General features: G+C 43.0%; 1 protein-coding gene across 1 annotated transcript; it reads right to left on the reverse strand.

The window, feature by feature from the left end:
* Positions 1-1,768: 1,768 nt before the first annotated feature.
* LOC142701179 (phosphatidylinositol 3,4,5-trisphosphate 5-phosphatase 1-like) lies at positions 1,769-36,155 on the reverse strand (the record flags this gene model as incomplete). Its single annotated transcript, XM_075848132.1, has 13 exons — positions 36,009-36,155; positions 35,493-35,640; positions 27,022-27,184; positions 23,113-23,253; positions 19,958-20,045; positions 17,515-17,595; positions 11,063-11,134; positions 9,312-9,435; positions 7,077-7,183; positions 3,680-3,782; positions 3,052-3,248; positions 2,834-2,951; positions 1,769-1,865 (listed from the first exon to the last, which is right to left on the reverse strand). Coding segments are annotated over exons 1-13 (1,586 nt in total), but the record flags the coding sequence as incomplete, so codon positions are not given.
* Positions 36,156-57,716: the final 21,561 nt, after the last annotated feature.

A 57,716-nucleotide genomic window follows, 5' to 3' on the forward strand; every position in this document is an offset into this window, starting at 1 on the left:
TAACAGATGCCCTCATAACATTGAATTAGTAGGTGCAATTATACCCATTATGTGGCCTCCTTAAAGGAAGAGTGTCACCAAATATTTTTTTTTAATATCAGTTTTATGTTAGGGTTTTATTAAAAACGTTTATATTTATTTGTGTATTTGTGTGTTACTTTTTTCTATTTTGACACTTTTTCTTCCCTATGGGGGCTGCCATTTTTTTTCCATTTTTAACGACACATACAGACATGGAATACGGCAGCTCCAGTCCCATAGGGACTGCGAACGGGGCCCGTTCCATCCACTTTGGTGTACGCCATGTGTGTGGGAACGGCGCATGCGCCGCTCCCACACAGTCCGATTTGAAATGCGCGCCGTCCGGCGCCATTTTCCTGTGGACCGGAAGTCGCGGCCGGGCAGTAAGATTACTACTTCCGGTCGCGGCTTCCGGACTTGTGCACATGGAGCAGCGGCAGCAGACGGAGCGGACGGACCGGAGGGAGCGGCGGCGGCAGGAGCAGGTAAGTTATTTCTATGTATGTTCGTGTTTCAGTGTGTGTTTACTACTGTATGTAAACATTCTACACTGTGTGTTAGCTCAAAAAATGGCGACACACAGTGTAGGAGGTTAGACCGTTCAAACCCCTCGTTTCTCCCGGCACTAGCCAGGATAAAGGAGGGGGGATTCTGAGAGCTCACTAGAGCGAGGGATTTTTTCCCAATTTTGCAGCATAAAGCAATGTGGTTGCTTTACCACATGCAATGCTGCAATTTTGGGAATAGCTCCATCTAGTGACAAGTGCTGGGAAATATTATAAATTGAATCCAATTTATAATATTTCCTGACTCGTGGAAAAAATAAAAAAAATTAGAACAATGTTTAATCACCTACACACTAATTGTTTAACTAAAAAAAACAAACATGTTTTTCTGGCAACACATTCCCTTTAAGTATCAACAAGAGGACTACTCTCTAAGGCCTCATGTACACGACCGTAGCCATGTGCACAGTCCCTGATTACGGCCCAAGGAGTGTCATCCACGGGCCATCCGCAATCACGGACCGTGCACACAGAAGATGTTCATTTATTTCAATTGGGCTGGACCGCAGTTGCGAACCATAAAATGACTTGTCCTAAGTTCTTGCGGTCCGGAATGGCGGCCACCACATGGTCCGTGTAAACCAGTCGTGTGCATGGGCCCATAAAAATTAATGGGTCTGCAAAAATGCGGATGATTTGCGGACGCAAAAAAAAACACGGCTGTGTGCATGAGGCCTTAGAGTTATCTCAGTCATTCAGCTGGGCCAAGATGGTTCATGTGGAAAACTTCCCTGCAGCGCTTACTATTAAGAAACAATAAAGGCGTCCACAAAGTAAGACTCCCTTCCTCTTGCCCCCTTGTTGACACATCAGGTATCCAATTTGTTTGTGCATTGGTCCTAATAAACTCTGGGGCATCATACTGGTGCCCTGGGCCAAAGGAAGCCTCTACTAGGGACATGGTCATTTAAATGAACCATTATATAGTGTATACAGTGTAATGGCTTCTTGTCATGATCACATTGGCAGTATGCGATGTTGGTGCAGAGACGTGTATTATGATTTTGCATAGTGATCTTATCATATTGAATTAAATCCGTGTGGGTTTTATAGACTGTTATTCAAATACTTGAAGTTGCCTATTTAACCCTTTCATGACCGGGGTTTTTTTGGGCTTTCGGGACGAGAGGAAAATCTCACACATGTTTGGCTATACCTGCATAGAAGAAGTAATATAGTACCTGAGCTTCTTTTCACTCCCGGAAGTAAGGTGACTGTTAATAAAACCAAATGATGTCCCATTGAACATGAATGAGGCACCAACCGCTCCTTTGTTACCTATATACAAGAACATGTGGTCAGTGAAATGTTTATGGTGGATACACAGCAATTTCTATGGCTTTCTTGTCACACATTGACAAGAGGTGTAAGTGGGGTGATAAATGTAATGGTAAACTTTTGATCTTTACTATACTAGCACAATGAGGAGATGTTATGTCCGGTTTAACATGTATAGTATGATCAGACTGCACGTAAATGCATTAAAGAGGCTCTGTCACCAGATTATAAGTGCCCTATCTCCTACATAATCTGATCGGCGCTGGAATGTAGATAACAGCAGTGGTTTTTATTTTGAGAAACAATCATTTTTTAGCAAGTTATGAGCAATTTTAGATTTAGGTTCTTAATGCCCAACTGGGCGTGTTTTTACTTTTGACCAAGTGGGTGTTGTAAAGAAGTGTATGAGGCTGACCAATCAATCAGTGACCAATCAGTGACCAATCAGCATCATACACTTCTCTTTGTTCCAGCCCAGCATGATCCACAGCACAGTGAGATTGTGCAGTGAAAGAAGCTGGGCTGGAACAATGAGAAGTGTATGTCACTGATTGGTCACTGATTGGTCACTGATTGATTGGTCAGCCTCATACACTTCTTTACAACACCCACTTGGTCAAAAGTAAAAACACGCCCAGTTGGGCATTAAGAAACTAAATCTAAAATTGCTCATAACTTGCTCAAATATGATCGTTTTTCAAAATAAAAACCACTGCTGTTATCTACATTCCAGCGCCGATCAGATTATGTAGGAGATAGGGCACTTATGATCTGGTGACAGAGCCTCTTTAACTCACTTATATCCCAACCTTGTGCGTCTGATGTATACGACATTCCATGTCTTAAACCAGTGTGTAAACATGTAAACAATGGGATGGAGATTGTGACCGATAAGATAATGAAGTAATAGAATTAGAGAATTGGAAGTCACTACAGAAATACATTGGACAGTCGCACCCTTTTCTCACCCAGAGTGTTGGCGATTCCTGTCTTCACACTGTTGGTATAGATGTGGCTGATTCGGTGGGCATGTTCTTGCTTTGCCAGGATCACAATTCGTATGTTCCAGAGTGTTTGGATTGTAATCTAAATTAAAATGATATTTACATGTATTATATCATAGTATTTGTAATACATCATATAAAGTTATGACATAAATAAGCATTTGACTTGCTGAAATAGTTACCAGTTTGTATTCGGCATTGGTGATCTCATTTAGAGAGCGAAGTAATATTTCCACCCACTCTTTTTCATTCTGAGGGTCTTCCTGTGTACCAATCACATAAATATCATGTTCTATGTAGTCAGCTGTCTCGTCGCATGTCTTGCCTTGCCCTTTGCAGAGGAACCAGGAGGTAATTTTCTTTGGTGCAGGCATATCTCCTGTTACAAGAAATGCCACAATAAGTAATAATTTAAAATGTAACAAAACTTTTAAAAAACTTAAAAATTTCATAGTGACATTCAGAAGTTTTGATTGGTGGGGTTCCGGGCACTGAGACCCTCACCGATTGCTAAAATGAAGCGGCAGAAGCGCTCAGGTGAACGTTGTACCGCCTCATTTCTGACCAGCTTTCCTCGGAAAGCCAAGCGAGCGGTGTACGGGCTCAAAAGGAAGTGTATGAGCCCGCTGGCTCAGCTTTCAGAGGAAAGCCTATCAGAGCGATCGGTGGGGGTCTCAGTTCCTGGAACCACACCGATCATAATTTCTGGCATATCACTATTACACCATAAAAGTTTTTTAAAAGTTGAATTACTCGTTAACCTATTTACAGCTGATACAGAATTTTGGTAAAGACAAAATCAAAACTGACCCATATTCCACGTCCCTGTGAAGATGGTCAGCATGTCAGGCTCTAACTGATCTGAATGTTTGTTCTTCATCTGTTGGAGAAGCTGGCAGAACCCTTCACGTTTCTATATGGTAGTAGAGAGAGAACTAAATGAAGTTACCATACGCGGCTTGTTTTAACACTTTTTAATTAACTTACAGGGCAGTTATCTGTAGGTGGCGCTAGAGAGACCGTTTTTTTACTTCTCGAGGAGCGCAATTGTGCATACTTTTTCCGAGGGAGCATTGCCTTAGGCTGGGTTCACACAGAATTTTTTGACGTGGAAACCACGCCGCAAAACTCGTCAAAAACGGCCCGAAAATGCCTCCCATTGATTTCAATGGGAGGCGGAGGCGTCTTTTTCCCGCGAGCGGTAAAACCGTCCCGCGGGAGAAAGAAGGGACATGCCCTATCTTCGGGCGTTTACGTCTCTGACCTCCCATTGACATCAATGGGAGGCAGAGAAAGCGTATTTCGCTGAGTTTTATGCCTGCGGGGCTCAATAGCCGCGGGGGCGGAAAACGCCGCGTGCAGGGAGAGGAAAATCTGCCTCAAACTTCCAAACGGAATTTTGAGGCAGAATTTCCGCCTGCAAAAAACTCTGTGTGAACCCAGCCTTATAGGCTATGTTCACACGGAGTATTTTGGGGGAGGAATATCTGCCTCAAAATTCCGTTTGGAACTTTGAGGCAGATATTCCTCTCCCTGCACGCCGATTTTCGCGGCAATTATCGTGCCGTTTTTCGCCCGCGGCCATTGAGCGCCGCGGGCATAAAACAGCGAGAAATACGCTTTCTCCTGCCTCCCATTGAAGTCAATGGGAGGTCGGAGGCGGAAGCGCCTGAAGATAGGGCATGTCGCTTCTTTTTCCCGCGAGGCAGTTTTACTGCTCGCGGGAAAAAGACGCCGACGCCTCCCATTGAAATCAATGGGAGGCGTTCTCGCGCCGTTTCTGCCGAGTTTTGCGACACGGTTTCCGCGTCAAAAAACTCGGCAAAATACCCCGTGTGAACATAGCCTTAAAGTCTCCCTACTACGTGGATCCCTACAAGGATACTCAGTACCTTCCAAGAGGCCATAACTGTTTATATACTAGACGTGAGACCTTTTCACTGAAAAGGAAAAATGTCTGAAAATACTTAATGCACTTTATAAAGCCAGACAGAGTGTTCATGTCCAAAATACAATGGCTGCAAACAACAAGGTCTCTGAGGGTTGTTCCCCCATCTTTAATTCTGCCAGTTAACATGTTGATATGTAATACCCTGTTCTTATTTATAGTTTTTGCCTAAATTATTTTGTAGGCAAAAGGATGTACTATTACCCCTGGCAAGGTGACCACTAGAGTACACTGAAACCTAAGCACAGAGCAGGTGGTCACCCTGCAATCATATGACCTGCAGGCTCCAGAGATTATTAGTGCTTGTTTTTTTATAGAAAAAAATTATATTGCAAGAAAAAGCAGCACTAAGCAAGTACATACAGTATAATATAGAGAAAAGAAATTCACCAGAGTGTTGCTTTCATTTATTCATTCCATTCTTGCAAAGCCAAGTGGACCCCAACATGGTTTGAGTCAAATAAAAGCCTTAGCCCTTTATATTAAAATGACACTGGCTGCAAACACTGGTGCTTTACACTCATCATAGAAGAATAAATTAGTGTCTGGGTTGAGTTTCTAGCTGATGCCGTGCTTGTTCCAATATACTTAAGAAATCAGAGATGGGAAAAAGGATTAAAAAGAATACTGGTAGACAGTAACCTGAGCAGCAGCACAGTGTAATGGGAGATGCATGGCCAATGAATACTTGAATTCATATTGAGAAATAGATGCAGAAGAAGCAAATAACTCTATCATTGTGTAAGAGGACAATGTTAGTCACCTGTCATGGGCCATACCTTCCATGAGGTGAGATAAATAGGTCGATTTATAATGTAGACTCGTAAACGCACATCTGCTTGAAATACCTTAAGAAGGAAAAGCCCGGGTTGCCATCATGTTTCTCTATACCTGGTCTAAGGAGTTCAGCACAGGGGAATATGCTTCAGTGTATTCTATCCTATGTAGTCAAAGCAATAATTGTGTTTGGGCAAAGGATAGGGACAGAGGTGTGCCCAAAATGGCATGCAGAGTTCAAAATCTGGCAACTGTTAGGTCCTTTTCACAAGCGTAAATCGGCGCTCATATGCGCCTTTCACAAGTAGCAATGATCCGTTATGTATGGGGACGAGCGATCATTACTTTATATGAACGCTCATTTCCCCCATCAGTGGCCCGTGTAAAAGGGCCTTTATACTGTACATACAGAACTTGCGAGATTTATAAGCAGCAGCAGTGTGGAAAACTGTCTTTAGCCTCTATACTTTCTGCATAGGCATAGCTTGACGTTCCTGGGCCTGAATACAAAATCTGTATTGCCCCTCCCCCCCCCCCCAAATATCATGTATTATTTATTTATAGTACTGGTCTCATTTTATAGACCAAAGGGTCCTCAAGGGCCGGGTTCAGATGCAACCTCTGCACCCCCTACGGTCACGCCCCTGAATTTCCATGTATATAACGTAGTGCAAATTAGAGACAGCCCTCACGACGTCAAATGCAATTCAGTGGTACTTTATTCACCCATAGTGATGTTTTGTTGGAACTTTTCTTAAGCATCATCCTTGTTCATTCATGAACTCCGAACTATGGAACTTCTGGCTAAATAAAGTATGAATTGACATTATGAGTGCACTATATTTTATAAACAGAAAATGTAGAGGTTCAGACTTCATTCTCATCTGCGTCAGGGCTCAGTTCAAGGGTTCCGTCGGACCTTTCCGTCAGGGGAACCCATGAACGGAATCCAAAGTGAAACAAACGGAAGCCATAAGTTTCAGTTTGCATCACCATTGATTTCAATGGTGACAGACCTGGTGCAAATGGTTTTTGTTTGTCACCATTGTGTCTGGGTTCCATCGTTTTTACAGAATGAATACCGTAGTCGACTGCGCAATTGATTCTGTTAAAATGATGGAACCCTTACACAATGGTGACAAACGGAAACCATTTGCACCAGATCCGTCACCATTGAAATCAATGGTGATGCAAATGGAAACTTATTGTTTCTGTTTCTTTCAGTTTGGATTCCGTTCATGGGCTCAGACGGAACCCAAAAACTGAGTCCCGACGCAGATGCGAACGCAGCCTAGAGCAAAAAAACCTGTGAATTTTATTTAGGAAACAAATTATTAAATCCTGTACTGATAAGAGAACATCCACTGAAACTGAAGAGCGTCTTAAAAAAGTGTGTAAAAAAAACCTTATTTTTGTGTCTTCAAAGTACAAATATGAAGTAGATCTCCACAATAATGTCTTATTGTCAATACATTTTCATACCTTGGAATCAGCAAAAATATATTCTTTACGTTGTATCTTTTCCTTTTCAGTTTCCAGTACAATTATCAGTTTATTTGGCAACTTCTGGGACTTGATCAGTTGTAGAACTAAGGATAAGCAAAGAAATTGTCACAAAAAAGCTCTCAAGTCTATAAAGCTTTTAGAGTGAATAAACTTCAAGAAAAAGTATTTTCATTCGGCATAGTAATGAGTTTAGGGCATTGTCACACGTGGCGTATTTCTGTAGACAGTGTCCGCATTAATGCCGCACATAATCTGCGTTGCAGATTCCGTTGCGCCTTTGCCTAAAATGTGCAGTAAATTGCTGTGGATTAGTAGTTGCGGATTCAGGTGCAGATCACATCCTGCTCTCTTTTAAAACATTCCATCTCAGTCTGGCTATAGACCTCGACACACATAGGTCCAGCCAGAATGATGAAATATCCTGTTCCTGAAAGCAATCCGCAACATTATATCTGCGGATTTCATTGCGTAATTTTGTAACTCCATAGAAGTCAATGGGGAAATTCCGCCACAAGTACACATCAAGTCCGCAACAGCCAGTGTATGCTGCGGACACCAAATTCTGCACCGCAGCCTATGGTCCGCAGCGGAGTCGTCCGCACCGTCTGCACGAAGATAACTAAAAAGTTGTGGAAACCAATGGACAGACTGATTTCCAGTGCGGACTCTCCACAGCGGAATTTCACAGCAATTCCGCTACGTGTGAACATGCCCTTAGTCTTCTAAGGGCATGCCCACACGTGGCGGATTTCCTCCGCAACTGTCCGCATCAATGCCGCATCAATGCCGCACAGAATCTGCGTTGCAGATTCTGCGGCGGATCTGCCCAAAATGTGCAGTAAATTGCTGCTGCGGACCGCGGTAAAAGTGCTTCCCTTCTCTCTATCAGTGCAGGATAGAGAGAAGGGACAGCACTTTCCCTAGTGAAAGTAAAAGAATTTCATACTTACCGGCCGTTGTCTTGGTGACGCGTCCCTCTTTCGGCATCCAGCCCGACCTCCCTGGATGACGCGGCAGTCCATGTGACCGCTGCAGCCTGTGATTGGCTGCAGCCGTCAATTAGACTGAAACGTCATCCTGGGAAGCCGGACTGGAGACAGAAGCAGGGAGTTCTCGGTAAGTATGAACTTCTATTTTTTTTACAGGTTGCTGTATATTGGATCGGTAGTCACTGTCCAGGGTGCAGAAACAGTTACTGCCGATCGCTTAACTCTTTCAGCACCCTGGACAGTGACTATTTACTGACGTCTCCTAGCAACGCTCCCGTAATTACAGGAGCCCCATTGACTTCCTCAGTCTGGCTGTAGACCTAGAAATACATAGGTCCAGCCAGAATGAAGAAATGTCATGTCAAAAAAGCAAGACGCATCCGCAGCACACATAACATGTGCATGACAGCTGCGGACTTCATTGCGGAAATTAGAATCTCCATCCAAGTCAATGGAGAAATTCCGCCATGAGTCCGCAACCAGTCCGCCACAACTCCGCAACATCCATTGCATGCTGCGGACACCAAATTCCGCACCGCAGCCTATGCTCCGCAGCGGAATTTTCCGCTTCGTCTAAACGAACCCTACTAAATAGAAGTGGAAGTCAATGGAGAAACGGCTCCGCTGCGGATTAACGCTACGGAGTGTCCGCAGCGGAATTTAAGAGCAATTCCGCCACGTGTGGCTTTGCCCTAATAGTGGCAAATATTTTTTGAAAATATTTCTACATCTACATCTGGAGCTTTATCTGTCCAGTGTATACATCGAATGTGGCCATAGTCAAATGTATGCCAAAATAGTGTCCTTTTGGCATACGTTTGGCTGTTGTACAGTATAACTTTTTAAACTATATCGACAGGCATAGTCGACTACAATTTTTATTAATACATTGGGATCCCACAAAAGAAAACAAATACTGTGCAGTATACGTTTTCTTTTTTTACAATGGGAGTTAATGGCAGATGTATGCAACTGTATAGGTTTACATTGTTCACACTGTTCAAACGTGCACGACAAATGTAAACTCTGAAGACAATGTGAACAGAGCCTGATGATGATGATGATGATGATGATAACTAGATGACATATCAATTTGATGACGACCACAAAAATTCTGCATTCTACTAAAGATTTTTCTAGATAGTATTTTTTGTCATTCCTTTCTATGTCCTTTTAATAGCCGGTAGTTTTCTTAACAGCACAGGGAAGCAAAGAAACATACTTTTCTTGCTCATATAATATTTTTCATCTGGCCCATCTTTTGCCTTCTTTATAATGAGTTTTCCAGTTTCAACATCGACTTTCAGGTGAGTCTTTTGAGATATGCCTAAAGAATCCACTTTTACCTTAAAAATATAACGAATAGATATAATAGTTTAAAGTAGATTGGTGAACTACTTAACAAATTGGAGTTAAAAGTAGATGATAATTACACAATATATACTAGACAAAATAATACCATGTAAAATTAAGCAGTAAAAAGTACTACTGGATTGGTTAGTTTTCCAATTATTCACTGTATTGTCCAACTCTTTATGTAAAGTGTGTGTACACCTTTGAATGCTATATTAAAGTTTATATAAAAGTAATCTATGTAAATCTTTTACTTCTCTTGTACTGGTGCCCGTTTGTGCCCATTTTCATCCAGAGCTGCATTTACAATTCTACTTGCTTCTGAGCTGAAAACTCCCTGCGCTCCTTCCTTGCTTAATATCTGCACAGAGCTTCCCCTAGTCATTTACAATATGGGAATAGTAGTTTTTACATTAGGCACTGTACAATAATGTGATGTACTGAAAATTATGTAGGTGAAACTTATCGGTTAATGCAGTTAAGTGCAGAGCAATGCAGGCCAGCTCTGGTATAGGGCACTGTTTCAGCTTTGTTATTTGGGGCATTGGTGCAGGCTGGCCCAGTTGTGGAGACATTGTAGCTGGTATTGTAAGGGTGTGTTCACACGACCTATTTTCAGCCGTTTTTCGGGCCTGTAAACGTCCCGAAAAACGGCTTAAAATCGGAAACAGAACGCCTACAAATATCGGCCCATTGATTTCAATGGTAAATACGATGTCCTGTAAAAAGAAGTGCATATCACTTCTTGAACCATTTTTGGAGCCGTTTTTCATTGACTCAATAGAAAAACAGCTCCAAAAACAGGCGTAAAAAATTACGCAAAAATCGCTAGTTGCTTAAAATACGTCTGAAAATCAGAGGCTCCGTATTTTCAGCCGTATTTTGTTAAAGAGAACCTTTCACCTCCCCATACATGTGCAGCTGAGTGCAACATGTAATGGGGAGGGCTGCACAAATCCTGGGGCACTTTACATTTTTTTCTTCCCTCCTCCGTTATTTAGATATCGGTGCCGTTATATTTGGCACCCGATATTTAAATAACCCCCTGAACTGTCAATGGGGCGTGTACTGGCAAGGGGGTGTGTTACTATGGCTGTGACACTATCCAATCAGATATGGACAGCGCTTACAGCCATAGTAACACGACCCCTTGCCAGTACATGCCCCATTGACAGTTCAGGGGGTTATTTAAATATCGGGCGCCAAATATAACGGCACCGATATCTAAATAACGGAGGAGGGTAGAAAAAAAAATTAAAGTGCCCCAGGGTTTGTGCAGCACTGCCTATTACATGCTGCACTCAGCTGCACATGTATGGGGAGGTGAAAGGTTCTCTTTAAGCGTGTGAACATAGCCTAATAGACTTTTCTCATTGACTTGTTTATATCTGCAAGGAAGTTTCGAGTATGGGAACCCCTGTTATGACATCCAAATGCCCTAATAGAGTAGAAGGAAAGGGGTTGTCTCATGAAGCAGAACAGCACTTCTGCAGCAAAGTGTAATATGATAGCAGTCAAGCAATTGTGTTCAAAATCCTGAGAACTAGGTTGACATTTACTTCACAAAGGAGTACTTTGCTTAGAAACATTATGAAAATCTGTCCTAGATAAGAATATTACCTCAAATATTATGGGGGGTATGAGCGATCTGCGGTGTTTCACTGCAGCCCCTTCCATTAATACTGTTTTTACCTGAAATAAGAACCAATTGCAGTCATGACAAAAGTACAAATTCATCTTGCTATAGTACAAAGATGTAAAATATTATTGTTTGTCGTTCCGAAGAATATCTTCTTAGTCTGTCTGTGCTAAAAATGCGACATGCAGAAGGATGTAAAAAAAAAGAAAAAAAGAGAACCAGAATAAAGAATATAGTGTGAAGGCCATTTTTGGGTTTTTGGACCACAGAAAGTGCTGGGATTTCACTAGGATATGCCATTACTTTGTGATTTGCAGAGGTTTGATTGTTGGGACTTCTACAGATCCTGACAATGAAGAGGCCATAGCGCTAATTCAATGCCCCTATTCACCATTTTCCAGTACAACGGGTGGGTAGGGGTGCCACTATGCAGGAAAAGCTTTAAAAGTGCCTCTGTGCTTATTATTCGCAGGATCGGCGGTTGTCCCAGAGGTCGAACCCCACTGATTAGAATGTTATGACCTTTCTTAGCGAGCCTATTCAACTTCAACATTTGTAAAACCACTTTACAGACATCCAAATTGTGCGAATAGGTTTCTAACCATGGATAGCCACTGACCAGCTATTCTCCAATGGCTCCTGTTTCTGCTGTCCCACTTATATATAATTAAAGAAGTCACTTTGTGGGATGGATCCATATTTAAAGGGTGTGGCTTATCCGTTGCCCATGCCTCACTGTGTTGGCAGTGCCTAGATGGATAATAGTTTTATCCGCTACGTTTAGGAAATAAAAGTAACAAATGCTAGTTTGAGGGATTTTTCCACCAAAATGTTTTAATACATCCTGATAGGAAATGTCATAAAATACTGACCATGGGTATTCAGCCACCCTGATTTGCCTAATCCTGAAGACGGGACGATTTTAATCCAGAATATTAGTAAACAGCACTCGCACAGTTAATCTACATTGAAATGAATAGGAGTTACAGAAACGTTATATCAGAGCACTTGTAATGTGGTAATTCCTCCATATATGACCTGATTTTGAATTCTTCAACAAAGTTTGACTGCACTTATTAAAAAACCTAGCCAAAACTTCACTCAAATATTCCTTCATGCTTATAGGCTTTTTGACAATTGCTGTACACCTGTCTCCAAATTAGGGAACAGGTCTAAGGGTATGTTCACACGTAGTCAACCAAAACGTCTGAAAATCCAGAGCTGTTTTCAAGGGAAAACAGACCCTGCTTTTCAGACGTTTTTTACCAACTCGCATTTTTACCAACTCATTTTTTTACCAACTCGTTTTTGGAGCTGTTTTCATTGGAGTCTATGAGAAAACAGCTCCAAAAACGTCTGAAAGAAGTGTCCTGCACTTCTTTTGACGAGGCTGTATTTTTACGAGTCGTCGTTTGACAGCTGTCAAACGACGACGCGTAAATAACAGGTCGTCTGCACAGTACGTCGGCAAACCCATTCAAATGAATGGGCAGATGTTTGCCGACGTATTGTAGCCATATTTTCAGACGTAAAACGAGGCATAATACGCCTCGTATACGTCTGAAATTTGGCCGTGTGAACATACCCTAACAGAAAATCTGGGGCTACAGTTTAAGGGAACAAGTCAGTAGGTTTGGAGCCACTAAACCACCAGCATTTCATTATGCAGCTGGGGTTTTGAGTTCCAAAATAGCCTAAATAACCCTACAATATACTTTTTATCTGTGATCTTTACTGTCTACTGTAAATTTTGATATATTACATGTCTATTTATTACGACAAGTATTGGTGAGGAAGAGTTTTTTGAGGGGGTATTTTATGTGCATTTTTTATTTTATTTAATTTTTGCTTTTTTATTATGGGCTGACTCTCAAAGGTCAGAAAATACCTTTGAAAGACTTTTATAATTTATTTTTCTTTATTTTGTGCATTATACTTTTCCACTGTTAGGCCCTGTTCACACAGAGTTTTTTGACGAGTTTTTTTACGCGGAAACCGCGCCAAAAAACTCCTCAAAAACCGCCCGAAAATGCCTCCCATTGATTTCAATGGGAGTTGGACAAGTTTTTTTACCGCGAGTAAAAAAAACGCGTCGCGGTAAAAAGAAGCATCATGACCCATCTTGAGGCGGTTTCCGCCTCCAAAACCCCATTTCAATCAGTCAGAAAGAGGGAAAAAAAACCTCGACGAGTGTTTTGACGAGTTTTTGTCAAACCACTGTGCAAAAACCTACTGGTGCAGTTTTTGCAGGAGGAATTTTCCTCCTGCAAAAAACTCAGTGTGAACACAGCCTTACAGTTATAGTGAAAATCAGCCCTGGTATAGTGACTATTAGGACTGTTAGGGCAGTGCTGGGTCAGAGTTAGACCCAGCAGCAAGCTCCTCCTGCTACCAGCATTCCTGCGATCATGTCACCAATCACATGACCACCTGGACCTATAGAGGCAGCGGTGCTACCGCTATTCGATACACAGGGCTCACTGAGTGCTGTGCATGTGGAACAGAGAACACAGAAGTGGTAAAATCCGCTTCTGTGTTCTCTCCAGGGTGCCAGACATTCAGCTGCCCGATTGATGGGCAGACAGCTTAAACCTGTGCCGTATATATACCATGGTGCAAGCTTTCAACACCAGGACCACCCACTGTATATATACAGCGGGTGGTTGTCAATCAGTTAATATCTGTTATGTGGCAGCCAAAGTATTCACTGGTCCTGGAGTGTGCATTCCAAGTATTTTATGTGCATCCAGATGAAAAAACAGTGACATTTTTAGAAATGTTTGTCGAAGTAGAATTAATTTATTGAAATGAACCTCAGCAAGCAAACCAAAACAATCTATGTTACCCAAGTCAGAGAGGGAGAGAAATAAGTAACGTTAAATGATTGGAATAAATACACAGCTGTCCTGAGTTAGGCATTATTATATGCGACCATAAATATGTCAAGTAATTCATCAAATCATCCAATAGCAAGCAGTCATAGAAATAATCAGTGCATCTACAGTGCCAAATCTAGAAGATAAAAATGACCTTTATTTAATTACAATATAACACCAAAATATCCGTCCTAAAAAAATACGTATTTAAAAACAAAACAAATATTTGAGTATAGACCAAAGGCAGTAAAGACCTAAATAATGCTGTATAAAGCAGTCACCCAGCCATATATATTTAAACACAGATATAAAGCTCATAGTTATGCAAAGATGGTAGCAAAGATCAAATAACAGCAGAGTTAAATGGGTATGCCAGCCTAAAAGACTTTCATAGGTGATAAATGTTAGATCGGTGGGGGTTTGACTGCAGGGACCCCACCAATTACTAAAAGAGCATTTAGGAATTAACAAAGGGAAGAAAAAAATACCCCCTAAAATAAGGACATCTAATATACAGCTACAGCTGTCTGTGGAGGAAATATCTTTTTGGTTTCTGTATCAATAGGTACCGTTTAGGTAACAAGGTATAGGTAAGCTAGTCAGTTCGTAGGTGCAGCACAGGAGAAATCCTGGACATGAGAGTAATAGACTGTTATAAGAGAAGATGATAACTGAATGGAAAACTGAATGTATTTGGTTTGTTAGGAGAGAGGAGATGAAGAAAGGTGCAGAATGTAGATTTAACATACTGTAGCTGCTGTATTTATAATGGATTGAAGCTGAGCCAGTTACAATACTAGTTAGAAATTATTTAAGCTGAAATCATGCATGCAGTTTTTGGTGATTTTTTTTAATTAATTTTTTTGCGCCAAAGCCAGTAGTGGATCCGAAAGGAAGTGGAAGTACAAGGTAAAGAATTTTACTTTGATTTTTCTGTTGAATTCACTTCAGGTTCCAGCTTTACAGTATTTGAAGAAAGAAATTATTTGGGGCTAGGTTAGTGTTTTAGTAGCATCAGTAGTGAGATAAGGAAGGATTTGGGAGCTGTTCTTTAGGCGAAGGAGACATGATTTGGTAAATTACACAAATCTTGGTCTTGACTACTGTCATTTCTGTGTATGACATATCCTGGACGACTTTTTGCACCAGCTCATAAAAATCCAAAGAAAGACGATTTTTCATTTTTAGAACTATTTCAGTATTGTTCCAAAGTTATATGTGTACAACATTCAGCTTAACAGTAAAACCACTGACAGGTTAAGTGAATAACATGGATTATCTTGTTACAATGGCTCCTATCAAGCGGTGAGAAATATTAGGCAGCGAGTGAACAGTCAATTCTTAACGTTGATGTGTTGAAAACTGGAAAGATGGGCAAGTGTAAGTATCTCAGCGACTTTAACAAGGCCAAATTGTGATGGCTAGATGATGGGGTTATAGCATCTCCAAAACATCAGGTCTTGTCAAGTGGCCCCAGTATGAAGTGGTTGGTATCTACGGTCCAAGCACGGACTACCGGTGAACTGGAAATAGGGTCAGGGGTGCCCAAGGTTAATTGATGCGTGTGGGGAGCTAAGATTAGCTCTTCTGGTCCGATCTAACAGAAGAGTTAGGGCATGACCACACATGGCGGAATTCCTCCGCAACTGTCCGCATCAATGCCGCACCTAATCCGGGTTGCGGATTACGGCTGCGGATCTGCACAAAATGTGCAGAAAATTGATGCGGACTGGCCGCTGCGGACTGCAGGAAAAGTGCTTCCCTTCTCCCTATCAGTGCAGGATAGAGAGAAGGGACAGCACTTTCCCTAGTGAAAGTCAAAGAAATTCATACTTACCGCCCGTTGTCTTGGTGACGCGTCCCTCTTTCGGCATCCAGCCCGACCTCCCTGGATGACGCTCCAGTCCATGTGACCGCTGCAGCCTGTGCTTGGCCTGTGATTGGCTGCAGCCGTCACTTAGAATGAAACGTCATCCTGGGAGGCCGGACTGGAGACAGACGCAGGGAGTTCTCGGTAAGTATGAACTTATATGTTTTTTTACAGATACATGTATATTGAGATCGGTAGTCACTGTCCCGGGTGCAGAAACAGTTACTGCCGATCGCGTAACTCTTTCAGCACCCTGGACAGTGACTATTTACAGACGTCTCCTAGCAACGCTCCCGTCATTACGGGAGCCCCATTGACTTCCTCAGTCTGGCTGTAGACCTAGAAATACATAGGTCCAGCCAGAATGAAGAAATGTCATGGTAGTAAAAACAATACGCTCCGCAGCACACATAAGATCTGCGGACTTCATTGCGGAATTTTGACTCTCCATTGAAGTCAATGGAGAAATTCCGCCATGAGTCCGCAACCAGTCCGCCACTGCTCCGCAACAGACAGAGCATGCTGCGGACACCAAATTCCGCTCCGCAGCCTATGCTCCGCAGCGGAATTGTACGCATCGTGTAAACGAACACTGCTAAATTAAAGTGAAAGTCAATGGAGAAACGGCTCCGCTGCGGATTAACGCTGCGGAGTGTCCGCAGCGGAATTTAAGTGAAATTCCGCCATGTGTGAACCCGCCCTTACTGTAGCACAAATTGCTGCAGAGTGCCCATGCTGTCCCCTGCCTAAAGCCAAAAGTGCCTACAATGGGCACGTGAGTATCAGAACTGAACCATGCAGAAAATAAAGAAGCTGGCCTAGTCTGATAAATCACATTTTCTTTTACTTCATGTGGACAGTTGGGTCCGTGTGCGTCCCTTACCTAGGGAAGAGATGGCACTAGAATGCACTATGGGAAGAAGACAAGCCGGCGGAGGCAGTGTGATGCTCTGGGTAATGTTCTGCTGGAAAACTTTGGGTCCTATCATTCATATGGATATTACTTTCAAAAGGACCATGTACCTTAACATTGCTACAGACCAAGTACACTGCTATTTGGTAATGGTATTACCTTATAGCAATGCCCTCTTTCGGCAGGATAATGCCCCTGCCACACTGCAAAAATTGTACAAGAATAGTTTCAGGAATATGACAAAGGGTAAGTTATTGACTTGGCCTCCAAATTTCGCAGATCTCAATACGATTAAACATCTGTGGGATGTACTGGAAAACAAGTCTGATCCATGGAGACCTCACCACACAACTTACAGGACTTAAAGGATCTGCTGCTAATGTCTTGGTGCCAGATACTACAAGACACCAGAGGTCTTGTGGAGTTCATGCCTCAATGGGTCAGAGCTGTTCTGGCGACACGATCGGGGACCTATACAATATTAGTCAGGTGGTTTAAATGTTATGACTGAACGGTGTATAGCAATAAGGACACATTTGAGCTATGGCTTGCACAGTAAAGACGTGAGATATCATAAGAAATGTTAGAAATAGATTTTAAGAGACTTATGTTGCTAAGCAATCAGTGAGTGATTAAACTCTGCAGTATGTACTACAATCCAACGGAAATGAACTCATCCTAATATATCTCAGCGCTAAAAATTGCAGCTATGGTTATTGCTTGCTTTAGTTATCACTTCTGCTTATTATTAGAATTTCAGTTATATTGTCTTACCTTTTCCTCAAGGCTGGTTACCATAGAGGTCAGTTGGTTGAGTTTACTCATCATGCTACTTGTGCTGGGGTCACCAGATAGCTGTCAAAGATTAAAAATAGTAGTTGTCACTAACAGATCCATGCCACACTTAGTCCTATAACATGTAAATGACCAATCAACATTCATACAATATATTGCAATGGTCTTCAACCTGTGGCTCACTCCCAGGATATTTTGCAAGCAAGAGATTTTAGACCATTCTAGGAACAGTTGGGGAGCCATACTTTATACAATACTAATATGTATGCCTTCTGAAAGTATATTCTGAAGGCTTAGACCAAGAATAGGGTGTATGTTCAGAGTAGGGACCCACCTTATAAGTGAGGTTGCCTTGTCATGGCAGGTGGGCTCACACAATTTGATCAAAATGTGTGCTAAGAGCATTACTGTAGGTAGATTCAGCAGCAATCAATATATATATATATATATATATATATATATATATATATATCTCTGTATATAGTATTTTAGGTAACATTAATGTCCGCGGACATCATTATTTTGTGTATTGTTTTGCAGTCACGGCGTACTTGCACCTGTACACGGAATGTGCTGATCAAACTTTCTTGGGTATTATATATATATATATATATATATATATATGTGTGTGTGTGTGTACAAAGAATGGACAAAGAAGCAGCACTCCAAAATATCAAAAGGGTTTATTCACCGCCACATCTAGGTACAACGTTTCACCCTCACATTTTGGGCATTTTCAAGCATGTATATACTAGGCATATATATATATGTGTGTGTGTGTGTGTGTGTGTGTGTGTGTGTGTGTGTGTGTGTGTCTAAGGAATCTATATAATATATGAGTTTCACTTTTTACATTTAATTACTGGAATAAATGAACTTTTTGATCATGTTCTAATTAATTGAGAAGGACTAGTATATATATATATATATATATATATACATACACACACACATACGTACATACATATGTATATAGCAGGGTAGGGTTACATGGCAACTTTTGTCCAGAAGCATTGAGAAATTTTGCAATGCTGTCTTTATATTGCCATGGGACAGTTACAGTGAATTTGACACTGTCGCTCCTCCAGTAACTGTTGCGTCGTGGGCACATTAAAATCACACGAACATGCTATCTTAAATAATTTCAATGTTGTGTTGTTCATGAAGAAGACAAAATAAGCTTGTAGCTGTTCTGAAAATTGGGGGGAGGGTGCCGCCTGCCGCTTCCGCAGTCCCTGTGAAAAGGTTGTGTGATGGTGCATAAGGAGGAGAACTTTACAATTCAGCGGCTCTATTCCATTTAGAACACAAAGCAATGCTGAAAGACAGTGCTATCTCTTCAAAGGGAATCTGTCAATAGATTTTAGGGCATTAGACCACGAGTATGTCGTTATACTGCTGGGAAATAGAAATAAACATGCCCCTCTAAAAACTTTCCGTTTTACCATTTTGTACCAAAGAAAATTTTTGTACAGCGTGCTCTGTATGTAAATTACCAGAGAAGAGTCCTGAGATTAGTCCAGGATGTTTGGCCTTGGCTCCATCTGCTAATTTATCAACCTTTGTACACCAGTTTTCTGGCATAGAAAAGTCACACAAGGGCCCTAAAGTCGCAATTTACAGTTCAAAATTGTGACTTTTGGTCTTTTTGCGCCACCCTCGCCACTTTTGTGGAAATGTGGTGTGGCCAAGGGGAAAGGGGGCATAGCCACCACCGCCAAACAAATGTATTATAATTTATGCCAGAAAGCTGGCGTAAATTCAAGTGAAAATCTACGCCATCTCCCAGCTGGCATAGTTTTCACTCTATTGGGCGTAGTAAGGTAGAGGCACACGCTGGACCCCTACCTTGCGACCCTCTGACTAGATTACTCCCCCCCCCCCATTGGGCAATTTAAAAAAAATATATAAATTATACTCACCGCTCCTTTTTTCTTCTCACCTCCAGCTCCATCATTATTCCGCTTATACATGGACCTGGCGCCGGGCAGTGTCAGGACGTTGTATGCGACACAGCACTGATGACATTGAAATGCTGCGTTGCATATAAGGCCCTGACGCTGCTCGGTGTCAGGTCCTTGTACGAGCTCCGCTGCAGTAATGTGACCCGAAGCACTGAGGTGAGTGTGTGTGGTGGTTTTTCTTTTTTTAGTCGAAGGGGGGGAATGCATGGCACATGGCGCATGGCCCAGCAGAGAGATGCAACACATTTATTAACAGGCTTTTGCCTCTTTATAAATGTTTTGGCGTTTACTCGAACCTTTCAATCTTTTAAGACACTTTTTATTGGAGAAAAGTTACAATAAGCAGCGCCTGATGGTGCTGTGAGCAGAAGTGATTTAACTATTTATATTTATATAGGTGAATGGGTGAGATGATGGGTGTGGGACTGGACACAGTAATATTGTTAGGAAAAACTTACAGGGGAGCGCTGCCTGAATCCAGGGGAGAGCTGGGGTTCAAATGTGCTCTGCAGGGACTCCAGTGCCGGCAATGTGCGGGTGATTTCACTAAGGGAACAATAGAATTGTTAGATAATAAAGCAATATACTTGAGATTGAGGTTCGGTACATACTAAGAAAAAAAAATTGTACATTACAGTTCCTTGACTTTTTATATACAGGTGAGCATATGTGACTGGGCCTTATGTAAGGACCATAAATCATCCATTACTGGCTATTCACGTAAGGTGTTGGGTATTAGCTCATAGGCCCAATAATAGGGAAATTACTTTCATGAATTGGCAGAGAGCAGAGGAGTAATGTAAAAAATTCAGCCGGGGCTATTCACTGGGTGGGAGACATGAAGATATAGGGAGATGAGACAAGAACACTGTGTATGAGATGCATCACACAATGACATGAAACATAGGAGGGTAAACGGGCAAAAAGAAATCGAAGAAGGAGAAGATGCTGCACTTCCCCTTACCTCAGAGGGCTGCCACCAAACTCGTCTGCCCACTGCCCCCTCCTTTCCATACCTTTTCTTTGTGCTGTGATGCTTGGCTGTCTTCCCTCTGCACGCAGTACAGTAAAAGGGAGGGGACAGCAGGGAGGCAGACACTGAAGTAAAAGGAAGATTTCGTTTGCAAGAAACGTACAAGAGATGTCCTTATCCCATGGCCCTAGATTGTGCTGCAGAAGACAGTGGATCAGTAACTGGTCTGAGTATATACTCTTCTAAAGCATCTCTACAATGGAAGGAGTAGCCACTGAAGGGCGAGTCTGTCCCAGATGTGCACAGACAGGGGAGGAGGCTGCAACACTCACATCTGCTACATCTACTAAGATATCTATTAAGTAAGCAGAGATCTCCAGGCTCATGTTCCCGTCATTGCAGTGTATGTACAAAGAAATGCATGAAATGGTAACTAGCATTAAAGGGTTAACATGCCCACCTGCTTTCTGTGCCCTAGAAGACCATGGTTGGTCTTGACTACTTACTTTATTTGTTAGAAGCATTTTTTATGGGAAATATATTACAAATATAGGGCTTTTTATGCATTTAGAAAGCCTGTAGCATAGCATTTTAAGGCCCTGTTCACACTGAGGTTTTTTTTGGCGCTACCAAATCTTCCGAAATCGCTCCACATTGATTTCAATGGGAGGCAGAGGTGTTTTTTTCCCCAGGCGGCTTTTAGCCGCTCGCGGGGAAAAAAAGGGGCATGTCCTTTCTTGCTGCGATTTCCACCTCTGACCTCCCATTGAAATCAGTAGGAGGCAGAAAAAAGCTGCGGCGCTCGTTTCAGAGTGTTTTTCGCTGTGTTTTTTGCCCGCCGTCCTTGCATTAATGGCTGATGGTGATAAACACTGCGAATAACGCTGTGAAAACCATGGCAAAAAAGCACAGGCAGGTCAAAATCTGCCTCAAAATTCCTAGGAATTCTGAGGGTATGCTCACACGCTAGACTAAAAACGTCTGAAAATACGGAGCTGTTTTCAAGGGAAAACAGCTCCTTATTTTCAGATGTTTTGTAAGCCACTCGCGTTTTTCGTGGCGTCTTTCGCTGTGTTTTTTTACGGCCGTTTTCAATAGAGTCTATGAAAAACGGCTCCAAAAATGTCCCAAGAAGTGTCCTGCACTTCTTTTTCGCAGCCGTTTTTCAAAACGGCCGCGTAAAAAAACGGCCCATCGGAACAGAACACCGTTTTTCTAATTGAAAACAATGGCCAGATGTTTGGAGGCGTTCTGCTTCCGATTTTTCGTGAACATACCCTGAGGCAGATTTTTTCTGTCTGCAAAAAACTCTGTGTGTACAGGCCATAAGGGTATATTCACACAAAACCGTGTCAGAAACGACATCAAAGAACGATCAAAGAATTGATTTCAATTGGAGGCAGAGGCGTTTTTTTCCCGCGAGCAGAAAAAAACCGCTCGCGGGAAAAAGAAGCGTCATGCCGTTTCTTCAGGCGTTTCCATCTCTGACCACCCATTGGGAGGAAAAGAAAGCGGTCTTCGCTACGTTTATTGCCCGCGGCGCTCAATGCCAGAGGCCGAAAAACGCGCCGAAAATCGTGGCACAGAGTGTGCAGACAGGTCAAAATATGCCTCAAAATTCCTGAAGGAATTTTAAGGCAGATTTTTCCGCCTGCAAAAAAACTCTGTGTGAACATGGCCTAGTTCTTTGCCCATGTGGCAAAAGTCAAATTTTTATTATATTTTTGGGTTTTAGTAAAACAAAATTACAAACTAAAAACAATAAAATTATTTGCGTATACAATCGTGTATGTAATGTTCTGACTGATCATACAGTATATATAGTCAGATTATATATACATTTACCAGATGACAGATAATTGGAAGAAAAAAGCTGAGTTTATCATAGAAAAACAGAGGAAACAAATGACCAAAGTTCATAATTGTTCATATGCTACCATAGCTGGTTATATAATTGCATGCCCACTGGTTCTGGTCTGTTTGTCATGAAAAACTTTTGAGTTATCCCAACAACTGCACCCAACAGCGATCGGAAAAAGACCGACTTATTCACCGACATCTGACTTCGTACAGAGTCTATTAAAAAGACGGCAACAACTCGTCTAACTCAGCCTTATCAAGCATTATTTTATTTGGTATATATGGTGATGAAACAAGGGTAAGGTTTCTATTAGATGGGCAGATACTCCTTCATTAACTAGCGACGAGCGGTGATTTAGCAAATTTTAAAAGGGGTTTCTGAGAAATTTACTTTATTTCTGTCCTTTTCCACCCCTCGGACCTCCACCGAAAAGCAGAATGAAGGGGAAGCACTGTTCACTTCACTTGAATGTGCCGAGCTGCAGTACCAGACACAGCCACACGTGTATGGCCCTCTTGTGTCAGGTGAAGGAGTGGCCACCCCTCTGTTCTGTTGATCCACTGATCACACTCTAATAGGCCGTCAATGTAAAATGCTGGGGAAAAAACTCTTTAACAACTTGACCAATGAGGATGTTTCATGATTTTCTTTTAGTTTGGAGGAAATGCATTATAAGTAATCAAAATGTTTTAAATTGTGTAGCAACATAGCCCATATGTAATTTGAGGTTTAGTTATATTAATCTTGAGCTTAGTCAATATGATTATAATTTCTATTACCTGTACAATCCGGTACAGAGAGACATCAGAAGGTTTTTAAACTGAGGGAGGTTCTGAGATCCATTGTGCACCATCTCACAATCGCTGGTGATGTGAAGACACAAATACTGTTGGATTGCCTGTAGGTGTTCCTCGGATACACTGCATCAGAAATACAGATTTATGAACTGTTATACTCACTAACAACAAATATATTCTTAGGACTGTGTATAGTATTTTACTTTGAAGGGCTTGCCCGGTGCATAGCAAATAAAATATAATAGACAGCTATCATAAAATACAATACTTCCTTTTCCTTCCAGCATTAGGGGGCAGTATCTGTGCATTATTGTTTCATTCCTTATGTCTTTGCAGTCTATGTATATTGTACTGCTAAATTGGAGCAGCATTGTCATCATCTTGATAAAAAATCTCTCTATGTATATAGTCACATAGTTCTGTGGCCATATAAAAGCAGAACGTTACAGACTGACTGCTTTTATACAGGAAGTCCAAATTGACAATTGATATTCTTATAATTTACAGTAATGGTTACATTATTCCTCAAAATACACATCAGCTTGTACCTTATTTTGAAGAGGAAGTGAGAGGGCACTGACTGAATAACGTGTTTCACCTTCCTCAAAATAAGTTTTTTTCAGCAGCTTAGATATGTATAAGAAAGTTTTGATGTGTAACATATATATCTATATATCTATGTAGACACTAGGACCAAGACAAAGGGCAGGCAGTGCTGTATAGGGCACAGTTGCCTCCTGCCTTAGGGCATGCATCACAATGCCCCGCAACTTGATCAACAGTAGCTCTTGCACAGTGATACTGCCAGTCATACAAAAATATATGGCTGTCAAAAGACAGCAGCATCCTTCTGATGCAGAGAACAGAGAGCTGGTGCTGGTTCTCTTTCCTCCATTGATCATAATTCCAAATGTTCAAAAAAGGGGATCACCTTTTTGTGAAGGCACTCCTGCACCGAATTCAATTACCAAGATGATTCGTAATGAAGGAACAACCTCACGGTTGGTGACGATACAAAACTTTTTAATAAATAAAATGACATGTATGTATATAACACCATGTATTCACTATGCTATGGGTTTTGACCCAGTACACCTAGATATGCCTGATGAAGACCCAGGTACTGGGTCGAAACGCGTAGCATAGTTAATACATGGTGTTATATGCATACATTTTACTTATTAAAAAGTTATCCCCTTTTTTGAACATTTGGAATTCTTTATTTCATTGGACCATGCTGGTCTTTACCAGCTACCAGTGCCCACTTCGAAGGCCAGCAGACTGCCAACCGATTGAGTCTAAATACTCCACAAGTTTGTGTTGTGCCGACTATCAGGCACAACTAAAGAAAGTGAGTGTACTCAAAACCCTTCGTTCACACACCCTTCTGTCTTCCTGTCCGTTTTACCCTACGATATCACTTTCTCACTCTCCATTGATCATAGAGATCAGTACAGGAGTAGTAAGTTAGAAGTGAGTGCCCTCTAGTAGCTGCTCAAGCTAGGGCTACAGACAGACTTTTTGTAGTAAGACTTTTTTCTATTAAAAACATTAAAGGGCTTGTCCAGGGACGTAAAATTAATGACCTATCCTCAGGATAGACTAGCAATATCTGATCGGTGGGGGTCCGACTCTCGGCATCCCTGCCGATCAGCTGTTTTAAGTGGCTGCAGCTCTCCAGCGAGTGCTGCTTCTCCTTCATTGCGTACACAGCTCCATACTGCACAATACTGTCACATTGGTAGCGGCTGTGAACAGTATTACAGCTTCCTCCCATTCAAGTGAATAGAGGAAGCTGTAATACTGTCCACTGCTGCTACGAATGTGATGGTGTAATACAGTATGGAGCTGTGTACGCAATGGAGGAGAAACAGCGCTCGCCCCTTCAAACAACTGATCGGCAAGAGTGATGAGATTTGTACCCCTACCAATCAGATATTGATGACCTATCCGGAGGATAGGCTATCAATTTTAATGTCTCCAGATTAACCCTTTAAAAAGTTACTTCTTTTCAAAATCGCTCAGAAAACACTTCATGTAGAAAGTAAAAAAACAAAAACGCAACACGCTTGACTGGAGACATTTTGAAGAGATTTTCAAGCTGCTCAGTGCATTCCTATAGACAGTGTTTGGGACAGACATTGTGGTTGTCACTCAGTGTTATGGTAGCAATATAGCTGTCAGTGTTATGGGGCCCATATATAAAGGAGCACATTTTGGAATGTCCTGCTATACAAATACTCACTAGATAGTAAAATAGATAGATGATAGATGATAGATAGATAGATAGATAGATAGATAGATAGATAGATGATAGATAGATAGATAGATAGATAGATAGATAGATAGATAGATAGATAGTATTATTTTTTTTAGATGCACAGTTCTCCTTCCTTTATTGTAGCTTGCCATAAACCAACCTGTATTTTCTTATGGATTTTAAAAGGACGTACAGAAATATCCTTGTTATATGGTGAACAGGGATCTAAAAAACTGCAAAAAAATACATAAACCGTTCTCTGCACTAGAAATAATTAAGCAAAATTTTCTGTTGAGTTTTTGTAAAGGCCATTCTCTGATGTTATTTAGAAATTATATCTGCATAATAAGGGCAGGTTCACATCTGTGTTGGTCTTTTCGTTGTTTTGCTACGTCAGAGAAGCAGAATAATGAAAATATCGGAAGCAGTGTTTCCCTTGTATGACGGACACCACCAGCAGGCGGCGGGACCCATTGACTTTAATAGGGTTTCCATCGGGGGTGTCTGTGGTTTTACTGGAAACAATAGCGGAGCATAATGCGCTATTGTTTCTGGCATTTTTTTGCTGGATCTGTGATGGAGGTCCCTAACTTAGACTCCAATGCCGATGTGAACAGGCCCTAACTATGTACATATATAAGATCTACCGTATTTTTCAGATTATAAGACTCAGTTTTATAGCGCCCTGACCTCTTCTTACTTAACCCCTCCACGACCCATGATGTGCCGGCACATCATGGAGCGGGTAGGGGATGATGTTTGGAGCGGAGCGGGCTCACGCACTCAGCCCGCTCCATACACTGCAGGTGTCAGCTGGGTTTTACAGCTGACACGCTGCTCTAACGGCCAGGAAGAGCAATGGCGCTGTTCCTGTCCGTTTACTAGTTAAATGCCGCGGTCAATAGCGACCGCGGCATTTATAGGGTTTTCCCATGAAGGACACCTCTGGGACCCGCATCTATCTCTAGAACGGGGCTCCCTATGCCCAGTTCTATCTTACTCGGCTCCGCTGTCTCCCGGCCACTTCCTGGTTAGGTGGTCGGGAGTTACGAAAACAGCCTTGTGCTCGCTGAGCTACACTGTTTCCGTAACTCCCATAGCAGTGAATGGGAGTTACGGAAACAGCGTAGCACCATGAGCTATGCTGTTTCCGGAGCTCGGAAGCTACGAAAACAGCGTACGTTGTCGAGTTACGGAAACAGCGTAACTCACTGCACCCATAGAACTGAATAGTAGTTACGGAAACAGCGTAGCATGCTACGCTGCTTCTGTAACTGCCATTCACTACTATGGGAGTTACGGAAACAGCGTAGCCCAGCAAGTCTGTATCTGTACTATGTGCCATATATACTACTGGTCGGATTTGGTCCCCCTTAAGCATGAGGGCCTTAATGTGCCTGCTACCTCTGCACTACCCATAGCCACGTTCCTACTGGTAGGTTGTCATATTATCTAGAAAATCAAATGACAAATCTAAAACCATCATAAATCATCGTTGCCATCTTTATTCCTTGAGAAAATAGGGACTCATGTCATAGATTGAATAGTAAACTTCATCAAGGAATTGTAACATTTTTGTTTAGAAAAAGTATCCCCTTAAAATAAGAATGAAAAATATCATAGAGGTCTACCTGCGCGTGTCAATGCCGTGCATTCTCTGTAACAAGGTGTCAGACAGGAGCATGGAGTCATTTCCAATTTCTGCTTTTTCTGTAGTCACTGGAAACTCTTTACTTTCTGTTGATGCCAAAGTACAGACAACACTCCTTGGAGGTACATTCGGGGGAACTGGCTCTGTGATAAATTATATACAAAGTACAGATGACAACAATGGTTAGCTTCAAGGAATTTGCATAATCAAACATTAGAATCAATAGACATGAGTTGTCATGTAAAGCTCTGATTTAGACTATAAGCCCAAGAGCATACCTGAATGCCAGTCCCCGAAAGCAGAGTAGCACAGTGTAGGATGAACATACTTTAGTGGCACCATGCAGATTTGTTGGATATGGAGTTGCGCACAGTTCAGGAGTAGTTTGGCAGGGCAGTAGGAATAATGAATGACGGGGACCATTATTTAGTTGGCGCAGGCTAGCCTGGGGTGCGTAGTCTAAGAAATCCCCCATTCTTTACCTTTCATCCCTGCAGGGAGGTATGGACCTTGCCGGTAATACTTACATGTCGTAGTCCCTAGGATAGTACCCAATAGATGTTCTGCTGCTGACGACAAGTATAAACCGTTTTGTGGTCAAACAGATCCTGGTCGGTAACAGATGGGTAACGTCAGGTCCAGTAATCAGAATCAAAAGGCAAGGTCCGGGTCAGGCCAAGGCAGATCAAGCAAAGTTAAGACTATAGCCGTGTCAAACACAGGAAATTTACAGGGTAAAAATGGAACAAATGCAAGGAAACTCACCACCAGGGCTGATAACCAAGCACTGCAACACTGGAGCAGTTCCCCTTTAAGGTCCAGGAGGAGTGACCCCACGCACCGGATCCCAATCCAGCGGCATAGCATGAGCAAAGGAGAGTCGTGGCTTCCCATTGCCATGGTGACGCCACATCTCCACTTTGCCAGCTAAACCGGGAGAAACGCCACCTGGCTTGTGTCGGCCTGTGACTGACATTGACCCCTCCTTAAAGGCATCTTCCATACCTAAGACCACTTGGACCACAATAAGAAGCATGAAATTCTGTAATTAATCTTGAAGCTTGGATATTGCGAAGTTGCTCCCACAAATTTTCAAAGACTCAAAACCCTTCCAGGCAATCAGATATTGCGAGCTGCTACAGTACCTTCTGGGATTTGAAGAATCCCAGACAAAATCAGGACTTGATTAATGGTTTTAACAGTGACACATGAAAACCTGAATGGATGGAGAATCAAGGTGGCGTCTGATGCTTGAAGGCAACCAGATTGATTTGTCTGATGATACTGTAAGGTCCAATATATTTTTGTACCTGTTTTTTTGGGCATGGAGGGAAAACGAAGGTCTAGAAATTTAGGAGAATCCTGCATCTCGCAATCTGCTTGTAAGGTGTGACGTTCCTGGGCCTGTTTGAGGAATTGCTGGAGACTAATGATGTTATCCGGAAAAAATGTCAACTTATCTTGGACAGCCGGTACAGAAATCTCTTGTGGAAATCCAGTAATTATTCGTGGATAGAATCAGTAACTGGCAGAGAACAGAAGTTAGATTAGTGATGAGTGAAAAAATTATTAAAAGAAAATTCCAAGGGCAAACTTGACAGCCACTTATCCGGTAAAGAGAAAAAAAGAGCATCGGAGACATTGTTCCAGAATTTGGTTTGTTCTTTCCCTCTGAATGCTACACTCAGCTGTCTCAGTTGACCCCATAGACTTTGCAGCGTCTGGGCATATACACGACCGTCGCTCCATTTAAAATTCTCATCACTACGATCGTGCAGTGAGGAGGAAAGGGGGTTCATCGATGGGGGTCTTAGTGACAAATGTTCTTAGTGGGAAAACTCCTTTGCTCAAACTAAATCTTTGTTTTCTCATCATGATTATTGCTCACCCAGCCCTGAAACACTTGCAATTCACCCAAACCAATAACACGTAGCAATGAACAATTTTGCTCTCCTTCACTTTTACCCAGTCATCTGACTTTCTCTGTTGACCTCCTTCTAAACATCGAGGTCTTTTTCACACAATTTTCTCAGCATTTTTAAATGCTTTTAAAAAACAAAACATTATGAATTTCAACGTTTTAAATGTAAGTTTGCAAATTACTTAACTATCAGACATAAGTGATGGACCACTGAAATCAGAGTGTCTGTCACTAATTTGTGCCACCCTCAGAGGACAGCATAAAATCACTGACAGGTTTTCAGTTCTCTTACAAGATTGAAACATCAGCATGATGAGAGACTGGGTCAGTGGAGTATAAACAGGATAAGGCATCTTCCAATGCCAGTTTAATAGATAATAAATCAGCAACATTATCATTTCTCTTGGCTGGAAGAAATTTTCTTGAGAAGAAGGGGATGGGTAAGGCCTTCTGGTCCCACTATCTGGGAGAGGACGGCTCCTACAGCTAGTTCGGAGGCATCAAAGTCCACAATGAATGGTAGAGATCGATCTGGGTGGATGACAACTGGAGCCGAAGTAAACCTGTATTTGAGATCATCAAAAGCTTCTTGAAGTTAATAACTTTCTTCATATGTATTCGGTGATCGTTAAACGATGCAAAAAAGATGAGGACGTTATTTAGATAAATAATCGCAAAAATGGCCATGAAATCTCTGTAAATATCATTAAAAAAATGAAGGCAGGGGCATTACAGAGCCCAAAAGGCATCACCAGGTATTACAAATGTCCATAGCAAGGGCGAAAGGTGGTCTTCCACTCATCTCAGATGCGGACAAGGTTATAAGCAACCCTCAGGTCTAATGTAGAAAAAATCGTGGCAGACCTTAGTCTTTGAAGGAGCTTGAGACCATAGGATGGGGATAGTAGTAATGGATATAATTTAAAACTAAAAGTCCTGGCTCATGCAGGAAAAGTAGAAGGCTAGATGAATTCCTTGTCGAAGACAATAGCAAAATGTGGTCAAAGAGAAGCTTAATCGCCAGGAGAAGATCAGTGCGGGCAATCATGGATCCTATGGGGAGGGAGAGAGCCCACCTTCTTTTTTACATAATACGTTCTGGAATATATGGTACTCACTGGGGATTAATAACCTGACACCTGGATCGAACTGGGAGGAGATCTCTGGGGAATTAAACATCTCGGAAGGGTCTTGACAGAGGTACAGATGGTCTCAGGAGGCAGGCAATATGAATGTATGTAGAAAGAGGGAAAGGGAATTGCACTGCTGGACCAATTAATGAGAGGTTAGCCAGGGAACACTAATGGGGTTAATGGGCCAGAATTGAGTGGAACAATTCACTATCTTAACCGGAACAGGATTTTCCTTGTGTTGAAGAGGAATATAGTAGCTCAGCGAATCTAGTGTCCATGAAGCAGCCATTGGCATCAGAATCGAGGTTTGCTGAGGTGAGTATTTGGTTCTAGGACAAATGGAAGGAAAGCGATACAGTGAAATGAGTAGCAGAGTGGTACTGCAGACAGAAGCAGGAGTAGGCTTATCTGCACGAGGAGGCTGTGTCGGACAGGTGCTCAGGAATTGTCCGGGTTGTCCACAATGCAGACAGAGATTGGCTTGGTGTCACCTGTGACGCTCCTCACTAGTAACAGCAGGTTGAGTTTGGCCAATCAGCATTGGTTCAGGTTCAGAAGAACTAGAGGCCCCAGGGGCTCTTAAATACGATTCTGATGGAACTAACCATGTGGAAGGGGCTGGCTCATATGTTCCTGACGTGGCTCAAAAAGTCGGAGGTTGATCTGGATGGACAACTGGATCAGATTTCAGGGACTACTGAACACACGTGCAAGCTAATTTATCCTTCAGCTGGTTGCTTAGCCCTAGACAAAATTGTAGCCTCAGTGCTCCATCATTGCATTGTGTCTCGGCAGCAATCGACTGAAATTCCATAATATAGTAATCCACAGGCCTTGGACCCTTACATAGGGAGCTGATGGTATACTCGATGGATGCTGTTCTGTGGAGATCATCTTAGATCATAGCCATAGCATTTAAGAAGGCATTAAGATCTAGGAGAGGGCTATCCTGTTCCTATAGTATTTGTGCCCAGGACAGAGGTTCGCCTTTTAGCTAGGTAATAATGGTGCCCACCTTTATCTGGTCGGTTTGATAGGTATAGGACTTTAGGAGACAAAAAGAGAGCGGCAGAAATAAGATCTGAAAAGATTAGAAATACCATCTGTCAGTAAATTTCTCAGGTAGGGGTATGTTTGTTTCAGGGACAAGTGAAACTGGGTTAGACACTAGCTGGGTTTCAGAAGAATGAGCAGTGACAGGGACCTCTGGACTCTGCAATTTCTTGGTCTCTGCACATTCTCACCTTCCCATTCTTTGAGCATAGCAGCCATTCCAGCAACACAGGAGTAATTCTACTTTAATATCCAGGAGGAGTGATGTCATCTGCTACAGCGTGTACCGATCCTGTGGCTGGAGCCACGCAGCGCAGCGCAAGCAGAATACAGCCTTGGCGTACCAGGCTCCAGACTGAACAACGTTCTGCCAACTTTAGCAGGGAGAACGCCGCAGCAACGCGTGTTGGCCCACAGCTGACAGCTCAGTTGTCAAGCCATAGCAGCTGCTAAGGCTCAATGCCTGGTATAGAATACGCCTGTAGTGTTTTCTGATTCTCTACAATTGTTCGCTACAATAGAATATAAAAGCTGCCATCTGCTCTGTGTGCTGTATGTGTGTGGATTTATGCACCAAGTCACTTGAATCTGAGGTACCCTGTAAGAAATGTGCCAAATAAGATACACTACCGTTCAAAAGTTTAGGGTCACTTAGAAATTTCCTTATTTTTGAAAGAAAAGCACAGTTTTTTTCAATGAAGATAACATTAAATTAATCAGAAATACACTCTATACATTGTTAATGTGCTAAATGACTATTCTAGCTGCAAACGTCTGGTTTATAATGCAATATCTACATAGGTGTATAGAGGCCCATTTCCAGCAACCATCACTCCAGTGTTCTAATGGTACATTGTGTTTGCTAACTGTGTTAGAAGGCTAATGGATGATTAGAAAACACTTGAAAACCCCTGTGCAATTATGTTAGCACCGCTGTAAACAGTTTTGCTGTTTAGAGGAGATATAATACTGACCTTCCTTTGAGCTAGTTGAGAATCTGGAGCATTACATTTGTGGGTTCGATTAAACTCTCAAAATGGCTAGAAAAAGAGAGCTTTCATGCGAAACTCGACAGTCTATTCTTGTTCTTAGAAATGAAGGCTATTCCATGCGAGAAATTGCCAAGAAACGGAAGATTTCCTACAACGGTGTGTACTACTCCCTTCAGAGGACAGCACAAACAGGCTCTAACCAGAGTAGAAAGAGAAGTGGGAGGCCCCGCTGCACAACTGAGCAACAAGACAAGTACATTACAGTCTCTAGTTTGAGAAATAGACGCCTCACAGGTCCTCAACTGGCAGCTTCATTAAATAGTACCCGCAAAACGCCAGTGTCAACGTCTACAGTGAAGAGGCGACTCCGGGATGCTGGCCTTCAGGGCAGAGTGGCAAAGAAAAAGCCATATCTGAGACTCGCTAATAAAAGGAAAAGATTAATATGGGCAAAAGCACACAGACATTGGACAGAGGAAGATTGGAAAAAAGTGTTATGGACAGACGAATCGAAGTTTGAGGTATTTGGATCACACCGAAGAACATTAGTGAGACGCAGAACAACTGAAAAGATGCTGGAAGAGTGCCTGACGCCATCTGTCAAGAATGGTGGAGGTAATGTGATGGTCTGGGGTGCTTTGGTGCTGGTAAAGTGGGAGATTTGTACAAGGTAAAAGGGATTTTGAATAAGGAAGGCTATCACCTTATTTTTCAACGCCATGCCATACCCTGTGGACAGTGCTTGATTGGAGCCAATTTCATCCTACAACAGGACAATGACCCAAAGCACACCTTCAAATTATGCAAGAACTATTTAGGGAAGAAGCAGGCAGCTGGTATTCTATCTGTAATGGAGTGGCCAGCGCAGTCACCAGATCTCAACCCCATAGAGCTGTTGTGGGAGCAGCTTGACCGTATGGTACGCAAGAAGTGCCCATCAAGCCAATCCAACTTGTGGGAGGGCCTTCTGGAAGCATGGGGTGAAATTTCTCCCGATTACCTCAGCAAATTAACAGCTAGAATGCCAAAGGTCTGCAATGCTGTAATTGCTGCAAATGGAGCATTCTTTGACGAAAGCAAAGTTTCAAGGAGAAAATTATTATTTCAAATAAAAATCATTATTTCCACCTTGTCAATGTCTTGACTATATTTTCTAGTCATTTTGCAACTCATTTGATAAATATAAGTGTGAGTTTTCATGGAAAACGCAAAATTGTCTGGGTGACCCCAAACTTTTGAACGGTAGTGTATGTAACATGTACTACTATCTACTAAAAAAGTAAAACATGTTAGGTTCACGCCTACATTTGTTTACATTCATTTGGTCAAAGAATATTTGTCGAAAAATTCCATTTATTTCTAAAGGGATGCAAAGTAATGCAAAATATAGTTGGGGGAAAAAAAGCCAAAAAGGAAAATGTAAAGTCAAAACTGCTTGTGTGAAGCTATTAAAATCCATCAATACCAACCTACTATGTCTACTGGTTCTGTCAAAATGGATCACCATAATCTGTTACATGTTTATGATCATGTAAGGCAAGGAATGTCTGATCGGACATCTGTTGTCAGAGAACTATTATCATCCATGACGATACAATATAACTGTATTATTGCGCACATCAGACATCTGATATTATTAACCTTTTCGTAGCACATAGGTACAGAGATATATCTGTGTGAAGAAGCATAGTCAATTTAATCCAAACAACATGTTAATGGAAAGATACCCCATTTTCCACTAAATACTTTAAAGTCACTGTGTACACTGATGTTTGTTTCCATTTTGTGAACTGCTGCACTTTGGCTATACACAATAGAAAAAAGCCCTCCTGTTTCAGCCAACAATCTAACGTGACCTTCAAGACAGATTTGGGGGAAAATAGTATTGCATAACACATGCGGGAGCTGTAATAACCTCCATTTACCAGTCATAGAAGAAATAGTATAACTATGCAATGCTCAATAGAATATATGAGTTTTAGTGGAAATGCAATTTAATAAAGGGAGAATGATCTGAATAACTGTTTTAGATTATATCTACTTTCCATTATGCTGACAACAAGAGATTTGTTTATAAAGTAAACGTGTGTAAAGTTTACAGAATGGCAGGAAATGAATGGCTCAGAACACTGCATTATGAAAAAATGTGAAGAAAAGTTCAGTGGAAGATGCAATCAATATAATCAAATGGAATAAAATCCTGAATCTGTTTTATATTAAATATAAAAAAAAGTTAGAGTGGATATTACTGTATTGATACTACTCTCCGGTATGTGGCAGTGTTCTATGGACTGTATGGCCCTACTATGTGGGTCCTGGGTCATATCCAAGTCCACCCTGCTCAGAAATCTAGAAATACACACTGTTATTTATTTATAACATTTTCCTATCCTGCAGTCATATTGTAGCTGCTGGTTTTCCCTGCAGCATTGCTGGAGCTCTACTCTTTTATGAGGACAGCTGCTGAATGGATTTTGTCTGCCAGTTATCGCACATATCTTTTGCAATCGGAAAAGCTTCTGAGAAGAATGCCATACCAATATGTAAACATCTACCAAATGTGTGTAAAACAAAACCGGGTATATTGCGGGCGCTGTCAATGCATAAGACACTCTGTATTGTTCAACGGTGGTTTAATAAATCTACTACTACACGTTTCAGGATTGATCTAATCCCATCCGCAGGTACCTTATAAAAACATAAGGATGAGAGGTGGCATGGCACACTGTTGGTGTTGTCACGGACTCACCAATAACACCCTTGTCATGGTCGCTGAGCTCATGTAATTCAGGGTGCGCAGCCTTCAGATAGCCTCCCATGTTGCACTTTTCCTATGCCTGTCCATATACCATGCCTCTTGAGTCCCAAAGTTCTGGGTGTTCTTTGACCATACCTAGATGTGGTGTGGAATTGTCACTTTTGTTATCTCTGTAGCTCACGCGCCATTTGCCACAGAGATTGCAATGCCCATGTTAATGTCTGTATAATTGTGTTGGTACAGCATGCTGTGAGGTCTTTGCCAGTAGTTTAAATGACAAATACAGAACCAAAGTATGGATCCGTACACATACACTCCATAGACTTCTATGCGAAACTGATGGCCATACTCTGGCATCCAAATGAGTACGCTATGTTTGGGAAAAAACACCCGCCATACGAGAATATGTCCACATAAAAATACTGAGCTGTGTACTGCTCCATAGAATAACATTGGCTCTTTATTCTGCACACACACAGACAGGATACGGAACTATAAAACGCAGGTGTTAATGAGGCTCCAGTTATTATTGAAATTTAATATGGCATATGGGTTGGGCACATTTATATACAATATATATCTATAATGTATTACCCTGGTCTTCATCTAGATCTTCAGGTCCCTCTTCCTCTTGCAGTATGGGGTACTGTAGATTTGTGACCAATCCCACATTTTCCTTCTTGTAAAAGTCAATCAACTCCTGTAGGTTTGTGAAAAATCGCATGGGAACTCCTTCACATGCCTGCATAGAAATATTCATGTTAGTTCTCTTTTATTACGAGTTGTTAGGACCATTAAATAGTAGCATTAAAGAGAATAGTGCTGTGGAGATACATGAGAGACTAATAACTCTCAATATAAGCACAGCAGACCGTAATACAGCATATGTAGCATGACAGTAAATAAATATGTACAAGGTGAAAAGACCCACATTTAATGCTTTCAGGGCCAATTGATACTAGCAAAGAAATGATCTAACTTTTTTGTAAAATGATACAAAGGAAAACAGTTTTTTTCCCAATCGATGCTGTATTGCGGAGAATTGCTTCTTGGGGAAAATATGGTGGTTCATGCGGACTCATATGGTGGCACATGTGTTACGATTCTCACCAGAAATGTAGATCCTCTAAGCTGCAATCGGTGTGGCACTTGGGTAATCTTGGGTGCAGAGTCTAAGGAAGCTCCCTGCTCTTCACCCTTAATTCTAGCAAGGAGGTATGAACTTTCCCGGTTGAAATCCCAGGTCGCAGACTCCATAATAGTCACCGATTGCTTGTAGTGGGGTCGGGAATGTAGCCAGGAGCCGATACCAGGAGAAGAATTACAGGAACCAAGTGACAAATTCAAAGGAAAGAGAGGAGCATAATCGAGGAACAAGACCAGGGTCAAGATCAGGATCAGAGTCAGGAGACAAAAAGCAGTAGGAACACTAGCCAATCAAAGGATGGACCTGAAGACAAAATCATAAAAGGAAGTGTCCATTCATCACGTTTCGTCTGACTGTTACTTCGAGGATGGTAGGTAGTGGCGTAATGATCACAGTCGCTGGGAGTGAGAGCACGAATGGCCCAAAGGAGTACGGGGTCCCGTGCCACTGTTGCCACATCTTAATGAAGCTAGCAGAAGTAGCCACAGCCATCTCACCTCGCTCGAATGCACTGCCTGCACTGGAGTCCAATGTAGTACCATACATGTGAGGCGCCGTTCAGGTTGCGGTGGTGGATCAGTGGCCAGTCGTGGCTACTACTGTCACTGTTGTCCAGGTCCAGAAAGGCAGAGGTCCTGAACAGACGCCGCATGACCCAAGCGAGGTTCAAATACTGGTAATGTTTGGGGTGGGTGGCTGTTCGTTGGCATGGGTATTACTACTACTGTCATAACTCACTGTATGCTGGTCTGGCTCTGGGCTGGGGATGACTGTCGTAGCTCTGTATGGTGCGGACCTCGAGTTTGAAGAGTATATGTAGCTAGCTGATCTATACTCTGCAGGGCAGCATGTTAAAGAAGCATACAGCATATACAACTGTGCTAAATACATAGTAATATAGCTATAGCATGTCCTGGTCAGGGGGTACAATATTTTGGGATATAATGCACCGGAAGCTGCCTCAGAGCAATATGTGGGTTGAGTGACCCCCGTTATGGAGATAGGTGAGAGTCCCCGAGCTGGGACCTTCATCTATTAGACATTTATAGCACATCCCTTATATATACTATACATTTCTTAGATGGGAATAACCCAAAAAAGACTAAATTGATGCAGTATTGTAACATCCTTTGTTAACACATTCTGACCGCACTGACTTCTGTACAAGCTTTTATTTAACACCAATCATATACTCGTATACCATCGCCGGTGGCTCTTTGTACAGCCTGCATAAGAGTCCTGTGGTTAGCAGAGTGTCACCTCTTTTGTTTGTTAATGATAGCATAGATGTAATATGATCAAGGCCGGCCCTAGGATAGATGGCGCTCTGTGTGAAATGATCTTTTGGTGCCCCACCCCATCATTAAAAAAAAAATGCCCCATAAAAATATTATAATGCCCCTTTAGTGCCCCCATACAGTATAATAATAATATTTAATAATATAATATATTACATCCCCTTCAAAGACACAGTATTTTGTCCTCTAATTGTGCCCACAGTATTATGCCACCTGTAGTACCCCTACACAGTATAATGTGCGCTTAGTGGCCCCCACACAATATAGTGCCCCCCTGTAGATTTGGCCATATAGCCTCCCTGTAGACAGTGCCATAAACCCCCACCTCCTTTTTGTAGATCGTGCCATACAGCCCCCCCACCTCCCCCTTGTAGACAGTGCCATACGGTCCCCCACCTCCCCCTTGTAGACAGTGCCCCCAAACAAAAACAAAAATTGTACTCACCTAGGCCCCCATTCCCATGACGAACTGAGCTGCTCCATGACGGGATCCTGTAGCCTAGTACAGAGTTTCCCAACCTTTTCGGACTCGAGGCAGCACTGGAACAATAAAATTTCCTCAGGGCCCCCCTACCAAAAATTGTTTTGAGAAAGACAGAAAACGGCTAAGAACAAGCACTACACTAGTAGGGTATGTTCACACACGTTTTTTGTAAGGCAAAAAAAAAATCAGCCCACCACTGACAGTAAAATGACCATCAGCCCACCACTCACAGATTCCCCCTGTAGGTAGCACCACACAGCCCCTTGTAGGTAGCGCCACACAGCCCCCTTGTGGGTAGCACCACACAGCCCACACAGCCCCCTTGTAGATAGCGCCACACAGCCCTCTTGGAGATAGCGCTACACAGCCCCCTGTAAACAGCGCCACACAGCCCCCTGTAAAGAGCGCCACACAACTCCCTGTAGGGAGTGCCACACAGCCCCCTGTAGGTAATGCCACACAGCCCCCTGTAGGGAGTGCCACACAGCGCCCTGGTAGGGAGTGCCACACAGGCCCCTGGTTGGGAGTGCCGCACAGCCCCCTGGTTGGGAGTGCCGCACAGCCCCCTGGTTGGGAGTGCCGCACAGCCCCCTGGTTGGAGTGCCGCACAGCCCCCTGGTTGGGAGTGCCGCACAGCCCCCTGGTAGGGAGTGCCGCACAGACCCCTGGTAGAGGATGCCACACAGACCCCTGGTAGGGAGTGCAACACAGCCCCCTGGTAGGGAGTGCCAGACAGCCCCCTGGTTGGTAGTGCCCCACAGCCCCCTGGTTGGTAGTGCCACACAGCCCACAGACCCCTGGTTGGTAGTGCCACACAGCCCACAGCCCCCTGGTTGGTAGTGCCACACAGCCCACAGCCCCCTGGTAGGTAGTGCCACACTGCCCACAGCCCCCTTGTAGGTAGTGCAAGGACTACGATATGACCCTGATAGCTGGCGGGCAATAGACATTCAAAAAAGGACAACTGTGCAGGAGCACACAAAATACCCAGCTTTCCCAGCTATCAAATAAATGTGTGGAAATAAACTAAGATATAACTTTTATTTAGTATAGCTAAAGGATCAATCCTTTTAGCTAGATTAAATAAAAGTTATATCTTAGGGTATGTGCACACGCTAGCTTCCTTTTACGTCTGAAAAGACAGACTGTTTTCAGGAGAAAACAGCTGCGTCGTTTCAGACGTAAAAGCTCCTCCTCGCATTTTGCGAGGCGTCTTTGACGCCCGTAATCTTGAGCTGTTCTTCATTGACTTCAATGAAAAATGGCTCAAATTACGTTTCAAAGAAGTGTCCTGCACTTCTTTGACGAAGCAGACATTTTACGCGTCGTCGTTTGACAGCTGTCAAACGACGACGCGTAAATGACAGGTCGTCGGCACAGTACGTCGGCAAACCCATTCAAATGAATGGGCAGATGTTTGCCGACGTATTGGAGCCGTATTTTCAGATGTAAAACGAGGCATAATACGCCTCGTTTACGCCTGAAAATAGGTCGTGTGAACCCAGCCTAAGTTTATTTCCACACATTTATTAGATAGCCGGGAAAGCTGGGTATTTTGTGTGCTCCTGCACAGTTGTCCTTTTTTGTAGGTAGTGCCACACAGCCCACAGCCCCTTGTAGATAGCAACCCCCCCTTCCAGTATAGATAGTGCCACTGTAACTGCCTGAAGGAGCGGAATCCCCATGTGGCCGGGGATTCCGCTCCTGGAGTTTCCCCTGATGTCACTGTCCATATATGGACAGAGACATCAAGCAGCGCTCCACATGGGGATTCCGCTCCTTCAGGGACCTACAGTGGCGCTAGTAGATAGCATACCTCCCTGCTCTGCTATAGTGCCGTTGCTACCGCTATAGCAGCCACAGCGGCTGCTAGCGGCAGCCACCGCCCTCATGCCCGGTGTCGCCACTAGCAGCCGCTATGGCTGCTACAGCGGTAGCGAAGGCCACTAAGTGAAGAAGCGCCCGGACGGAAAGGCGACTGCCTAAGGCCTGCCCTGGGAGCAGTTAGTGAGTGGCACCTGACCCGGTGGTAGTTGCAACGGCGCGGGGATACACACACCCGCTGGCGCCCCTCTTGCAGGGTGGCGGCTGGCAACCTGTGCGATCGCACTGGTCGAACGTATCCAAGGCCGGCCATGGATATGATATCAACAATGACATTTATAGATGTCGGTGAATTAAAGTTGTGGTTTCAAGTTAAAGAAAAGTTCAGGGGTATTTGAAGGTAAATAAGCAATCCTTGTAATGAATAGGTTTATCAAATGTGGGCCCACAGATATCTATATATATATTAATTAGGTTAACGCATTAACATCGTATTCTTAAGATTATTAAAATATACCAATTATCGGAATCACCATCTATACAAGTACAGACTGTACAATCATATGTTAGGAGGCTGCAAATAGGACCCAGGCAGCTGTAAAATAACTTCGGAAAACCCCTATTTGGTTTTGACTTTGGAGACCATTATTTGCCACTCACTAGGGTCTATTTCTTGTGGGTTGATTAATAAATAACCTATTAGACGTTATTGATGATATGTCCTGTGTATACAATGATAGCAACAAAGATTACATTGCAAATAAAAGTGGACATTTATATGTTCTGTATGGATGAAGGGGAGTCCTCAGAATAATTTTGGGAAGGTGGGCTTGGGAACCTCAGTCCAAAACTGTTTCTGACCTCTGGTATATAGTTGGGATCTGATGTTGTAATATAAATTAGGTTCTCCCAAGGTAATGATATAAAAATAAGATGAGTTTCTACCTTAAATTTATTAGAAATGTATTGTGTGGTGGACACTGTACAGCTTGTTTGTTCTGTTATAACACATGTCAGACTAGTACAGAATACTAGCTACTACATGGAAAATACCGAAAATTATTGGTGAAAACCAAGTGAATCAACTGGAAAGTTAATTGTGTACCTCCCAACAGAAAAGCAACTACTCTATCCAACTAATATCCCACTACTTCCAATCAGCCGCCCTAAAATGCTAAATAGCTAATAGGAGAGGACATGTAGCTAGACATCTTATATTTTGTGTGTAACAATACCGAATGCCCTATGTGATATTACACAAGGGGAGCCATTCCTGATTCTCGTTTGATGGTCTCCCAGAACATTATGCGGCTCATAAAGGAATGGACAACTGTGGCCCAGTTGTGATATCAGTTGTTTGGGGAGCATCATCTAGTTATCACAGGGTTTCAATTATGTGTGTGTGGAGTATAAAGGTGGTAAAACTGCCTCTAAATGTTCACAGAATATTCTAACTGAAAATATGAAATAAACTTCCTTTTACTTTCAAGCTGCATCATGTACGAGTCAGACTTAACTTCCACTATTTTAATTAAGGATGTGAGGACTAGCGGCTACACAAGGTGCTTTTTATTAGATGAGTCCACCGATAGAACTAAGATTATTTGGATGAGTTGTTCAAGACGCTTTTTGTACACTTACCCAGACAAATATGGAATAACAGTACCCCAAAATAATAAACACTTCCAAACCCAAAAATCAAAATAGAAGGGATGGCTCTGTAATAAAAATATACTAAAATTCAAGCCTGGCTTCCAGTGTTGCAACCCCAGCTGGAAGTTTTACATTTTGCTGCTGTGTTCTAGGCCTTTTAGTTGTCTATACTTAAAAATTCCAGGAGATCATTATGGATTAAAATTGGAAATTTTTTCATGGACTACCTAAGCACTGTACTGCTTTTTGGGGCTTTTGCCTTGATGCTGCAGCCAGCAGGTGGCTACTTTGGATCTCCATGATCCTGTGGAGAACAGCTAGGCTACTCAACCATATCCTGCAGTAGCAGTGGCAGAAAGAGAATTTCTTAATGTGGCATATGTCCAGGTACAATAAAAGGATCGGGCATGTTGAAATCCATGGTGATTACCTTATTACCCCTGCCATCTGCCATCAGGGGACAATAGTTAGATCCCCATACACATTAGATTGCTGGGATCAGCCAATATTAATCTAATGTGTATTAGCAACTAAATGGGCAATTTAAGGCTCTCTGCTGCATGTAAGGTTTATCAAAGGAAAATTCAATCACATGCAAAAGTGGATAAAAATATAAGTTTTCATCTAGGTATGGCTGTAAAGTTCTCAAATGTAAGGTGTGTTTTCTTCTATGTTGTTGGATTGGCATTTCAAAACCTGTTACTGTAGTAATGAATGCAACTGTAGTGCAATATTCATGAAGGGGCATAGCTAGGGGAAGGCTGACGGGACAGGTGCCCTGGGTGCCCCATACCAGGAGAGCGCCAACAACCGATTCTGCCTTGACCAGGTTATTTAGATACAGGGTTAGGGCAGCAAACTGAATCTTTTGCCCCAGGTGAAGGCAGATCTAACTACAACTCTGCTCTTTTGCTCAAACACCATGATGCTGGTTGAGCTTAAGATCTCTTTGGAGAGTCAGAATTTGTCCTGTTGGATATATTGGCTGATAAATAATCTCGTAAATAAAATACATATTTTAACTCACATCATGTTATGTAGCCAAATTGTTAGTGTTGGAGTCCAAAAATAGCTCCTAAGTCAGAACTGATAGCATTTTCTGTCTGCTTTATGAAGCTGTTAAGGAAGGAGCTAGCTTTCCAGGCGTTTCCTGACATTAAAAATTTACAAAAAAATCTGACCAAATTGTTACATAAAGTGGAATCCTAATTCCTCAGAGAGTCAACGCATTAACATCAACCAACTTGAGCATTAGAATTCCCGGTGTAGTGCGCTGAATGTTTTTTACAGCAATGACAGCAGGAACATAGGTCTGCATAAGCAGCAAAGAAGAGATTCTGCCAAACACATTATATTAGAAAATTGCTACTAAGGCCCCATGCCCACTTCAGTTTTTTCCTTTAGGGTGCTAGCCGTTTTTCTGATGGCTAGCACCCTGACCCATTAATTTCAATGGGGCCATGCACACTTCCGTTTTTTTTACGGTCCGTTGCTCCGTTCCGATTCAAAGTAGAGCATGTGCTACTTTGGCCCGGGATTCCGTGACCGTGAGGCCCATGCAAGTCAATGGGGCCGTCAAAAAAACTGAAGGCACACGGAAGGCATCCATGTGCCGTCCGTGTGTGACGGAGCTGTTGCTCAACACCCGCAGGTGGGCAGTAAAACATAACAGAAATATTACACTAATCGGCAGCCACTTGTCTCTATCAATCACTGATAGAGAAAAGAGGCTGCTGATTAAAAATAATATAAAAATCAGTTCATACTTACCCGGTCGTTGTCTTGGTGAGGAGTCCCTCTTCTTCCTCCTGTCCGACCTTCCAGAATGACGCGGCAGCCTGTGATTGGCTGCAGAGGCCGCTGCAGCCTGTGATTGGCTGCAGAGGCGGTCACGTGGGATAAAGCGTCATCCCTGGAGGCCTTCTGACGTCATCCTGACGTGTGTGACCGCCACTACAGCCTGTGATTGGCTGCAGCGGCGACATGGATGAAATGTCATCGCTGGAGGCTGGACAGGAGGAAAGTAAGTATGAATTTAACATTTTATTTTCCAAGTGCCGAGCATGGTACTGTCAATGGGCTGAACGAGTTACCGCCGATCAGTGCAGCCCATTGTCGGAAGTGTGCACGAGGCCTTATAGAATATATGATTTGTGGTCACAGAACCTAAAAGGGTTCTCCAGGATGCCTTATCATTGCCTAGTATAATAAAGAGACAACTGTATACTTTAAATGAAATAAAATACTTTTTTTGTTGGGAACTATTGGTCGGTGTGAATGACAGACAGCCTTGCTTTGAAATTACTGGTCGTGTTGTGAGTAAATATTGTGTTGGTAAATCATTGAAAAAACCATTATAACTAATGTCAAACATATATGACCATAGTGGGCCAACCATGCGGCCTCTGAAAAAAGTTTAGCCGAAAAAAGTGGCGCGGAAGGACCTGCAATGATTGGACATTGATGACATGGCCTAGTGATTAGTCTGTCCTGAGAGAACCCTTTAAATGTTTCTTTTTGCCAGGCTAACCATAGCGAAAGGCCATCACATGCAATTAGCAGAAGCCAGTTAAAGGAGGAGGGGCATGCAGATGTTGGTTTTTTTTTGGGGGGGGGGGTGGTCGCAGATGCCAGCTCTAGGGATTGGCTATATAACATAAAATCTATTTTTAGAGCATTAAAAGTGTCATTCCATCTACAAATTATATAATAGAGTTATCCCAGCAAACAAACTAAATTACAATGGTACCGTATATACACTTTGGCAAGTGCAACACAGAAAGATTATTCCCTGTTAAAACAAAGTAACTTAATGATAAAATGAGGCCAAAGCTTGTGTGGTCTTTAAAGAGGAGCGGTAACCTCTCCTGACATGTCTATTTTAGTAATTACTTGTATTCCCCATCAAATTCTGGAACATGTTTTCTTACAACTCTGTATTGTGCCATTCTTTTGTTATTCCTCCTAGAAATGTATTAACAAAATGGACAGCTGGGTGTTACAATCCCCCTTGTCAAAGAGGTGTGTCCCTTCACATTTTAACTCTGTCAGCTATGATCGGACATGGTCAGTCTGTGCAAGGACACACCCAGTTGTTAATGTATGCATACATTTCTTGGAGGAATAACAGAGGAACAGCACAACATAGAGTTCTAAGAAAGTTGCTCCAGAATTATGTCATGTAGAATACAATTATTTACTAAAACAGACGTCAGGAGAAAAAACAGCTCCTCCAGTCAACGTTCTAATATGTCATAGATATATGTGAGAAGGTCACATTGGTGAAGTCTGTTAATCATACAACATCGCTAATTTCCAGAAAGAAACGTCACTGTACAGCTCCTAAACCGCTTTGGAACTGCTCAGAGATGGAAGTAATGTACAGTATGGTCATCGCCTTGACCAAGGGCATAACAAATAACCATTAGGCGACATAGCAAAACTTGTATTTGGGCACCAACCCACCATGACCACCTGTACCCCATTTGTTCCCCTGTGTCTTTTCCTCACCCCCCCCCGCAGCAATGGGACCTGAGGTGCTAGATTACTGAACAGTCATAGAAAAGTATATAAAACACACTTTTATGGTGAAAAACCCCAAAATAAAGTGTAAACACAAAATATTCTAGGTGGCAGTACAGTGACTCAAGGATAAGCACTCTTGTCTTGCAGTACTGGATTCATATCTGACAAAGGACAACATCTGCATGGTGTTTAGGCTCTGTGCACATCACACTTTTGGCCTATTTTTAACAAATATGCAGGGAAAAGCACCCAAAGTATACATTAAACATAGGCTGTGACAATGCCCTAACAGTGGCATCCTGCCCCATACGGTTTAATGGTTAAATGTATATTTCATGGGCTCTCATGATCCTGTTTATGACATATACGTTAAACTGTTACCATTGTAGTATATAGGCGATGGATGGCACTATTTGGCATCCGATTAACACATACGTCACTGATAGACTATAATTTCACGGAATCCTAGAGAATGCTTCCAATTCTAAGCTAAAATCCGATCTACAGCAATTTACGAAATGTATGCTTCCATCTTTGGCGGATTATGAAATGAGTATCGATCACGCTCATAGGGTCCCCAAACCCAAGAATCTACTTGACTCTGTACCCAGAGACATCTTGGCTCGCCACACATTGTAAAAATCAAGAAAACAACAGCCTGGTCCGTACACCAGGAGAAAAATATTCACTGACTTGTCAGCGGCTACTCCTTAGGCAGGAAATTTATTTGCGCCAATCATTACAGCCTTATGACAACATGAAGAGTCCTATAGATGGGGATTACATACCAAGTTACTAGTGAACAGATATGGATCGATCCACATGATTGACCGACAAACCCTTTTACATCAGTGGAACATCACCATGAGACCCCATCTAAATCTAAGTCTCTGATCCAAGTCTCCACCGAAGCAACTGGATAGAGAATAGCAAGCTCCTAAGGGCACCTGAACGCTTGAAACTGAACTCAAGATTGTCTTACCATCTAAGTAAGTAACCACTGTGTTTCTATGACATTTTCCCAGACTGAACTCTTAAACTTCTTGTTTCCCCCTAATGGTTCATTCATTTGATACCAAGTTTCCAACTGACGTACTATTGACTATTGTTTTGTCCACTGTTAGTGTTGTTTACTTGTGTTCACGCTGTACTACTTGTGCATTCACATATGATAGGCTTACAACCTGCACTTTCAAAGCCTACACTCCCATTGGAGAACATCTAACCCTTGACTCAAATAAGTTGAGTCGTGTACCCCCCTTTATTTCCCTTTTATAAAGCAGACACTGAAACAGAGTTGGAATTTAATGGCCACAGCAGCCGTTTATTATTATCATAAATAACCATAACTTTTAAATAACCATATAACATAACTTTTTGAATTCCCCTCCGAGGAATTCAACTTAACCATATGACCCTCTCCGGGTCAACAAAAGAATGACAGGGCCAAGTCCTTGAAGCCACCAATAATTTTGTATTTACAGGCCATCTGCCCACCAATACCTTACCACCAGCCGTAACCCGGCTCGGGGGCACCGATTACCTTTTTGCAGATGACCTCCACCATATATGTCACAGCCTTCAAAAGGGGTAACACCCTAAGAAGCCGATTTCCAACAAAATTGGGGGGTGCATCCCGTGATGCATTCCCCCCCACCACATTTTTCGACCTACTTCAAGGACTCCCCCCCGCCAAAGTGACATAGGCCTTGACCACCTCAAGCCTGTCAGCTCCTCCACACGCCCACCGCTCTCTCAATCCCTTCAGACAGGGCCAGACTCCACATATCAATTCCCACATCATTCAAGTGCACTCCATTTTCCCTCCAATAATTGCCTGTCCCAGCCTCCAAATCCCAATGCCACACAGCAACCCCCCCACTCCGTGCCACAAAACCAGATATGGCCCTGTTGGCCTTAATACGAGCCTTATTGACCTTATCCACGGAGCAAGCCCACCGCCAACTTTTTCTCGGGACGATCTCTGACCATACGGTCACCAATTGGGGATGTGATGACCACAAGCACAACAGGTCATGTTTGACGTCCCGCACTAGTTCCCGAAAAGGGCGTAAGCCCAGATCATTCCCTCCCACATGCAAAACCAACACCCCCGGTACCCTGTCCAACAGTACAAAGGTGTTAAACTCCTGTAACACCCTGCCCCAGGTCATACCACGGAAACACATCCATCTTAAATTCGCTGTGTCCCGCGGAATCCTGAGCTGTCTGCCGTCGGGGCGTACATCCGCCCGTATGGCACCCCAGTACACGTACGAATGCCCCATGATCCACACCAAACACGGAGGAGGGCCTGCAAAACAAAAGGAAAACATACTCGCACACCATTCACCCATGCACACAACACCACATCACAGGCGGGAACGCAGACACCCAGATCAGTAATGCAGAAATACACAAATTACAGCATATGAGGGCGAACATACGAGCGAAAGCGCGCTGACTCCCAGCGCCCGATACGCTGCACCCCGGCGTCGTCCAAACCCCACCTTACAGCTTCCGTAGCCGCTCCTATCCGAAAGGAATGAGACGAGTACTGTTCCGCCCGCACCTGACACGCCACCAAACACTTTCTAAACACTGCCACAAACTGAAAACGCGACAGGAAAGTACCGTCCGAATGCCGAAGTAACGGGGAATCCGAAATAACTGCGCCCGCCAAGAACTCCCTGAGGCAGGAAACCGGACATACCGCCTTCCCTGGCAAAGCGAACAACACCAACCTCCTTCCCCTACCCAATTGATCAGTTTTGGAATAACGAAGCACTATCTCCACTCTATCCTCATACACATCCACATCATCCTGCCTCACACCTCCCGGCGTAGACGTACTAGGGGACACCAACTCCCCCACCCGGAAAGCCCCGAAAAAGGCTAAGGAAAAAGCCAAACGAAACAGCTTACTCTCAGAAGGTGATCTACACACCTGCCACACCACCTCGCCCAACTCACAAAGCAACTGAAATGACACTGGACGCCTCCTTTCCCTTACCACCACACCCTTTCTCAAACCCCGCAATGCTTGGCTCACCAAGAAATGCTTTGTGACGTCCACCAATCCCCGGAGCTTCAAACCAAAAGCAATGGCCGCCACAAAGCGATTGACCTTGGCAACCGTGCAACCCGCAGAAAAAGCCTCCCCCAGCCAAAACAGCAACGCCAGTATCCTGTCATTGTCAAACACCACATCCCCCAGTGACCTAATCCACTCTTCCCACTGATGCCATCCAGCGGAATATGCTGCCCACGTCGGTCTGGCTAGGGATCGTTCAATCAAGGCACCGGCAGCCCGTACACCAGCTCCCGAAGATGACTGGGACAGTCCATCCCAGTCAAGTCCGCGTCCGGCACCAGCTGACGAAAACGACCCCACTGTGAGCGAGAAAGTGCCTCAGCGATACAATTTTCCACCCCCGGTACATGCACCGCCACTACCCACGCATTCAACTGCAGACAAGTACGCACCAACTTTCTTAACAAGCGAATAACCGGAGGAGACGACGCTGACACATTGTTTATTGCCATAACAACCCCCATATTGTCGCAATGAAAGCAAACTTTTTTGTCCCGGAACCTATCCCCCCAAATGGTGACTGCCACCACGATAGGAAATAGTTTGAGCAGGGCCAAGTTGCGCGTCAAACCCCCCTCCACCCACGAGGCCGGCCACGTGCCCGCGCACCACTGACCTCCAAAGAACGCGCCGAAACCCACCGCCCCCGACGCATCAGTGAACAACTCCATATCGAAACTATCCAACGCCTGAGACATCCATAAGGAGCGCCCATTGCAGGTAGCCAGGAAATGAAGCCATACTTGCAAATCCTCTCGGTGATCAGCAACCAACCTGATAAAATGATGCGGCTCCTTAACCCCTGCCGTCGCAGCTGACAGCCGACGGCAAAACACCCTACCCATCGGCATGATGCGGCAGGCAAAATTTAACTTCCCCAACAGCGACTGCAACTCCCGTAATGTGATCTTTTTAAGACGACACGCTCTGTCCACCGCCAACCGCAAAGCCACCAGCTTATCCTCCGGCAATCTACACTCCATTTCCACCGAATTTATAGCAATCCCCAAAAAACAAATGGATGACGTCAGACCTTCCGTCTATCAGCCGCCAGAGGGACCCCAAATTCCCGGGACACCCACGTAACCGTTTCCAGCAAGTTTGCGCACATTCCAGAACCCGCCGGACCGACACACAAAAAGTCGTCAAGATAATGTATAACCGAATCCACTCCCGCAACACTCCTAACAACCCACTCTAAAAAGGAGCTAAAAACCTCGAAATACGCATGCGACACAGAACAGCCCATTGGCAGGCAACGATCAACAAAATATCCCCCGTTCCAGTAACACCCCAAAAGCCGCTGGCTGTCAGGGTGCACCGGCAGCAAACAAAAAGCTGCCTCGATGTCAGTCTTTGCCATTAAAGCCCCCTGTCCGTAGCCGCGCACCAGCTCAACCGCCGCATCAAATGACGTATAAACGACCGAACACAAGTCAGGATCTATCCCATCGTTAACCGACAACCCTTTTGGAAACGACAAGTGGTGTATCAGACGGAACTTGTTCGGTTCCCGTTTTGGCACCACGCCCAAGGGTGACACCACCAAATCCGGCACCAGAACCGACGTGAAAGGGCCCGCCATTCTGCCCAGCTCCACCTCTTTCTTAAGCTTTTCTGATACTACCCCTGCATGCTGATAAGCCGACCGCAAGTTAGGCTGCATAAAAGGGGCCATGTGAGGCAGCGGCGGAATAATAAAACCCGAACTAAAACCTGAACTAAGCAGCAACGCACCTTCCTTGTCGGGGTATCTACTTAGATAGGGGGCCATCTTTCTGACCATCACTGGCGTCACCCCCATGACCAGAGGACCCACTTGCTCCCCCTTGTCGGCGCCCTTTTTTAAAGCATTTTGCCGCCCCATGGGACTGACCACTACAATGGGAACAGACATGCTTAAACTTACATGTGGCTCCGAATTTACATTGGCCTTCATTGAATTGCCAACATGTTCCAAGCTTGGAGCCCGACGCCTGCCCTGCCTGCGCAGAGGTTCCCGCCCCGCTCCCGGGAAAGGACTGACCCTGCTTGTACAACGCAGTTACCTTCAACCACAAGGCTATGTCCTTGTGGTCCCACCGGATGTTTGGCCGCACTGCCTTTCGCTGACGAAATTGTTCGTCGTACAGGAGCCACGCCTGACCCCCATAAACCCTATGAGCCTCCCCTACCGCGTCTAAGTAGCAAAACAGCGCCGAGCAATTGTCCGGCGCCTTCTCTCCAATAACACTCGCCAATATCGCGAAAGCCTGCAACCAATTGACGAATGTTTTCGGGATTAACCTATACTGTCTCTTCTCCTCCTCATCCTTCTTAGTTTCGTCGCGCTTAACCTTATCCAAATTAAACTTTTCCAAAGGCAGAAGGGAAAACATTTCAACGTACTCGTCTTTCCAAATATGCTCTCTAGCCCCCTGTTTCAAATGGGCTCCCAACGAGCCCTCGTAACACACATAAACCTCACCCCGTGCGCGATCATCTAAACGCACCCTATCCACCTCCTTCGGCGACTCCGTCTGTACCGAGACCGCTACCGCATCCCCCACCTCCCCAGGTGATATAACTCCCGTACCCAGGATTGGGGCACTAGTATGTTGACCCGTCCAAACCGCAACCGGGGACACAACCGCCTGCCCGGGGGACGTGGCCCCCCCTAACCGCCCCACTAACTCTTTTAAGCAACCCACTAAGTCCGCCAGATTATCCCTATCCCCACACGCTTGCGACGCAGGAACCCCAGAACACCCTGCCCCAACTACATCCGCCCAGACACCCGACATTAATAACGCAGGAAAAGGTAACGTAGGGGTCAACTCACCAGGCTGCCCAGGGGCTGTGTACCCGTCAGCCGGACCCGCATGTCCACGTGCAGAGGCCCGCCGCTCACCATCATCTAATGCTCCGGTCCCGCTGTGGCGTTGTCTGCATTGACAATGTGTGCACGGGGAATTCCAGCTCCTGGAAGGGATTTGAGGAAGGGACATCGCATCATCCTGGCGGCACTCGACTCCTCTCTGCTGTGCTGAAGCACCGGCCCCCTGGTGCCCGTTGTCTGGCACGCACACCACTGACCGCAGACGTCGATCACCGACACCCTCGCCTACTGTCATCTCCTCATCTGATCCAGCCGGCCCTCTGGCTGGAACCTCGCCATGCAGGGCCGCCAATAAACTTCCGCCCCGTCTGGACGAAGGAGGAGGGGTGGGCGGAAGTGAAGGCCTCCATCTTGTGGACGTCGCCGCCGGGCGCCGCCGCGTTCTGGGATTCCTCCCAGGACCGGCCCGCGGAGCAGCAGGCGTCTGCACTGCAGCCCGGCCTGAAGGGTCCACAGAGGGGCTCCTCCTGCAGCGCCGTGCCCGCGGGATCACCTCCGGACTCAGCCGAGCCGGAGGTCGCGAGCGCCTCATGGTGCGCTTCACACCGGAAGTGCCGGCTGCATCCGGCATCAACGGGGAGACAGGCTCTCCTCACCCGCTCCCTGTCCCCCGCGAGCGACGCGTTCTCACCTCCGGCAGCTCCTGCATCGAAGGAGCTGATGCTGCGGGGGAGCGCTCCCGGCCTGAGCCCAGAGCCTCCGATGAGTCCCGGACATCAGCTGACGCCGGGCCCGCGATCAGCGCCGCAATCTCCCGCTGCAGCCAACCCAGCTCCCTGGAAGCAGCAGCGGCCAGCAGCTGCTGCAGCACCTCAGCATCAGACGCCATAGAAGCAGAGGAGGGGAAGGACATGTTCCTGCTTCAGCGTCCTGGCGAAGAGAGGGAGAGAAAGCACAGGAAAAGGTACATCCCCTTACTTCCCCCCACCCCTTTTCTTACTAGCCCTCCTACTAGCTTATCCCCAACCCCCATAGGCCATACCAACTCGTTACCCCTCCCATCTATTTCAGTCATGGAGGCCTCCCCTTATTCTGTTCTTTTGTCTGCAGTACGGCCTCTTCTTTACTATCAGAACAGGAAAATCTTTACCATGCGTACCCATTAAGTACCTGCCATGACAATGGCTTGTCAATGGCCCCTTTACATGTTCACTAACGTGGCAAGTGGTTACCAATCAAAGATGTGATAACGCATGCGTTCAGGAAACTCGCATGTCTACTAAAAGTTCCCCTAAGTTAAAGCTTAAGGAATTCCCTACCATACTTAAATTCTCCTTTACTTGGAAGAGAATGAGATAATTCATAGCCTTTAAATCAAACAAGGGGTTGACAATTAATAAATCTGTAATGTAAACCCAAAGTTGATTCATTATTATCCAATTCACTATTGGATTATAATGAATTATTATAACATGGAATATACCATAGCTAACATTCTTGTGTGCTGTATAAATTTGCAGTCACAGCCGTTCTTGCACCTGTATACACATTTTGTTTCATTTTGTTGGAATGTGCTGTTCAAACTTTTGTGTTGTTTATGTGATTCACATATGTGGGGTTAGTGACTGCTTCCACTTTTTTCTTGCACTCCTCCCATTCTTCCCTGAGTGATTTTAATTATTTTAATGCTGGTTCCTACCATCCCCAGATATATTTAGGCTTAGTCCCAGTTCTGGGTGTATGTGCAGAGTAGGTTCCCACCTATAGAGGTTACCTTGTCGTGGCAGGTGGGCCACACATTTTGACCAAAATGTGCGCCAAGAACCTCCCTACTGTAAGTAGATTTTTCAGCAATGCATATTTATTTATATTTATATATATGTTCGCAGTGTGCTGTCGCCATTTTAGTGTGTTCCCCATAGCTAACATTATATGCCCCCAATTCCCGCAAAAATCTTTCCGTAGGGAACTGTTTAGAAGGATTTGTAGAATGAAAAAAAGGCTCCCCAATCCGATAGCTGAGCGTGGCAGCCCCATGTAAAGTGAATAGAGCAGTGGCTGAGCATGCGCAGTCCCAGCTTCATTCATATAGGGCACTCCGGGACCCTCGTCAGGATCGGTGGGGTCCCAGCGGTCGGACACCCATCGATCAGAGACTTATATGCTCGAGATAGGTGATAAAGCATCATTATGAGAAAACCCCTTTAAAGAAGAATTCCCCCAATCATCCAATTGCATTTGGTGAGCTAACTGCTTTGCCATTTCCCACGATAACTTCACCAAAGACATAGAAACCACATTTGCTGAATACTCCTCTCTAAATAACACTTGTGGAATTAATGCATTAATGCTATGGAATTCTCAGAAGGCGCACATCAGAGGAATGCGGATACAACTAGTTTCCAAGCTCAAACGGCAACGTGAGAAAGACAACCAAACTCTACTCCTATCGAGACATCAAGTCACAAAAAAAGACATGAAACATTTTGTATAACTACAGAACTAACCAAAGCTAGACATCCCCTAAGGAACCTCCTACTACACTCCAATGAAAAGGCCCTAAAGAAAACAAATGCAACAGAGAGAAAAAAGTTGGATTATCCTTCCCACGCTGTCCCTGGTTACGGTAAAAAAAGTGACAATTTTTGGACCGGTTTTTCAAAGATAAATCCAAAAGAAAAACATAGGGTCAAGGCAGACTGAAAGTCCATGTATTTATCGATAGTGTTGGTACAGCAACGCGCTTCGAGTTTGGCGCGATCTATTCGTCAGGCTTAAAAACACATACATTACAAGAACAACATCAGTGGCTTTATAGCTTAAAAAGACCACCAAGGGGGAATTTTCATTGGGGTCAGGGGTCAGAAATAATGCCCTTAGATGCAGCTGAATGGTATGACTTATTCGCAGTACTTTTTAAATGAATAAAAACATATATGTGATGGGACAAAGGGGATTCAGTTTATTAATATTTATTAAAATAATAAAAAAAAAAATAAACATTGTAACGTATCCATTATTTTGCTGGGTGATTGCAAGCATTTAAATTAAAGCGCAGCTTTGCAGTCAAGTCAGATCAAAGATTATGGTTTTACATCAGTGACATTATGATGTTGTGGTGCGATACTGTAATAGTGATCCTTTTTGTTCATATTATTCATTTCGGGATGTATTGGAGTGTTGGCGACTGGTCTGTGTAGTGCGTTGACATTGTCCAAGGTTGTTATGGTAATGGAGGAGGTAGTTATGTTCTCGAGCGGATCTTTATTGGACGATGACAGAGTACATACTGGAAAACAACAGAAGAGAACTATGAAGTCCTGGAGGGATCTACGAGGGGTGTAAAGACTAGACAACACATATGGTTACCGTGGTGTCATACAGAGCCAGTGGAAGAAAACAGATTGTTGTTTTTTTTGTCTCTTTTCTTCTATAATTAAAGAAAACAAAAACACACTTTTATTCCCAAGGTGACTTGGGCCTTACTAGCATGAAGACTAACATGAATCACCCAGAAATCCAAAATACCAAAGATTTATCACCCTTTCAATAAACAGACCACCTTATCCACAGATGGCATAGCGAATGCAGTTAAAGATTATTACTGGAATTAATATTATTTGAAAGAGGATATTCAAACCACTCAACCAGCACAGGATGAGATAGATGCATTTTAGAACAAGTAGACTTGCCTAAACTTTCCTCCCCAACAAGCCACAGAAGAACTACTAAAAAATGATTAAGTCACTACCCCTTCACAAATCTCCAGGCCCTGATGGCCTGTCGAATGTCTATTATAAAAAAAATAAAAATCCATCTTAACTAGTCATATGTCTCAAATGTTCACATTAGCTACTGCAAATAGCTCTCTCACAAAAGAGATGCTCTTGACCTTAATAGTAACCATCCCCAAACCAGGGAAGTCACCAAATCTAACATCTAATTATCGTCCTATTACCTTTTGAGTGGGGATGTAAAAAGATATGCCATATTGATAGCGAATAGGCTAGTGTCCATTCTACCAGCTTTAGTCAAGCAGGACCAATCCGGTTTTACTTGGGGAAGACAGGCCCCAGATAACAAGAGACAACTTCTATCCCTCCTGCAAATAGCAGAACAAACAAAAAACCCTTCTAACTGGAACTATGCCTTTTCCGTCCTCACCAGCTTTGGTTACCTGGGCCCAATCCTAACTGCTATAAATCCCTGTACTTTCAAGCAGCAGCTAGAGTCTTTGTGAATGGCACCCTTTCAGATTAATTTAATCTGACTAATCCCACTGGTCAAGGGTGCCTTCTATCCCCCATATTTTTTTACATTGTCCATTGAATCCCGCTCAGAACTAATAATGAACTAACCCCGAGTCATCTGGCATCACGGTGGGCGGCTTCGAGCACAAGATCACACTTTTTGCAGACGACATGATAATTATCAGCACTAACCCCTCCAAATCTTTAGATGCCATCTTCCATGTGCTTACCCAATGTAACAACCGTTCCTTTTATAAGTTGAAAGAAAATAAATCTTAAATCCTTCCAGTTCATGCTCCCCTAGGTCCTCTAAGCCTCTTATAAAAACAAATTCCCACATGGGAATTAATCTGGTTTCCCCTTTAACCAAAGCCTATAAACTCCACTTTCTACCTCGCCTAGATGTCATAAAAACCGACATTATAAGACTCTCCAGATACATTAGATCCTGATTTGGCAGAGTTGCAGCATTTAAGATGCTCAAAAGATGAAAGGCCTTTTTAAATTATCATATGGGTGTAACGTACTCTGAGAGACGCTTCCTTAAGTCTCTAATTAACACAGTAAGTACTGGTATATAGAAAAGTACGAATCATGACTTTGGACAATCTCTTATCTTGCTATATATATATATATATATATATTCAATTATAGAAAAAGGTATGGCAAAAAACTATTTTTGATTATGCGAATATAATAGTGAAATATATCACCTTGTCTGCTAGAGTCCATTTGATGGTCCGGTTTTAAACTTTAATTTCCTGGTTCCTCTTTTCATGGACTGACGGCAGAGACTACACGTGGAAGATGGTGGATGGGTCGGAGTCTCACTATGCCTTGTGCGATGTTTCGGGGGACCGCCCCCTTTCTCATGCATGCGTGGATACACCCGTCACCAGTTTAAATAGTTTAGCTGTGATACAAGGATCCTCTAAAAAATGTGAGTATCAGTAAAATGTTGTTCAGTGTATATATAATTCAAAGCTATAAAAACAGGCATTGAGTATAGCAGATTTATATTGAAAATGTTTGATATATATACTTTGTTACTTTCTTAGACTACGTTTTCATGTTGCGTTTTATATTTTTAAGACATTTCATGTTTTTCATGTAGCTAGCAAATCGACAAGCTCCCCTATATATGATGGTACATAGAAAGGACATCTGGCTACAATATAACAGAATGTACAATTTTTATGTTCATTTAAATTACTGGAACTATGCAAAATAACAATAATATATTAACATAGCTAAGCTAAATACAAAGCACTTCATGTTTATGAAAATAGAACAGTAAATTATTATATATAATCCAAAATAGTAGTTCTATTAATTGTTTACATATTTGACTTAGATTGTATTATATACATTCCATATGTTTATATCAGAAAAGCGATTAGATTATTCTATAGAAAAATAATAAAAATAGTATATTATATCAAGGGCTTTAAAACTAACAATGTATACGATGTATGTAGTCAGCAAAACTCTATTTGACGCAAGATTTGTTTAAATATAAACTTAAAAATCTTTATATATCGTTATAAGATAGAATGCCTTGATATCAATTGCAGTTGTAGTAACTTTCAATGCTAATTTTATAACCTTTAGTAGGGTAATAAATATGATGATGGAACTACGATCTGGACAAAATAGGCAAGGATATGTTCCATTTTTGGGAGTATTCAGAAAAGTTTGTTTGTAAATTTGTTTCTTTTTTATGTTAGCCCGTATTAATTAATTAGATAGGGAATTACCCTTACGATAAAAGAGCCTTGGTTTTTCACAGAATAGAAGACCGTATTTTGGCTCATATTTCATCATTTCCCAATATTTGTTTGTTGTCATCCTTATCATATTCGAATGACTATCATAGGTGGAGATGTAAAGGGATTTTTGCTCTATGTTTTTATTTTTACTTTTACGTAAATCTTCAATTTTACATTTATTTATCTTAGAACCGATTCTGTCTATCTCTTTACTTTGATAGCCTCTTTCAGTGAATTTGTCAATAACTTTATTTTTATGTATAAGGTATTCCCTATCATTACTACATATAACTCGGGCACGTATAAATTGTCCTTTAGGAATTCCTTTAAATGTCGGCAGTGCATGTGCACTACCTCGTCTCATTAGATTGTTCCGGTCGGTCGATTAAGAGTATAATGTGGTCATCAATTGATTATTATCGGTTTTATTAGGTTTTGGCATTCGTTAATGTATAGCACAAATTTAGGAAATACATAAAAAAAAATATTATTGACAAATTCACTGAAAGAGGCTATCAAAGGAAATAAATGGAAAGAATAGGTTCTGAGATCAATAAGTGTAAAATTAAAGATTTACGTAAAAGTAAAAATAAAAATAAAAACTTAGAGCAAAAATCTTTTTTCATCTCCACGTATGATAAGAATGACAATAAGCAAATATTGAGAAATTATGAAATATGAGACAAAATACGGTATTTTATTCTGTGAAGAACCATGGTTTGTTTATACTAAGGTTCGTGAAACCACTGCAGCCAAACATTTCTTTGAAATGAAACATAAATTTTACGAATTAAAATGGTGCTTTCTTGAAGAGATAGAGGGCAACGATAAAGAACACATTAGAACTAAGTTTCTCCAAAGAAAGGTATACTGGATATATAAAGTAAGATACATTAATAAGTGTCAGTCCAATAGGCCTTAATGAAACTTGCAATTTTACCATTTTTGAACATTTT

Source organism: Rhinoderma darwinii, unplaced genomic scaffold (genome assembly GCF_050947455.1).
Source record: "Rhinoderma darwinii isolate aRhiDar2 unplaced genomic scaffold, aRhiDar2.hap1 Scaffold_2013, whole genome shotgun sequence".
Taxonomy (NCBI): Eukaryota; Metazoa; Chordata; class Amphibia; order Anura; family Rhinodermatidae; genus Rhinoderma; species Rhinoderma darwinii.